The 60948-nt window shown below is 35.7% G+C and overlaps 7 protein-coding genes and 2 pseudogenes across 12 annotated transcripts in view; 4 read left to right on the plus strand and 5 right to left on the minus strand.

The window, feature by feature from the left end:
* LOC132186267 (spliceosome-associated protein 130 A) overlaps positions 1-5364 on the minus strand; it is a 7497-nt gene extending 2133 nt beyond the window's left edge. Inside the window, exons 1-2 of the mRNA XM_059600152.2 lie at positions 2074-5364; positions 303-794 (exon numbers count right to left, since the gene is read on the minus strand). Of these exons, the coding sequence (XP_059456135.2) occupies positions 303-794; positions 2074-5079 (3498 nt within the window). The 5' untranslated portion in view covers positions 5080-5364. The remainder of the gene's footprint in view (positions 1-302; positions 795-2073) is intronic.
* A 6303-nt stretch (positions 5365-11667) lies between these two features.
* On the plus strand, positions 11668-12273 carry LOC132188070 (dirigent protein 18-like). Its single transcript, XM_059602480.2, has one exon. The coding sequence runs from the start codon at positions 11668-11670 to the stop codon at positions 12271-12273; it is 606 nt and encodes a 201-aa protein (XP_059458463.2).
* Positions 12274-14334: 2061 nt separating this feature from the next.
* Positions 14335-15809, plus strand: LOC132188291 (dirigent protein 24). The gene has a single exon (XM_059602711.2). The coding sequence runs from the start codon at positions 14465-14467 to the stop codon at positions 15674-15676; it is 1212 nt and encodes a 403-aa protein (XP_059458694.2). The 5' UTR covers positions 14335-14464; the 3' UTR covers positions 15677-15809.
* Positions 15810-18791: 2982 nt separating this feature from the next.
* LOC132188775 (dirigent protein 25 pseudogene) lies at positions 18792-19559 on the minus strand (annotated as a pseudogene).
* A 1600-nt stretch (positions 19560-21159) lies between these two features.
* On the minus strand, positions 21160-26155 carry LOC132187640 (uncharacterized). Of its 3 annotated transcripts, none has more exons than XM_059602026.2 (5): positions 25724-26155; positions 24851-24939; positions 22631-24636; positions 21981-22155; positions 21160-21864 (listed from the first exon to the last, which is right to left on the minus strand). In XM_059602026.2, the coding sequence occupies exons 3-5, from the start codon at positions 24632-24634 to the stop codon at positions 21254-21256; spliced, it is 2790 nt and encodes a 929-aa protein (XP_059458009.2). In that variant the 5' UTR covers positions 24635-24636; positions 24851-24939; positions 25724-26155; the 3' UTR covers positions 21160-21253. The 3 variants fall into 3 exon arrangements, with proteins under 3 accessions (XP_059458009.2, XP_059458011.2, XP_059458008.2); XM_059602028.2 differs by having other exon boundaries at positions 21160-21855; positions 22631-24712; XM_059602025.2 differs by having other exon boundaries at positions 22631-24712.
* A 6275-nt stretch (positions 26156-32430) lies between these two features.
* Positions 32431-36929, plus strand: LOC132187583 (M phase phosphoprotein 10-like; annotated as a pseudogene). The gene is made up of 13 exons (XR_015912710.1): positions 32431-33240; positions 33506-33555; positions 33886-34009; positions 34134-34244; positions 34353-34490; positions 34713-34781; positions 34893-34934; positions 35135-35203; positions 35493-35564; positions 35713-35757; positions 35848-35989; positions 36225-36287; positions 36377-36929. The product of XR_015912710.1 is annotated as a M phase phosphoprotein 10-like (transcript).
* Positions 36930-41228: 4299 nt separating this feature from the next.
* On the plus strand, positions 41229-43983 carry LOC132186879 (glutathione S-transferase DHAR2). The gene is made up of 6 exons (XM_059600989.2): positions 41229-41376; positions 41475-41565; positions 41693-41836; positions 42404-42521; positions 42623-42763; positions 43770-43983. The coding sequence occupies exons 1-6, from the start codon at positions 41319-41321 to the stop codon at positions 43854-43856; spliced, it is 639 nt and encodes a 212-aa protein (XP_059456972.1). The 5' UTR covers positions 41229-41318; the 3' UTR covers positions 43857-43983.
* Positions 43984-44853: 870 nt separating this feature from the next.
* On the minus strand, positions 44854-46711 carry LOC132188383 (uncharacterized). Of its 2 annotated transcripts, XM_059602818.2 has the most exons (4): positions 46505-46711; positions 46266-46371; positions 45862-46021; positions 44854-45128 (listed from the first exon to the last, which is right to left on the minus strand). In XM_059602818.2, exons 1-3 carry the CDS (start codon positions 46535-46537, stop codon positions 45870-45872), a joined length of 291 nt encoding a protein of 96 aa, XP_059458801.1. In that variant the 5' UTR covers positions 46538-46711; the 3' UTR covers positions 44854-45128; positions 45862-45869. The 2 variants fall into 2 exon arrangements, with proteins under 2 accessions (XP_059458801.1, XP_059458800.1); XM_059602817.2 differs by lacking the exon at positions 44854-45128 and having other exon boundaries at positions 45544-46021; positions 46505-46710.
* Positions 46712-56456: 9745 nt separating this feature from the next.
* On the minus strand, positions 56457-57608 carry LOC132188700 (uncharacterized). 2 transcript variants are annotated; one of them, XM_059603229.2, is made up of 4 exons: positions 57589-57608; positions 57424-57481; positions 57189-57294; positions 56457-56950 (listed from the first exon to the last, which is right to left on the minus strand). In XM_059603229.2, exons 2-4 carry the CDS (start codon positions 57457-57459, stop codon positions 56799-56801), a joined length of 294 nt encoding a protein of 97 aa, XP_059459212.1. In that variant the 5' UTR covers positions 57460-57481; positions 57589-57608; the 3' UTR covers positions 56457-56798. The 2 variants fall into 2 exon arrangements, with proteins under 2 accessions (XP_059459212.1, XP_059459213.1); XM_059603230.2 differs by lacking the exon at positions 57589-57608 and having other exon boundaries at positions 57424-57522.
* Between the last annotated feature and the right edge of the window lie 3340 nt (positions 57609-60948).

Raw genomic sequence — 60948 nt, forward strand, 5'->3', positions numbered from 1 at the left:
TACAGCAGACCTATAATCCATACTGGAGCAACTAAAGTTTAAGACCAATGACAGGAAAAATTCCAGAAACTCTCACGAAAGAAGACAAAAAAAAATAGCATTCTTAAGAAGATTCGAAACCAGAGGATGGAGCCTTGTATTTTAAAAACCAAAAGTAAAGAAGGACATGAATGCTAACACTCTTACTAAGTGCAAAGAGTCATTGAAGAATCCAATAACAGTAAAACTTGATTATCCTGTACGAATGATTATATGGGACAACAGGTAAATATAACAGAAAGAATATAATAAATGCATATTACCTTAACAGGAAAATAAGCAGATCTATAAGCCATGTGATCTCTTCCACACAAAGGCGGATGTTCCTGCCTCATATACATCTCCAAGTGAGAAAAGAAGTCAACATCGTCGCGGGAAGTGAATGCTAGCAATGCCCCCAAGCTTCCCATCACTGTGCCATATATGAGGCACTCTCCACCGCCTGGAATTAAAGATGCCTTCTGCAAGCAAGTGACCACATCACCAGCATGAAACTGCACTATCTCCTCTACCTTGTTTGGAGCTCCATTCAATTTCCCCTGCTCCCATTTTATTTTCCCACCAGTTGGATCTTCTTCTATCTCATCTGAAACATCCTGCGGTAACCGCACAAAATAGATGTTCCCGAACTTGTCAGCACCTGCCATTGTGTCAAAATCTATGTGGTATGATGCAGTAAGCCATCTTGGAACAGAATCATCGGCAAATATATACAGTTGATTCTCATCCCGTCTATACTTGCAGTAATGGAAGGACTGCAGAGAGGACACAGAAGATAGTCAGTTAAGGAATTATGAAGAAGAAAAGTAAGGAAGAACAGGTCTCAGTGCACAAGCCACTTCCAGACAGTATACACCACAAGAAAATAAAAGACCAGGATATGGATTGCATGGATTCCACTTACCCAGCTAAATATTTGGGTGACCACCCAATGGTTTTTGCAAATATGGTATTCGGTATAATATCTAACAGCAATGCTCCAACCATCATATAACACCACAAGTTTTTCGATTCATGCATCAGAAACATATAGGCCTTGTTTGGTATCAATATCACTGACACATTTAATCTAATATCAAATATTATGTACCAAGATTTTGTGTAACCAGATCAGCATTTTTCTATGTTTCTTCTTAAAGCTTCACAAAAGGTTGTCAAGACAACTAAACTGATCACCATTTTCCAATGTCCTGCCTCTGTGACACTAGGCATTTTTTTTTTGTTGCTTACAAACATCTATTTAATGCTCCAAAACTTGCTAATTATTGAAGTGCTTCATGTGGTTTAACTTTTGACTGGTTCGCAGGGATTTTTGTCAAATTACTATGCCTCATGTTACAGAAAGGCTGGGCAGCCAAGAAACAGAACATTCATAGCATGTGCAAAACTAATACAAGATGTTCTGAAGAGTGAGCAGCAACATAATGGAACACAACCAAAAAGGATTACATGAGCGATTAAGGTGATCCCATGGACACAAAATATGAGATATCCATTTGTAAGCTAAGGACAAGAAGAAGACAAAATGGCAAAAATTTATTATTTTATTTTATTTATTTATTTATTTATTTTTATGAGTGATTTTTTGTCCCCATGGGAAGGGGAGAATGAGAGATTCGAACTAGTGACTTCCGCTTTATGAGGCGTGATCCCCAGCTAATTGAACTAGTCCTTAGGGACAAACAGACCCTATAATTGTAAAGAAGACATTACTTTGTTCTAACAGCAAATATTGCCCAATATTAAACAGGTTGTTGCTACTGACTACAGAGAGCCCAGTATGGCTTTAATTCTTAGCTGACTTCTTCCAAAGTTTTCAATTTTTGTCCATGAATTGTTTCCATTCATATACACAGACAAAAATCTGAGAAAACAAACTACAAGCACTTAATATGAAAATATAAGAAATTCCATATGTATGTGTATATGGATGTATGCCTATATGTATGTGTCTATCTATACGTATGGCAATAAAGTAAACTCAAATTCATCAAACTCAAAAATAAATAAATAAAATAAGAAAAAATATCATACCTCTTGAATGTCACCAACATATATCCGATCACGATAAGTGTGAATGGAGACAATAGTGTTGGGAAACAGTTTATTCTCACATTTTCTAAGCAATCTCCTCTTGCCCAAATCATATAATCTGAGCACAGATCCCATACCCACAAGTAATCTTCCCTGGAACTGGCACAAAGCAGTAGGGACACCTTCCACTTGCGTCTTGTGCAATAATTCAAGTGATTTTCCATCCTCTACAAACCTATAAATATGAATAAAACCAGCAGCTAAACTTCTTTTAGGCCAAAACTGTAGTCCCTTTGCTGTACCAACAGCTAAAAGGGTTCCATACTCCTTATCATGGAAATTCACAGTGCATATGCTGAATGCAGCTTCATTGTCCTGAAGCTCCAGCAGACAAGTCGTATTTGCTGTCTTTGGGTCAAGAACTCTGATGCAAGAAACCCACTTGTCTGACTCTGCCTTGGGATAGCCATAGTGCTCATCCGAGAGGGGATCATCTTTGTCCTCATCACCACCATTCTCCATCTGTTCCACATTACCGTTTTCACCTGTTCCAGCAGCCTCAAAGCTCTCCTTTTTTGCAGCTTCACGCTCTTCAGCTGTGAATGCTCCTTGATCACTCTCAATAATTACCAACAATTTTCGCTTGGGTTGAAGCACGAACTTTCTTGGTGTGTACCTTAGGGGAATCACAGTTTCATTAAATGTTTCTCCCAGCCTCTCAATGGTAAAAACCCTCAAAGCATCACCAGCAACAGCAACAACACCTTCCTCACATTGGTCAGAGGCAAATGATGCTGCATATTCAAGAGTCTCATATGATAGGGGTGTTAAAAGAAAATGTCCTTGGTGAATATAACCAAGCCAAGGTCGACTTGACAAGCAAAGCATTGCGCGCTTGCCTCTTACAATGATAGAAAAGAGCTTTGGGGCTCTCAGTCCCAAGAATCGAGAACAGGAATCAGAAAGCTGTCCAGTCACCATATCTACAACTGTTCTGAATAGAACCCCATTCTGTAAACCAGAATTAAGAAAAAGGCTGGCAGGATGATCAGCACCATCCTCCCCACCTATTGATGCCTGGACTTCAAGGAAAAGGAGAGACTCTGGAGCTGAAGAAACACTTTGCACACTCAGAATCTGCATACCGTCTTCAGGGTCCAATGATAAGATACGAATCGTGTTGTCATATGAACCAACCGCAAGGAAACGAGATCTCTGCCTCCCTTCAGGTACAGGGGCAATGTCCAAACAAGCTACATCACCTGACATTTCATGCTTATCCACCTCAATTAGTTGACCAGTAATATCCACCTCAAAATACACAAGTTCACCCCCACTAAGTGCAATGACCACTTGAAGCCTGTTAGAGCCAACCTTAGAAATTGTCCTCTTTCCAGGAGTCCTCCACTCATTGATACGGCCATCCTCCCTAATATGCCTAATGCCATTAGGATGAACTTGCATGAGAGAGTCATCACCTATCAAAGAAACAGAAAGTGAAGGCGTAGTATCAAGAAACCCACTATCACTAACTTCTTCAACTGTCTCACCAATGGAAAGCACGAGAGTGGCATTTGAGAATGACACAACAATGTACGCATCAAACTCATCATTGACATTCTTTTTCACAGTCCAGACTGCACTTGGTACACCAGGAAGCTCCGACACAGCCATTTCACTAATGGCCAAACCAGGTCTTAAGATTCTTATAGATGAACGAGGACCCCGTCCACAAAGCGTAAATATCTGAGGTGTTTCTTCTTCAAATAGATTTACGACTTTCATGTCCATTATTGGCATCAAGCTCTCAACTTGGTCAATCCTAAGAAGGTTCTTAAGTCGTCTTGGCTGGAAAAACACCGGCTGGAAACCTTCTTCAGTTTCCATTAATGTGGCTGACGAAGACTCCACATCAGCATCATCACCTATTCCCCGGAACTGATAGAAAGAATGATTCCCAAATTCAGAAGCAGCAAACAAGTGCCCTGACTTCAATACACACATGGAAGCAGTAACTGGAAAGGTATCAAAATACTTGATCTTCAATTCCGAAACACGGTCATTGTCATGATCCAATGTAACCTTAAAAATATCCCCATACTCTGTTTGCAACAGAAAGAAGAACATCGCTTTTTGTTTATGCACTGCTGCTGAAACTATAAGAACCCCACGCTCAGCAGGCAAATCTAAACGCCTAGGAATCACAGCCCTAATATCCGGGTGTCCCTGATTCTTATATATCACAAAATTCTCCGCACAAACCAACACACCACTCGGCCCATCCCCTCCTCCAGGAACAGTAACGAGCAAATTTGCACCATTATCAACAGGCTCGGACCACTTCCTAGACACATGGTTAAGACCTAAATCAAGCTCATAAAAGGTCAAATTCTTCTGGGCCTCACTCGCAGCCTGCCCAGTCGAATCCTGGTCTGCCTCCGAGTAATCCAACTCAATGGCGGCAAAAATTGGGTTATCGAACCCGCAGTCAACCCCGCAGATGGAATACACTATCGTATGCGACTTGTGTGCCTCCAACGGCGACGAGATGGTCAGCCTCGCTGCCGTGTCCCTATTCAACACATAAACAAGCTTCTGCTTCTCACAAGCCCCAATCATCACTGCCCTACCCTTGGGATCGATAGCCAAGTACTGGCCCGGAACAATCCTACGACACCCCGATTTCCCGAAAGTTTCTTGGTGAACTTTATCGAACACATTCTTTTCCTTGTTGTACTCGAGGATCACGATTCGACCCGAGTCCGACCCGACCACGATATAGTCTTTCTGAGCCCCGGTGAGCCTAAACTGAGCTAAAGACCTAATGGCACCGAAGATTTCAACGGAGAGAAGGGTTCGGATCTTACCGTTATCGTCGGGTCGGAGAAGCTCCAGAATCTTGCCGCGTGCGACGACGATCTCTTGGACCTTCCCGCCGGAGAAGTTGCCGTTGATGGCACAGACTATGCCGGTGGCTCGCTGCAGAGTGAGGCTGTAGAGGTACATGGCTCGAGAACTTGGGCCAGCTAGGGTTTCGAAGTGGGAAGGAAAATGGAGGATTAGGGTTAGGGTTTTAGATGATGCTCAATTGGTGGAGACTGGAGAGGGATTTAGGGTTTTGGGAATGGGGGTTCTGGTGCAGAGTGCGGTTAAAGAAGAGAGAGGAGAGGAGTGTGCGAGTGAGTGAATTGTGATGTGTAAAACCCTAGGGGGATTTCTGGGGATGAGAAAGGTTACCCGCCTTTGTTTGAATCGGACGGCTGAATTTGACGGAGCTGGTCGGTTTCAGGATACGTGGTTAATAATTGGTGCTTTCACTCTTCGTTTAGTTATGATAAACATATACAAGAAATGAAAGATTAATATTTATATAAATATTTTAAGGGTATGTTTAGAATTGCGTTTGAGGGGCTTAAAAATGCTTTTAATACTCAAAAAGTCAATTTGAAAAAAAAAAATACTTGTTTGGTAAAAAAAAATTAAAAGCGTTTTTAAGTGTCCAAAAAACCTAAAAATGATCAAAACGCATTTTTGGCAAAAATTTAAAAATGAAGCTTTTGTCCAAAAGTTCTTTTTGACTTAAAAACTCTATTTTTTAAAACATAATCCCAAACAAGCTCTAAATTTTTTTTTGAATAAAACATCGAGCATATTCATAAATTAAGCAAACCGTTGCTCAAAGATTACAAATTTTCAATTTCTTGAAGACAACTAGGACACTCATGTATCCATAGCTTATACTTCACAATAAAGGATTACAAACTACGTAATTATTTTACATAGTTAAGAATTGTTAGAATATTATGAATCTTTGCTTGGTCCCTACTCTTGCCTTGGTTGCCAAGTTACTTGGTCCCTACTCTTGCCTTGGTTGCCAAGTTAATTTCCTTATAGAGATTGTTTTCTTGCAAGTTAATTTATTCTGTAATTATTGTATTATTTTGTAATTATTGTATTTCCTTTCTTTTAGGGCCTCATTCAACTATAAATAGGTCATTCCATTGTACAATTTAAAATACATCAGAAATACAAATTTCTTCTCCACAACTATCTTTCTGTTATCTTTTTCTACATGGTATCAGAGCCACCGTTTTCTTGGTGCCTCTTTTAAGCCTCCGTTCTCCGTCCGTACAATTTTCTTGTTTTTCCGTTTGAGCGTTCTTTTTTGTGGTTCTTTCTATCTCAACAATACACCAAACGCTTGTTGCGGTTATTTTTTTGTATGTGATGGAAGTTGTAGATGTCTTGTTGTTCAAAATCAGAATATTTGTGCACCATAGCTACTGTGCACGCGCCACACCAGATTGCTCCCTGAGGCTGCACCTGCACCTTCGCCACACCGGATTACTACCCACAGGTTTATTTATTTTTTTTTTTTTTTTCCGAGAAAAAAAAAAATGTCTACCAATCTTGATAATATTGTCCGTCCCATTGACAATATTTTAGATGGTTCCAATTATATGTTGTGGGCTCAAAATATGGAAGTTTTTTTTAGAGGGAGGAGATTATGGCGTTATATTTGTGGAGAAACTGTTGCACCCACACAAAAAGAAGGTGAGTCAGCCGACAAATTTGCTAATCGATTTGAAGATTGGGATAGTGCAAATTATCGTATTATTTCTTGGTTTATCAATACTTTAGTTCCTTCCATCCATAGTTTACTCCCCAAGCTTGGGAATGCAAAGGCTGCTTGGGAGTTTTTAGCAAAACGATACAATTGTACTTATGATGCCTCACTTAAGTTTCAAATTGAAACTAAACTTTATCAGACACGTCAGGAGCCAGGTCAGTCTATTGCTGATTTTTATTCTCAAACTAATAGTCTTTGGGAGCAATTATCCGCTGCAAATCCTCAACTGAAGCATCCTGAAGATGTAGAAATATTTGCAAAGTATCGGGATCGTCGAAAGTTTATGCATTTTATGATGGCTCTTCGTGCGGATTTTGAATCCACTCGGGCTTCTCTCTTACACCGCAATCCTCTTCCCACATTGGAGGCTGCTGTAGCAGAACTTATTTCTGAAGAGACTCGACGGTCCACTATGCACTTGCAATCTCCAGATATGGCTGTCGCTGCTACACCTCAGAGTGTTCCTAAATTTCCTCCTAGACGATCCACACCACCGTCTTCCTCCATGAAGTTCATTTGTAACTATTGCAAACAGCATGGTCACTCTATTGCTAATTGCTATAAGCTCCAAAACAGACGTCAGTCACGAGCTCCTTTCCAACAAACAGCCGCAGTTGTTTCATCTGGTTCCTCTGCACCTGCATCTTACACTGAGAACCAATCTCAATCCTCTGCTCTCACTGCATCTGACGTTGAGGCACTAATCCATCAGGTTCTGTCTCGTTCCTCTACTGCCTTGTCCGTCACATCAAGTAAAAATTCATGGTTCATCGACTCTGCTTGTTGTAATCATATGACCCATGACCCCACCTTATTTTTCCAAAAGTCTGCCCTTTCTCCCAACCCTGTCATTTATACTGCTGATGGTTCTAAGTTACTTGTTAGTCACAGTGGGTCTATTTCTTCACCTAATTTGTCTATTGATAACACATATCTTGTTCCCCAATTGTCATTAAATCTTCTTTCAGTTGGCCAACTTTGTGAACTAGGTTTGGAGTTGAAATTTTTTAACAGGGGTGTTGATGTGCAGGATCCACAGACGGGTCAACTAATTGGGACCGGCCGTAAGATTGGACGTCTTTTTGAGCTTTCATTCTTGCAAACTCCTACTCACTTAGCTGTTGCTATCAAAACACTCACTGCTTCTTCCAACTTATGGCATTCACGTTTGGGTCATGCCTCTCTACCACGTGTCCAACTTCTTGCATCTCAAGGTCATATAGGATCAGTAGATGTAAAATCTTTTGATTGTGTTTCTTGTCATCTTGGCAAACAAACACATTTATCTTTTAATAAAAGTGAGTCGTCATCTTCTGCACCATTTGATTTAGTTCATTCTGATATTTGGGGCCCTGCCCCTGTTCCCACTGACGGGGGATTTCGCTATTTTGTTATTTTTCTTGATGATTATTCTCGTTATACTTGGATATATTTATTACAGCATCGCTCTGAACTCACTCAAGTTTATCAAAATTTTCATCAAATGGTACAAACCCAATTTTCTCGTACCATCAAAATTTTTCGTTCAGATAATGCTATGGAATATAATGAGAAATTTTTTCAAAATTTTTTAAAACGAAATGGGACCCTCTCTCATCGTTCTTGTCCTTACACTTCTCAGCAAAATGGGCGTGCAGAACGCAAACATCGTAACATCTTAGACACTGTAAAAGCTCTTCTCATCTCTGCCTCACTTCCTGAACGCTTTTGGGGTGAGGCTGCTCTCACTGCTATTTACACGATTAATCGTGTGCCTTCTCCGACTATTCACAACCAAACTCCTTATGAGCGCTTGTATGGTAGCACACCTAACTATTCTTTGCTTCGCGTCTTTGGTTGTATCTGTTTTGTCACTCTTCCTCCACATGAGCGTACTAAACTTGAACCCCGTTCTCGCTTGTGTTGCTTCCTTGGTTATGGCATCACTCAAAAAGGTTATCGCTGCTATGACCCCATTGCCCGACGACTTAGGATCTCTCGCCATGTGGAGTTCTGGGAACATAAAATGTTCACCAGTCAAATGCCTTTTCCGCATTCTTCCTCCGCATATTCTCCTGTCTTCACTGACCCCTCTATTGTCTTATTTCCTGGATCATCTGCAGATAACTCAAGCTCATTGGACGAACCTTCTACGGCTACTTCTAATTTGCCTGATTCGACTACGGATCCTCCTGCTACATCACACACTCTCGAGCCTTCTCCTGAACTTCGTCACTCCGATAGGGTAAGAGCACCACCTGCCTATCTCCATGATTATCATTGTTTTTCTGTTCTTGCTACTCTTCACGAACCTCACTCTTATCGTGAGGCTAGTGCTGACCCTCTTTGGTAGAAAGTTATGTCTGATGAACTAGATGCCCTTTCTAAAACCCATACATGGGACTTGGTGGATTTGCCTCCTGGGAAGTTTGCAGTGGGATGTAAGTGAGTTTATAAAATTAAAACTCGTGCAGATGGATCTATGGAACGCTATAAGGCTCGTCTTGTTGCGAAAGGATTTGCTCAGGAGTATGGTATTGACTATGAGGAGACTTTTGCTCCTGTTGCTAGACTGACCTCTATTAGATCCTTACTTGCAGTTGCTGCTGTTCGGCATTGGCAGTTATTTCAGATGGATGTTAAAAATGCATTCCTCAATGGTGATCTTACAGAAGAAGTCTATATGCACCCTCCACCTGGCTATCACCATCCGCCACACAAAGTTTGCAGACTCCGTCGGGCACTTTATGGTCTCAAGCAGGCTCCTCGTGCTTGGTTTGCCAAGTTCAGTTCTGTGGTTGCTCAACAAGGCTTTGTTTCTAGTTCTTATGACTCAACTCTCTTTCTTCGGACTACTGATAATGGTATTATCCTTATCCTTCTTTATGTAGATGATATGATTATTACTGGTGATGACATTTCAGGCATCCGTGCTCTTCAATCCTTCCTTAGCCAAAATTTTGAAATGAAGGATTTGGGAACACTCAGCTACTTCCTTGGTCTTGAGGTTACCTCGAGTAATGATGGTTATTATCTCTCTCAAGCCAAATATGCATCTGATTTACTTTCCTGAGCAGGTCTGACAGACAGTAAAACAGCGAGCAGCCCCCTTGAGACCAATGTCAAACTTCTAGCCACGGATGGTGAGCCTTTATCCGATGTTACTCTCTACAGGCAGCTAGTAGGTAGTCTTATTTATCTCACTGTTCCACGAACTGATATTGCCTATGCTGTTCATTTGGTGAGTCAATTTATGAGTGCACCTCGATCTACTCATTATGCTGCTGTTCTCCGCATTTTGCGCTATGTCAAGGGCACTATGTTTCATGGTATTCATTTCTCTTCTCATTCATCTCTTGAGCTCCGAGCCTACTCTGATGCTGATTGGGCTGGTGATCCTACTGATCGTCGCTCTACCACTGGATATTGTTTTCTACTTGGAACTTCTCTAATTTCGTGGCGCAGTAAGAAACAATCTGTTGTTGCTCGATCTAGTACTGAAGCTGAGTATCGTGCTCTTGCTGACACTACATCTGAACTTCTCTGGTTACGATGGCTTTTGTCCGACATGGGTGTTTCTCAGTCCACTAGTTCCCCTATTTATTGTGACAATCGGAGTGCTATACAGATTGCTCATAATGATTTTTTCCATGAGCGCACAAAACATATCGAGATTGATTGTCATTTCATCCGCCATCATCTTCAGCAAGGTATTTTGCATCTTCATTCCGTCACCTCTGCAGATCAATTGGCTGACATCTTTACCAAATCTCATCCACCTGGACGACTCACTGATCTTATCTCCAAACTTAAGTTGGCTTCGCCCCCTAGAGTTTGAGGGGGGATGTTAGAATATTATGAATCTTTGCTTGGTCCCTACTCTTGCCTTGGTTGCCAAGTTACTTGGTCCCTACTCTTGGCTTGGTTGCCAAGTTAATTTCCTTATAGAGATTGTTTTCTTGCAAGTTAATTTATTCTGTAATTATTGTATTATTTTGTAATTATTGTATTTCCTTTCTTTTAGGGCCTCATTCAACTATAAATAGGCCATTCCATTGTACAATTTAAAATACATTAGAAATACAAATTTCTTCTTCACAATTATCTTTCTGTTATCTTTTTCTACAATTATTCTCTAGTTATTTTACTCATACTATAAAGGTTTCTGTAATATTTCACATTAATCTGTCTTAATACAATGTAATCTATTACATGCTTTCGCTCTCTCTCTCTCTTCTCTCTCCTCCTTTCTCTATTTCTTCAATATATTTAACATACATAAAATCAAAGTTTAAGTACAATATTTTTTCTTAAAATTGCACAAACAATTATGTAAATATTCATAATCATAAACAGATCAAAGATAATGTACTTACATTGACTCAAGAAATCTTTAATTCTTAATAAATAAATAAAAATTGCAGCAAAAATACTTAAGATAACTTTTCATAAAATATAATTTTCCATCAATGACATCATTTCATTGATACCCTTTCAATTAAACCACCTACTTAGGCTTACTTAATTCTGACTTTATATTTCAGAATCTCCATCTTTAGCTCAAGTTCAAGTGTGTTTTGGTCAAATATGGTCTACATATGGCCTAATTACAGGCTCTAACAGTTTAATCATGTCATAAATACTACCGTTCTGATATAATGTTAAATCACTTATTATTTCCATATAATCAATTAAGATCTTTATATATACATTTATTTTAAGTATATACTAGATCCATAACTAACCACCCCAACTAGACCAAACCTAAGCCAATTCTTTTATAAAATGAAGAAATTAACACACAACAAAATCAAAAGCATTCCTTCGTCAAGAAAATGGCCAAGCTAATTCCCTCCGCCATCTCCATGCCAACCATAGCCTGCACACTCTTATTCATGTTCATCATCAACCAGGCATCCTCCTCTAGAACCATTGGCAATCCAACCCCAACCCCTCATAACCATTACCACAAAATAACGTTTCTAATGAGAGATGTGCTCAATGTGACTCAACCCTCATCAAAACCTGCAACCACTAAAGTCACCGGTCAGCTTCCCTTCCAAAAGCCACTAGGCCTTTTCCCTCCCATTGGACGAATCCCCCTACTTGGGTCCAATCCAACAGTTCCGGCTGGCACCGCTGCCGGATTGTCCACTCAAACGCTCGATCTCTCCGGCATCATCGGTGTATCTTTCCCGGCTAGAGCTACCTTCCAAGAGTTGGAGTCTGGGACAGTAACAGTAATAGACCAAGAATTGTTCAAAGGTTCAAGCAGCAACAACAACAACAACATGTCACCCATGCTTGGAAAAGCACAAGGGATATATGTTGCTAGCTCAGAAGATGGGAGCAGCCATATGATGGCCATGACAACATATTTTGATGACTTTAATGATGGGCTGAGGTTTTTTGGGGTGCACCAGACAGAAGTTCCCGAGTCTCATATTGCAGTTATTGGTGGCATTGGGAAGTATCAAGGAGCAAATGGGTATGCAACAGTTAAGGCAGTGGATCATGTTGGGTCTCCTACTGGTGGGGAAGGAAAAGGAACCAATTATAAGCTCCTTCTGTTCAATGTATATCTGAGTTAGTGGCACGTTTGGTAGCCAATTAAGCTAAATATCAATCTTAAGCTTCTGATTTCTGCTACACTTTGAGCGAAAAATTGGGGTGTTTTGTTTTGAGCAGAATATGAAATAATGAAATTTGTCGCAATTGTGTTTGAAATAAGCTTATATAAGTAGAATTACATGGTTTTCATTGTGATAATGAATTCTAAGTCTCTGTTTATTTTGGCATAAAATATATTTTGAGAAAGGTTGTTTCTATTTTTGAGTATTTGACATAGTGTAAAATATTGGTCAACCTGAAATGTTTTCAGTTGATCAAGAAAAATAACATTCACGAGTATAAAAGCTTGAACAATTTTTCGCCGCTCTCCTACGTACACGGTACATCTCCAGGCAGACAACTATGAGAGGGTATGAGAGGATTCTTATGAAGCTTATCTATCCGAGCAGGTAAGTCCTATAAAAGTCCTCTCACAATTGTCTGTCTCGATCAATTATAAGCAATATGGGCAAACAATTTTATCGGATCTTAATCCTACTCATAAAAGGCCTTATAGTCTTACACACTATCTTCCTTCGTATCCCCTCTTTGTCGCCTTTCTTTTTCATCTCGTAACTCCTCATATTATATGAAAATACCGTACAATCTAAACACCGAAAAAGCTTTTTTCAACCATGTATAGGCCGGTTGCAAACAAAGAGCGAAAAATAGCTACTTTTTTCGACATAAAACATTTCCAACAAAATATTTACGTTGAAATAAACCGGCCTAAGACGAATTTCATTTTGGCACTGAAACAAATCCTTTATTGTGGAAGGGTTGATGGCTTCTAAGACTATATATGTATTCTGTAAAGGATTAAACTGCTGGGATTGGGAAGACTAAAGACTTTGAGGGCCCATATATGAACAAGTTCGAAAAAAAAAAAAAAAAATCGAATAGAAAAAGTTCAATATGTTTCAATTCTCTCAAGGCATGCCGTTTTGCAGATCAAGCCAGTGGAGAAAAAGTTTTTACCGTCTCCACTTTACTTACATTGATAATTAACATTAATGAGCTGGCAATGGTTCCTTCTAACCAGGTTTGGACAAGGGTTGTTGCATAATTTTCTGGATTATGACATAACTTGGTACCTTCAAACAACTAAAGTACTTCAAAAAAAAAAAAAAAACAACTGCAACTTCAACCTAACAGATATCTCTTCTTTTCTTTTCTTTTTTCAAGAAATTCATTTGTTCTTATTGAGTGATTAATTGGGCCAACGAGAGAAGCAGATAAATTCTTATTTGTTAAAGTATTTATTAAATAATTAAATTTATATTTTCTTAAGACTATCAAATGGGCTTCTCATTTTTTAGACACTTTTGAGTTGAACTGAATTTATAACACTTCAGTGTCATATTGGAAAAATATGAGTAACCCACATAGTAAGTAGTTTATAAGAGATAATCATGAGTGTTAAGTTTCACATTGTTTAGTTATTATGTGAAACCATATAATCGGTTTTACAAATTCTAAAGAGCTTTTCATATTCTAAAAGTTTACAAAGAACGACGAGATTGTGGAAGGTGATTTGTTGAATGTTCTTTCTACTATTCAAAACTAGGGTCGCCATTCTGATTGGCTAAGTGAGCCTATTATTGGTCCAGTCTCTGTGAATAAGCAGAATATATTCTTTTATTCTCTTCCATTCTTTGTAACTTATGTAAATTTGTTAGTGTATACCTAAATATGCATTAGGCTATTGAACAAAGTAAAATCTATAGATCCTGATCAAAATGGATGACATGCTCATTTTAAGTGCTCAAAAATGCAAATAATGAACTATCTAAAAGTCAAAGTGTGATAGTTTTATAATTTTGGTTAATTTGTCTTTGCCTCATGCTCAAAATTTTGAAGTTAGGAAGGAATCCAACCAATTATTACGAGTGTTTCATTTAAACAATGAGCTACTCCACTTGAGCCCCATTGCCTGCTTTTGATGTTCTATAAGATATTATGGAATCCAAAACAAGAGTTAGGTGTTTCAACTAAACACACCCTAGAAGAGAAAGGATGCAACAACTCCATTTTATCATCTCCACTCCTCTTTCGAATCTCCTCATAAAACTCTCCTTAGACTATATATATACCCCACAGAGAATACTCCCCTCATCAACACAAGGGCACTCAAACATTCTCTTAGCTTTTTAACTTCTTCACACCCCCAAAATGGCCAAGCTTTCCCTTTTCACCACCAACACACTCAAAGGCATCACCTGTCTCTTGCTTCTAGCGATCACCATTGGCTGCGCCACCTCAGCTAGAATCCTTGGCGAAGTGGACCCACAACCTCCGATCCTCCCATACCCACCCCAATCAGCCAATCCTGCAGCAACAATTGTCCCAATTTTAACTCCACAGGTTGGTCCCACTGCAGCATTACCAAGTGGTCAAATCCCTGCCACCACGGTGGCTGATGATGATGTTGATGTTGATGTGGCACCGGTAGCTAGTCCAGATGTTGAGCCAGACATTGACTCACCACAACCCGAACCAGAAGAACCTGATTCGCCGCAACCCGAACCAGAAGAACCTGATGCTGTGCCAACCCCTGCTGATGTGGCTCCTGTGGCTGGTCCTGCCATCACATCACCAACTGGCCCAGTTGCCCCTGTGGCTGCCACCGCCACTGCCACAGTGGCAAAACCTGGTGGCCCACAAGCTCCTGGGTTGACTTTTTTCATGCACGACATCCTAGGTGGCACACACCCATCAGCCAGGGTGGTCACTGGGATCATAGCCAATACCCAAATCAACGGCCTCCCTTTCAGCATACCCAACAACAACATCTTCCCAGTCAGCGGTGGGGTCCCACTGAGCGACGCAAACCTCAACGGTATCCTCAACAACAACAACCTGCCCTTCCTCGCTGGCCTCAACGGCGTTGGCCCCCAAGCCTCCACTGTCCTCCAAAACAGCGGCAACAACAACATCGTTAACGGCGGAAACAACCTGCCTTTCGTCACCGCCGGTCAGTTGCCATCCGGTGCCACGCTCCAGAAGCTACTGTTTGGGTCGCTGACGGTGATCGACGACGAATTGACGGAGGGTCACGTGCTGGGTTCCGCTGTGGTTGGCAAAGCGCAAGGGTTTTACTTGGCGAGCTCGTTGGACGGGACGAGCCAGACGATGGCAGTGACTGTGTTGCTGCACGGTGCTGGTGGTGGCGATCACCATCAAGAGGTGGTGGAGGATACGGTCAGCTTCTTCGGGGTGCATCGGACGGCGTCGCCGGAGTCTCAGATTACGGTGGTTGGTGGGACCGGGAAGTATGAGAACGCCAAAGGGTATGCTACGGTGGAGACGCTTCATCCGGAGGATCAGCACACAACGGACGGCGTGGACACGATCCTGCAGTTCAGTGTTTACCTTTATGAGTAGCGAGTGTTTGTGCTTTTGGGTTGGGTAATTATGATTTACCTGGTCATTCTAGTGGGTGTGCCTTTTTCAGTATCTGTTTGATGTATCTTTCTATCATGTGAAATTTGAATGATAATAATGTTGTTTATATTAATCGTTGCTTTTTCCCAAAACTTTATGTTCAAGTAATTTCCTCTCTCTATATATATGTGTGTGTATATCAATGGGTTCTTGGTGGATTCTTCACTCAATGAAATCAAAATAATCAAAGTTAATACGTACCCAGGGAGATTATGGTCTTAATCTCTTCTTTGTTTTTTGAATGATATGGGCTTGATCCCTTAATCAATGGCTTAAGTCCCTCAAAATTAAATTGATTTAATTAATTAACTGATGTTTCATTGTTAGTTGTAAAGACCAATAATCTTATATAGTTCAGCACAGCTGAACTTAAGCCAATAAATTCCATATCCCACATTAGCGACGTATATATGTGTTGGTAAAACCTGATTTCATGACTCCTCATTTTGGTCCGAACTTTAATAATTTATGGACGGATGGACCTCTGGTGATAATGTTAGTGAATAATATTGCCATAGGAACACTAGCTACAAGATAGAATAATGTTAGTGATAAAAAATGGGCCGCTTCTCATTATTGTTATGAAAGCATTCTCATCTCTTTCTTTCTCTTTCTTTCTTTGGCTGGTATAAGGACGGGAAAGACCCGTCTTAACCCCTCCCTATTTTACTTTTCTACCACAGAAAAAAAAATAAATAAAAAATAGTGTTAGTGAACATGCAGGTGAAATTTATAATGCTGGAGGCCACATATATCTCAAGGCCCTTGATCTGCAAAACTTTAAGAAGCTGGTTTATCAAAAAAAATTTGTCTAAAGTATGACTTTTGGCTTTCAAATATGGGTTGTAAAATTGATCACTCAAGGCCATGAATGTAAGCATACAGTGCTGGAGAGATTTACTTTTTGGAGAGTTTTGTTAATGAGATTATAATATAATATATATTATTAGGATACCACTCAATCCAAAAATTTAAGCTAATGAAATTGGGCTGAATTATGTTATATTAGTATTAACCACCTAATTGTTTCTTCCCTTTTCCCTTTTAAAAAAAAAAAAAAAAAAAACCCACTTATTTTTTCACCTAATGGGTATATATACTCTGTGATTTCCCTCTCACATGTGAATCCATCGCCACATCTGCACTCCCCTTGAAGGAAAGTTCTTTTACCATGGGAGAGTTTTTTGCTGCCGGTGGTCGTTGTTCAACAGCTCCTTTACAGATCTATGCAGTGCCTTCCTTACAATTACAATCATTTAACCGTGATTGTTGTCTTTACCACATAGGACTCTTCATGGAGTTCTTGTGCATCCCTGAACCACCTTGTGCAGCCCCTCTACAGGCCCAGCTTATTTATGGTTTTTCTGGAACCATGAATGAAATTATTGCCTACTGTTTGGTCATTTTGGACTTTTCCTTGTATCATTCCCTATATTTGTGCTGTAATATTCGTTTGGGCTTTGTTGTTAGGGTGTCCACCCTTTTGTTTATGTTTGATCCCATGTAACCCAGTTTTCCTTATTTGATTTTCTTTTTTTTTAAAAAAAAAGTATTCACGCAGCATCACCAAGAGGTTAATGCTCACAACTATGTATGCAAGCCATGCGCTTCTTTAGTCATCTCTACCACCATACCACATCTACACTCTCCTTGAAGGGAAGTTCTTTTACCAAGTGTTCATGCTCATGCATGATCATCACCAAGAGCTCAACACTCACAACTATGTATTCAAGCATGTCATGCGCTTCTTTAGTCTACTCTACCATGCATCATACTGTGTTTAACACTTACCATGTCAAACCTTTGGTTCTAATATCGCTATTGAGGAGGTAAATAATGTTGTATACCACATTTTTATTTCGCAACTATCTTATAATGTTGACGTGACAACCTCAACCAACTATTGAATTTTGTTTTCAACAAGAACTGGTCCAAGTGTTGATTGAAGCTATCTTATGAACATTGTAGAATAAAAGTGTGGTTTCTAGAATTGTTTTTGGGGAGATTGATTCCTTAGGAAATTATTTTAAGTAGACCATAATATGACATATTATGACACCACATTACCCAAGAGCATAAACTAATGAGTTTGGGCTCAATTATATTATATTAATCACTTATATTTATGATATGTTTTCAATGTAAGACTTAATTACTCAACGCATAAGTCGAACCATTTTTTCTTTTTCTTTTTTGAATTGGTATTCCCAGATTTCATTACTCCAAAAAAACTTACTCGTTACTTACAGTCTCTAGAATACAATCGGGAATTTCCTCTCTCCGTGTTAGCTGATTGCTTCACATGCTTTTTGTATAGCTTTCAGCCTTTCACCACCTCCAGGGAATCCCCCTCCATTATGACGTGAGTGATATCCAGTTGCCTCCACATGTCGAATCATGTTAAATATTGTTATCTTTTATGGATATTTCTATTTTATTAATTGTTGATATAAACTATCGAAAGCCCACTAGAGGCCCACCAAAGTCCATGGGCTCACGGCCTCATCTTTGAAAGTACTTATTTCTAGTGATGTAGAAGGAAAGGTTAACCCTAAAAGAAGGGAATCAATAAGGTAGACCGTAGACCCAACTAAATCTAGTGCTATAGTAGGAAATGTTAGCCCTATAAGAAAGGGAATTAATAAGGTACACCCAAAAAGAAAGATTTCCGTGATGATCCGAGTGTCTGCAATCGGCAGCCCTCGACGAGTCACTCGTGTCTGTTCTTTTTTACTTTATCTGGCTGGATTGCAACGGTGCGGTCAACTTTATAGTTTTATGTATATTTCTATTTTATTAGTAATTATATGAGTATGCTTCCGTTAATTAACCACAAATTCCAATAGATTGATATCAAAGCTTACAAATTCACTAAATCAAAAAAAAAAAAAAAAAAAAAAGCTTACAAATTCACAAATAATTTAAAAACATTGCTCTCTAAAGAGCTTACATCCTCAAATGCCATCCTCCTTAGGATCACAATAGAGTTAAATATTAAAAACTAAAAACCCACAAATATTGATGTCTGAGAAACACGTACAAACGCATCAAATGATCAGTAAGTTACATAAACAGTGAACTCCAGCAACGTCTCCAAGCCGTCAGTCTCATGCTGATTATTGGTCATATCGTATGTCTTAACCGTCGCAAATCCTTTCGCGTTAACATACTTCCCAGTTCCGCCCATGATTGCCAGCTGCGACTCTGACACGGAAGTCCTATGGATCCCGAAGAAGCTAAGGCTGTCAGCATAACGCCCGCTCTCAAACATAACCGTAAATGCCATGGTCTGGCCGGTACCGTCTTCCGAGCTCCCCACGTAGAATCCTTGTGCCTTTCCGACCAATCCTGACCGGAGCTCGTGGCCCTCGGTCAGCTCATCGTCAAACACGGTCATGGTGCCGAACATGAGCATCTGGAGAGTGTTCCCTGATGGGAGTTGACCGCCGTTGACGACTGGAACGTTTCCGAATCCGCCGTTGTTTTGCATCACTGCAGTTGTGGCCCCACTGAGGCCGGTGAGTAATGGAATGTTGTTGTTGTTGTCGACCACACCGTTATCACCGTTGCTGACTGGAAGGACTGCCCCGTTGGGCTTGGCAAATGGGAGTTGACCGTTGATGGATGGGTTGTTGACTATCCCTGTCACGGCTTGAGCTGTTGGGTTTGACCCTCCGAGTATGTCGTGCATGAAAAAGGTTAAGGTGAGTGGTGTCTCAACTTCATTGGTTGCTGAGGTGGCAGACAAAATGGTGAGGGTGAGGAACAAAAGGTAGGCTATGGTGCTCTTGGTTGTGTTAGAGAGGAATCTCTGGGTTTCCATTGGGAAGTCTTTGCTAAGAAATGAGATAAAAGAGAGTTTTGAGAAGACTTGTCTTTGCTGTATTAATGGCTGATGTGTGGAAGTATGATAACTGTGCGTATATATATATAGCTTGAGCTTTGAAATGGGAGTTGATGAGATGGATTTGGTGTATGTTTTGGTTTGGACGCCCAATTTTTATGTCAATTTGAAATAGACCCACCAGCTAGCTAGTTTGAATAGGAGTCGATGAGATGGAGTTGCTGCATTTTTTTATGTTAGATCCTAACTTTGAATGAAGTTGATCCTGAGAACAAATATGTTGAAACTTCTTAGTGGATGAAAAAAGAATGATTTGGCTAGGACAAGGGTTTAGGTCACCTAAGAATATAATAGACTTATTTGGCTTGGGACTGCAAAAATGGGTTTGCAAGCTGAAATAATCTCATTTAGAAGGAAAAGTACTGTACCTACAACTTTTTAATAATTTGTTGGCACGTGTCCGCATGTGATTAGAAGGTGTTAAAAACTTTTTAGTGACTGACGTAGCTTTAAGCAAGTTGTAAGCCGTAACATTCTTCCATTCACCAAGCGGATAGAGGTAAGTTGTTGTAGAATCTAATAGTATGTCATGAATTACCTTCCAAAATATTGAACATGTTAATAAAATTAAGGGGTAATTTCACTGAAGACCTCTGATCTTTCACTCGATTTGACAAACCCCTCTTAAACTTCAAAATTTCACAATTTAGTCCCCTGAACTTTTAATTGCTCTTAATTTAAATCACTCCATTAAATTTAGCCATTAAAAATACCAAAAATGACCAAAATATCCATGATTTTCATTTTTTTCAAATAAAAAAACGTTTTGGAATTAAGGATAAAGTTGAAATTTTATAAAAAAAGTCAAGGGTATAAATGTCATTTAACGTTTAAAATTTGACGGAGGGGTCTAAATTAATTGCAATTGAAAGTTCAAGTGACTAAATTGAGAGATTTTGAAGTTTATGGGAAGTTTATCAAATCGGGTGTAAGTTTAGAGATTTTCAGTAAAGTTACCTCTTGAATTAATCTACAGCTTTTCATTATGGTTATCATAATTCTTCAAAATTATTCCTATATAAAGTTATGCAAATCCTCTGTTTCTTGTTTTGAAAGGTTGGTAATCCTGCTATCCCCTGGTTTTACTTACAATATAAAAGAATCCGTATTTGAGACGGAGGGAGGAGAGACTGGCATAGGCTATGGCTCCCTTCAATTCCCAAGAACAAAAAAATTTTGAGGTATATATATATATATATATACATACTACTGACTCTTAGCGTTAAAAATTTTTAACCCATGGCCCCTGTTCATGATAATTTCTGGCTCCGTCGAACTGGTATTAAAAACTCTTCATAATACTTGCAAATCGAAAGGCAAGTTGCTGCACTAACCAAATATTTTGAAACTTCAATACTTGAATTGAATAAATAGTAAAATGAAAAAGAATTTGACGCAAAGATCATGATACAAAAATCCCTCAGAAATACGAGAACTCTTGATAAATATCAATACTCATATATGAACAAACTGAATCTACATCTATATCTCTTCACACTTTTTTTTTTTTTCACTCGGACCAAAACGATTGTTATATACAGAAATATGTTTTCAAGAATGGTTCTCAATTTCTCATACAATATAGATATCCGCCAAAAACACAACACTAGTGTTCAAAAAGTGTCCATGCTAACAACCTCTGCTGCAAGCTCATCAATCAATAATCTTTCTATTTCTCTACCTATAAAATCGATATCTTCTCCTAAATCTAAAGATCCCAACTCCTTTTCCAGCACTTTCATTGTTGGGTCCTTGCTCATTTCCTGTTCTTGGCTGACCAGCAACCTCCACAACTCTTCCTCAATCATATCCTGACTCAGCCTGGGGTTAAATATTTTTGATGCAGGCTTTGCCCATTTGGGAATACCCATGTATGGCTGGAGCATCTCTATCAGCCCTGAATTTATTCTGTCAAAGAGAAGCCGCCTTTCCGATCTCTTCCAGGAAGCATGCTCACCACACTTTTTTTCCAGGGTCTCGAAAATTGAAAGGCTTATTGGGCATTCTGGAGAGTGCCAGGTACCGAAGTTCATTTCGAGGATCCGGCCATGAAAACCTGCCTCGGTTATGACATCAATAAGGTAGGAGAAATCCCTACCCTCTTCAACTCTAAACAATCTCATTAAATCTTTGTTTTCTTCAGGGTCGTCTACAGATCCTTCCCCGGAATCTTCATCGCTTGACACAATAATTTCATGTCCTTCTGAGTGTGTTTCTGAGAAATCTGATATCAGAAAGTTGCATTCATCAATGCAGCCAAAGAGGGGGGGAAATATATACAGGAAGAACTTGAACTAAAGAAGGTGGGTTAATATTATGAGACAGTCCTAATGAACTCACCACAGATGTCACTGCTGACACTCTCTAAGAACTCAGAATCTTCTTTGAAATGTGGTTCCAGAACTGAAACTGGACTAGGATGATAAGCCTCTTCCAAGCTTGATATGGATTCTTGCCCTGTGTGAGAGCACTGTGAGAAAACAGAACCTTCTTCACAGAATCCAACTGATGTTTCCTACAATTCATGACAAAATTCAGTAGTGATGAAGCAAAATATTGGTAAGATAAATCTAAAGATAAGTTAACACAACAAACTTTCAAGATAGAAATTCAGAATTGGCATGAGAATTGAAAATATTGAATCTATATGAGAATCATTCATACAAAAACACACATGCAGCAGCTATAAACTAACAATTGGGATTTACAAAAGACCAAATGTAGAAGAAGAAGAAGAAGAAGATCCATGGTGTTAGATTCTAGACACCGCAGACAGACGTTAATTTTTATTTCAAGCATAAAATAAACTGATGATTTTGAATCACACTTGAAACTGTGATTTCATATCATTCTATGAAATTTTAAATTGTACTTAAAAAGCTGATAAAAATGTTGAAGTTTTCAGGTACGATACAAATTGGTTAAATTAATGAGAGCTTAGCAAATATAAATAAATTCATTGACTGTCTCATAAGAGAGAAACATCAAACCTGCTGAATCAAAGTATCCGAGGCATGACTAGAATCAGAATTTGTCTCTATGATGCAGGGAGCTGGTTCAAACTGCTCTTCCTTGGCATTTCCAGAAGGCCTGCCCACAAGGTTACTCTCTGCATCAGTCACATCAGTTGCCATGCTCACCGAGGCAACACAAAAAACTGATGGCTTAGGAAGAAGGGCGTTCTGTTCAGACATGTTCTCAAGCTTGTTCTTCAGCTTAGCTTCCACCACCCTTGTATCTTGTACAATGTGATTAGTTTCTTGACCAGAGAAAGAAGAACTAGAACTCGATGACTGAGGACCCACAAAATCCTGATTAGACAGACCCTTCTCAAATTTGTTCTTCACCTCATCTAGAACCACACACATCTCTTCTACAGTATGATTACTTTCCAAATCCAAGCAGGAAAAAGAATATGATTTCTTATAGCTGAATAAGTTTCTATATTCTAAACCATATTTCTGGTTCAAATTTTGGTTTCTTGACCTGTGCTGTCCACGATTAACAGACTCTTCCAGACTCAAATACAGGTCACTTTGAAGACCTTCATATCTGGTCCCGATTCTAGTACTCCCAGTGGCAGAGGAGAATGCAGGAAGAGAACTGGACCTTGGTAAGTTTCTGACAGAGCCGTTCTTCAAATCATCCTTGCTGATGCCTAAATGATTGCCCGAGTTCACATGTCCATCATTTGGACCAGTTTGATTGCTCAGGCCATACTTATTAGGTTTGTAATTGACATTTTTTGTCCCATTTTCATCATCAGGCATAGCAAGCAATTCACCCAGAGTACTGGCTTGACCAGCGAATCCATCTTTTTGAAACTTGTAGTTCATCTTCCCTTGTTCAGAGATTTGTTTTTTGGCTTCCCTGGTGACATATGACCCATGTGAAAAAGAAAAGAACTTGCATTGATTCTTTAAATAATAAAAGTTTGAAGGCACCATCATCTGAGACTGTTTAACAAAGGTGCCATCAACCCTCAACCCTGACCTCGATAACTTTTTTGGAATCCTGATTGTGCCATGCCTTGTTCGATTGGTAACTTCTCTTGAAATTTCACTGGACACTCCAGGCCATTGCCTAGTAGGTTCAATGTCATAGGCCAAATTCTTCCTCTCTTTCACTTCAATGTGTAATTTCCTATTTTCAGGAGCAGGAACATCTTTTAACTTCCTATCACTCAAAAAAGAGCCTTTATAAGAACTAGATGAAGAGAAACAACGTGCATCATTCTCAGCCTTGTCATGGTTTGGTTCCAAAATAACAATTTTTTTGCGGGGATGCTCACTGTTCGACTCCAATCGAGATCTTGAAAACTCGCATATATTATCAAGACCAAATTCTCTATAGGAATTTCTAACAAGGCCATTCTCAGGTTTCTGCAGTAATTTAACATTTCCATGTACAGTTGTCCTCCCTAAATTCCTACGTTTGTCAGTATTTCTACTGTAAGAAGTACATGATGACTTCGAGACTGTACCATGCCCAGACTGTGGGTCAGGAGGGACACCTTTCCAATATTGTGAGTGCTTGGTAAACAAAGAATCTGGTTCTTGGAAATATTTTGGAAAAAGATCCTTCTTAGAATCTGTAATGTCCATTGCATCTTGAAGTTCCTTCTGGTTTTGGTGCTTCCTATCCCCTGAAATGCATTTTGAATCTAAAAAATTATGCCTTATGAATGCCACTTTTTCTTCTGATGAACTTGAGCTTAGTTTCCCATCTTCAACTGAAAGGTTATGGTGCTTATATCCATTTAATTTATCCAATACTCTAAATATGTAACTTAATTCCTTCTGCTCTTCAATGCTCATCCTAAATGAAGCACGCTCATTGGATGAACGCTTCTCCCGGACACCTATAGATGCAACTCTCTGTAAATAGTAATCAGAAAGCACTCTTTGTTGTTTTTGGACAGGCTGCTGAGGCGGGAGTTCATCAAGACCCATCAATCTTGCAATAACGCTTGGCATTTGCTCTCTAGATTCCATTTCTGTTGACAGTCTTTCACTAGTTTGAATAAACACTCACTAAAACTCAAGTGTCTTTTAGAAAATGAAAGTAGAAATCTGCATCAAACAGAGAGATTGCTATATGAAGAAGGAAACATATAGTAATTACTGCCATCTAATTACGAAAAATTAAAGTAAACAATTAATCAAAATTTTAAATCCCCATAAGAACAAAAACAATAAAAGGCTACTTACCATTTCTTCCTTTGTCGTACTGCCACGGCAACAAGAAAAATCAGATTCAAAATTTGGAGCAATTGTGAGTCTTGAAACCTCCCTCCTTCCTGGAAATTTGATTCTATAAGATTTAAATATGCCAATAGACCTCAATTAAAAAAAAAAAGGCTTCCAAAGAACAGGAAATAGTTCATGGCGTTCGACAAACAACAACAAAAACTACATTTTAAGCCTAAACAGGGTCAAAAAGAGCATATAAAAAAAAGAAAATCCCCGTAGAATCGGGAACATCATATCCTAAATCATATCTATCAGCTTTGAAGAGAATAAAGAAAAAAGGAAAACTACATAATAAATAACTCGAACATATGAAAGGCAGAAGTTAACCTCGCTTTGAGAGGCCCATGTGAGCGTCCTGTGAGATCTAGAAATAATTTCTAGACACTCCAGGAATACAAAATAGTAAAGTTTCAAGCAATCAACTCTCAGAGACCAAATGATTGAGACAACTTTTTTTCGTACGCAGTTATTAGAAATTTAGAACAACAATGAAACAACCAAACAAGTGTAAAGTGCATGAGTAATCGGTACCTACCTTCATGTGTAATTAAAAAGGACAATCCCATACAGTAATCCTTCAAAACACTTTCACAGTAATTACAACCACCCTACGGTCCATTGAAACACAAACTAAACAGAATCATATTGATGCCACTAAAACAACAGCACATCCTTACTAAATTCCCACAAGAAATAAAACCCACTTTGACAAAAGCACACGCAAAAATCAAAACCCAACAAAATCACGAATCCCAATTTCCCCCTTACTAAGGGGAAAAAAAAGGGCCAAGACCAAGAAATTAATTAAAAAATATATATAGAAGTGCTGACCTTTTTCACTCAATTCTCTTCATCATGACAACGATTCTGGCTTTCGATGCGTACCCATAATTCAAATCCTTTATCGCATGCAAGAATTCTCATCGAACCCACTTCATTTGCAACGATCATGAATCTACCAAGAGAGCTCCAAATCACTTCCCGGTCTTGATTATGAATCAAGCAAGAAAAAGACGCGCCGACATACAGGCGGAGTTGGTCAACCAAAAATGCTATCAAATAAAACGTCAAAATCGGCGGAAAAACTTTTCTTCCCTGGGCACGGAAATTTGGTCGGCGAAGCGCGGCGAAGCGAATATGGGAAATTGGTATGGATGTATATTTGGTTAGAGAAACGGAACTGGAAGAAGTAGAGACGCGTCTGTGAAAGAAATAGCTGAGAAAACGACTGAAACGATGAGAAAACAGAGAGAAAATGTGGGAGATTTGTGAGCGTGTATGTGTTGGATTGGTGGGGATCCTTTTTTTTTTTTTTTTTAATAATTTGTCGTTTCTACTACTACGCGCGAATAATTATTGTCCTGTTAGCGTAGTTCGCGCCACAGAGAAAAGGCTTTTTTAACTAGAGTTTGATCTGTCCACAAAGATTTTTGCTAAGGAGAGATTTTTTTTTTTTTTTTTGGACATGTCTCCACAAGAGGGTGAAGTGGGATTCGAATTAGTGACATCCGATTCATAAGACGTGGTCCTAACCGATTGAGTTATCTCTCAAAAACTTTTTTTTAAAATTTATTTAGAGTATCTCGTTCATCTTGATAACACTCATTTTACAGCCTCCAATTACTACGTGACACTGATACATCATCAATTAAAAAAAAATGCAAAAAGTAAAAATGAGAACAATTACACCAAATAAGATAAAAAAAAACCCTTAGCAGACAAGATCCGACCCACGACGTGGGTCCGTGTGAGACCCACGCGCGGGTTTGGCAGGCGGTGAACGCTTCAAATCTTGTCGGCCGTGACCCGCCTCAAAACCCGTTTCTAATGCCTTAAAACATGTTTCTAATACCTCAAAACTCGTTTCTAATTACTCAAAACCCATTTCTAATACTTCATTCAAAACTAAAACCTAGAAGGGGAAGGTTAACCTTTAAGGATTTTATCAACCTAAAATCTAATGTATTTTAGTCTAAGTTATTTTTGTGCACTTTTTATGTTTTTACTTATATGTCGATTATTGTTTGGGGGCTATAAAATGGGTGTTATCAGGATAGTCATGATAAAAGGTTTTCTCCTTTAAACTCAATTATTATTTTTAAATTAAATTTTATGACATCAAATACTACCAGTTTTATCAATCCAACGTTTATTATTTTAATGTTCACAATATTTTAAAATTTAATAAATATTAATACAATAAAATTCCAATCATTTAATTTGAAAATAGTGATTATGTTTTAAAGAGTTATACATATTCGAATATCCAAAGAATCAGAAATAACCATGATTTAAGAGAAAATTATTCCTTCAATACTAGATTAAGTAAGATTATTTGCTCCCTAAAAAAGAAAAGAAAAGAAAAGCTAAGATTATTTACATATTTTCTATGGAGATTTCATTTGTTGATTTTTAATTTTAAATTAACCATATAAATGAAAATATATATAAAAAAAATGTGTACAAGTAGTAATTTTCTCTTTATGTTAGGAATAAACCCTAAAGAGTAATGCTATAAGTCTTCCTATAATTCTTTTAAAATCATTTCAAATGTGATGTGACTTTTAAAATATCGTTGAATTTGAGATGTAATTTATTGACTTTAGATCTATTGATAATTTTAAAAGCTATATCATATTTGAGATGATTTTAGAAAGATTCTATGAAAGCTTATAGCATTACTTATAACTTGCATTTAGTGGGTGGAGAGTAGTGGAGGCAGGAAAGTGAGGGGTGGAAATAGAGAAATCTTGAGTAGAAGATTCGGTATATCTCCCACGTGAGATTTGTATGGGGTTCGTTTCTTTTCCATTTTTGGCCTTCTAGGGTCATAACTAGGGTTTCGGTTAAACCCTAGGGTTTCTGTTCCCTTGTCCCATAAAATTCAGGCTTTGGCGGCTAGGCCTACTTTTTTGTGACCCAGAAAGTCAACGTATTTTGGGCCTAATATTTAAGCATTAAGAGTTTTGTAATATCTCAATTAGGCCTAACTCAAGGCCCAGTAAAGTTTTAACAAGTTCTGAAGTGGTCGTTGGGCCCACGTTGGGCCTAAAACCACGCGTTGATGTTGAAATGTTATGTTATGTCAACGGAGGGGACATCGTCTTTAATTATGATTGAAATGAAATGAGTGAGAAAGCTGGTTTGGTAATGGTTTTAAAAATACAGTTTAGATATAAACTCGTTAGGTCAACACGACTTTATTAAAAAAATTTTAGGTGTTTTTTTTAGGGGTGAAATTTAAAACCGCCTAACCGCAACCGCTAACCGCTAACCGTTATAACCGTTAACCGCTAACCGCCTAACCGCCTAACCGCTTTGAAAGCGGTTAGTAAAAACCGCTAACCGCCTAGGCGGTTGCGGTTAGCGGTTAGTAGGTTTTAGAAATCCGCTAACCGCTAACCGCTTTTTTTTAAATATAATATATATTTATATATTATATATATATATATAATAACAATAAGTTGTGAGTTTATGAACTTTTTTTGGTTGATTGAAATGAGCCTGAAGCTTCAAGTTTAACCATATATGTTGGTTTTTTTGGTTGCTTGTGAGTTTATGAATTTGTTTGTGTTTTATTTAATTTCTATGTGTGAGTTTATGAACTTGCTTGTGAGTTTATGTATAAGACTACAAGTGAAGTGATGATTTTGTTGTAATTTTATTTGTATATTATATATATGATGTGTAGATTTGTAGAAGGTGGCCAACAAGATTTTGGTATATAGCAATTTTTAATGCTAAAATGGCCATGGAAAGGGAAAAAAAAAAATGTTTAAAATGAGAAAAAAAAATGTTTAAAGTGAGCCCAAAACCGGCCCAAACCCGGCCCAAAATCGGTCCAAAGAAAAAAGCCCAAAAAAAGCCAAAAAAAAAAACGGTTAGAAAAAAAGCGGTTATTCCAAAGCGGTTAACCGCTAACCGGGCGGTTAACCGCTACCCGGTTAGCGGAGGCGGTTAGTAAAATTTACTAACCGCCTAGGCGGTTGCGGTTAGCGGTTTTAGCCACTAACCACTAACCGCAACCGCTATTTCACCCCTAGTTTTTTTGGGAAATTGACTCCTTGGATTAATCAAAACTACAATAAACTCCCAACCGTCAAAAATTTTTAACAGCCGTTAGTCCACTCAAAACTCATCGTTTTATTTGATTAAAATATTAATTTTTTATTAATTTAATTTTAAAAATTAAATATTAAAAAAAAAAAATTTAAAGGGTGGCCAGGGGTGCCACCCCCCCCCTCCCCCCAACCCCTATTGGGTGGCTTGCAACCACCTCCAAGTGGTTTGGGGTGGCCAAACCACCTAAGGGGTGGCCGCCAAACCACCCAAGGAGTGGCGCGAGCCACCCATGGGTGGTTAGGGGTGGCTGCGAGCCACCCCATACCTCCTTGCCTGGGGGTGGCTTACGGCCACCCCATAGGGGTTGGGGGTGGCTAGGGGTGGCGTTCCCTTCAATTTTTAATTTTTAATTTTTATTTTTTTTTAGATTTAATTTTTTTAATTAAATTAATAAAAAATTAATTTTTTAATCAGATAAAACGAGGAGTTTTGAGTGGACTAACGACTGTTAAAATTTTTTGACGATAAGGAGTTTATTGTAGTTTCGATTGACTCAAGGAGTCAATTTCCGAAAAAAAAACACCTATGAAGTTTTTAATGAAAGCGCGTTGATCTAAGGAGTTTATATCTAAATTCCCTTTTTAAAATAAATGATAAAGTCCACATATCCCGTAAAGGCTTAAATTATCACCCATTTGACAATGTTTCTTTAAACTTTTACTTATAACAATGTTTTCCCTAAACCATTAAAACTTGCGCATAACCCACGCTATGCACAGGATTATTCATTATAATTTAATTTAAAAAACTTAAACGCATCTCATCTTACTTTTTATTATAAGTTAAAATAGGTGTATGCAAAAATCTATCACGCTTATTTTAATGAAAATAAATATTAAATGTTATACACCAGTACATTACTGAACATGTACTTAATGAAAAGTATAAAAGAAAAAAAAAATAGCAAGAAGAAAACTTGAATTCTGATTATCAAAATATTAATAAAAAATTAGTAGGAAACACTAATATTGTTGATGTGATACTTATTATATTTCAATACAAATAAAACCTACAAAGTTCTAATCATTTCAAAAAAATGCATAGTAAAATAAACAAAATCTTACAAAGAATATATATCATTTCTTCTTTTTTGAAATAATAGTCATTACTTTCTCATTAAAACAAATCAACCGATGGAACGGTATGCTCCATCGTTACAATGTCTGAGATACAATCAAAATAAAATCTTCACTTAATAAACAAAATCTTCTCTTCTTTTTAATACAAAATAAAACACATATTTCACTCAATATTTAATTCAATCAAATAAATCTCTTCAACACTTTCAAAAATGCTAGAAAATCCGAGTAAATCACAAAAAAGGAAAAAAAAAATCCAATAAAATATTCAAATGAATTAAAACATAAAATCTTATTGGTGTGATACCTAATATATTTTAATAGAATCAATACAAAGAAAATTTATAGAGAAACAAACATAAAAATAATCAATTTACTGTTATGAAAAATTTATATATAGATACACAAAAATAAATCCAAGTAACAAATTTTTTAATTAAACAGAAACCCTAGACAAAATCAAATAGAGTGCAAAAATAAACAAATTTTTTTTATTTTATAAGTACCTAATAAAACAAAATTTGCACTCAGCATTTAACGTGATCAGATAAATCCTCTTAAGTTCAATGTTTAATTATCTCTTTAGTGTTTCGAAAGAGTTTCTATTCTTTTTTTTTTTTTTTGCACAAAAATCAAATAAACACACTATAATCTTCCATTAGTCCACTAAAAATCCTATTATCTTAATTCAGAAGTCGCAATTTTTATCAAGGAACAAATTGAAAAAATTAAATAAATAAACAACCTACAAATACAGTTAATACTCAATTATAATTGTTTGGAGAGGGTTGTGTTATTCTTATTAAGGGTTCATTTGAGATTACAGTTTTAGTAAGAAAGATTTTAAAAATTGATTTTTTTAAAAATTGCGTTTTTGAAAGGTTAAGAATAAGAATTACTTCGGGATTGAGTATTTAGATTATTATTGTTGAAGAGTGGAGACAGAGAAAATAAAAGAAAAGAAAAAAAAAAGTTAATTATTGAAGCTGTAGTTTTTTTCAAGTAAAAAACATAAACATGGATAATTAAGAAGAAGAATTACTTCAGGTTGATTTTTTAGGTTGTTATATTTGAAGAGATGAGAGATCTAAAGACGTGGGAAGAGAGAGAAAAAGAAAAAAGAAAGTTAAATCGGTGAGAGAGAGAAAAAAAATCCGAAATAATTGAGAGTTCTTTATTTTGTAAGCCTTATTATTTTGTAGATAGTCTATTATTAATCAAATTGTTTTTCAATGACTTATTATTTAGAAAAAAACAATTCTTATTTTATAAATTATTTATTATTACATGCACAAAGTATATGTAGAAAAAAAAATTGCCTTCTCTAACCTTTTCTAAATTTGAATTAAAAATATAAAAGTATTAATACATAATAATTTGATTTGTATTATTTGTTTCCTTATTTGATTTGGACATTAATAATACTTAATATTGTGCATTAAATGTTTGAATTTAATAAAATCACATATAAGGGTAATTATTGAAATATAATTAAATGCCTTTAATTAAGCTAATTTAATGACCGGTTCATTATTGAAAACCGGTTCACTCTTAAAAAATCGGTTAAAAAATTATGTCTTAAAAAACCTGTTTATCCTTAAAAAAAAAATGTTTATGCCACATGTCGCAATATTAAGGCACTTTTGAGAGTGATTCGGCTTATATATATATATGATATTGTCATTGTTCCCTACCAAAAGATAAAAATACCCATAAAGATTTCTTAATAAGACAAAAATATCCCTATAAATTCGAAAAAAAAAAGAAATTTTTTAAAAAAATTACTTTAAAAAAACGAATTTTTTTTTTTAAACGTAACTTTTTATTTTATTTTTTTTGAAACAATATTTTTTTAAAAAACGAAAAATTTATATTTTTTTAGACGAAAATTTTTAATTTTTTTTTAAATGGAAAATTTTATTTTAAAAAATATTATAAAACAAAAATTTTCAATTTTCAATTTTTATAAAAAAAATAGAAATTTTTTAAAAAAATTTCTTATAAAAAGGAAAAAAAAAAATTGGCCACCCTATAATTTTATATATAATTTTTTTTTTTTTTTAAGTTTTAGTTTTAGGTTTTTTCTATAAATTTTAGTATTTTTTTTTAATTTTTTATTTTATTTTACTAGGGTAGTTTCGTCACTCGCGAGAAGCTCATATTTTTTAAAATCGGAGCCGCCCAACTTCCTTCGCGAGAAGCTCATATTTTTTAAAATCGGAGCCGCCCAACTTCCTTCGCGAGAAGCTCATATTTTTTAAAATCGGAGCCGCCCGACTTCCTTCGCGAGAAACTCATATTTTTTAAAATCGGAGGAGCCCAACTTCCTTCTTTTTCCTTCCTTCTTCTCTCACACTCACAGAGAGCGAGAAGAAGCCGACGATTCTTTTTTCTTACTTATTCTCTCACACTCACAGAGAGACACAGGGAAGAAGCCGACAATGGAGACCACAAGGGAAGAGTCTGGGCTCGAAGCCCTACAGCGCCTGAGGGCCACGGACCCGCCGGTGTGGTTGGCGCCGAGCCCCTCGCTCTCCCAAATTGCTCGAACCGCCTCGGAGCACCTCTTCGCCTTGCTCAGGCCATTCACGCCCAAAACGCCCTTCGACAAGCTCTTGACACAGGGGTTCGACGCCGAGCAGATATGGCAGCAAATCGACCTCCAAGCGCATCCCCTTATGTCAACTATCCGCCGCCGCGAGGTGAATCAGTTCTTCTATCAGTTCGAGAAGAACCCAGGAGAGATCTCGAAGCTCATGAAGGTTGTAGAGGTTGAGAAGAAGGAATCAAAGGGTGGGAGGAGTGTTGTGAAAGAGGAAAGTGAGGATTTTGATGAGGAATTTGACGGGTTTGATGAGGAATTGGATGAGGAGGAGGAAGAGGGGGAGAGAGAGTGAGGGTGAAGAGGAGGACGAGGAAGGTGGAGGTGATGGGATTGAAGATGGGTTTTTGAAGATAAAGGAATTGGAGGAGTTTTTAGAGGAGGATGAAGTTAGGGAATATGGGTTAAAGAAGAAGGACAAGAAAGAGGAGAAGAAAGTTGATGGGTTGGGTATGGATGAAGATGAAGATGATGAAGACGAAGACGACGATGAAGATGAAGATGATGAAGACGAAGACGACGATGAAGATGAAGATGGTGATGAGGTGGGGGTGCTTTTGAGATGAATTTAAAATAGTTTGATTGGTTTTTTTTTTTTGTTTGAGAATTTAGCTTGATTTAACTTTCATCGTGGAACTAGAGTTTGAGTTATTATGGAAGAATTTCTAGTATTTTTTGTGTTAAAGATTTTTCTTTTTTCTTAGGTGGTTGTGGTTTTGAATTCGGTCTAGAAGATGCATAATTTTGAAGTGTCTTGATTTTGATGATCTTTTTTGTGGGCTTTTAACTCGTTGCATTTTGTTCTTCTAGCTTGGAGATTTTGGGCATGGTGATGATGAAGATGCGGACAAGTTGGCGAGGTGCTACTTTGTTGTTTCCCTTTGGTTTTGTTGTTCTTGTTCATTTTATTGTCATTGGTTATCATAAACTGCTCCAATTCGTTATGGTCATACTGGTATTCTTTAGGAAAATTTGCATTTTTCACAGTCTAGTTATGTAGTTGGAAAATGCAAATTCTTTAGAGTGATTCTGCTTCTATTACCAAGGATGCATCGTTGTAGTGCATGGAGTGTATTTTTCAAACTCTAGACGAGAGATTTTCTTTGGGAGTTTATTTTTGAAAATCTAGATGATAGATTTTCTTAATATTTCCCTTTTCTGGGCTTTACCCGTGGATATGTCGTTTTCAGTTATGGAGATTTTTTTGGTGCTAAGAAGAAAAAGGCTGCCAAACAAAAATCAAAATTGAAAGATGGGTCAGAAGAGTCAGACATGGATGATGAACAAGAAGATGATGAGGCATTTGAAAATAAGGTATTGTTTATTTCTTTACAGTTCAACAGAGTATGTGTGTGTCTTGCTTATTAGTTGTGAAATCTCATTCACAAGCATGAATTTTAGTTGAAATAAATCTGATTTATCTATATTTTATTTATAGAAGCAAGCGACTGTTTCCACCCATGAAAAAGAACTTGAGAATCTTCGATCTAAAGTCGAGCAGATGGAAAAAGCAAACCTGGATCCAAAAGCCTGGACCATGCAGGGAGAGGTAATATTGTCATTCTGAAAATCTATTGTTAGACGAACTTGCATGGGTTACAATTGAAGTGAATGTGGATATGACTCAAATCCTTGCATCTATGGTTTATAACAACAGGTAACTGCTGCAAGAAGGCCATTGAACAGTGCATTAGAAGTTGATCTTGATTTTGAGCACAACGCGAGACCTGCCCCTGTAATAACCGAGGAGGTTACAGCAACACTTGAAGATTTGATAAAGAAAAGGATCCTTGAGGTAGACTCCATTCGTTTAGTACATATTAGTTGGTATTCCACTATTATGTCATCAAATTATACTTTCATTTGGGCATTAGACAAGGATAGTCATATGACACCAGGAAAAATAGGAGGGCATTGCCTTTTGTTTTATTTGACATTACTTATTGCAGCATTGGTCGCTGTTGTGTAGATCTCTCCAGGATACTAATCAGGAGCAATCTTGCTATGATGTTTTTAGGGGCAGTTTGATGATGTTCAAAAGGCTCCTGCGTTGCCCTCTAAAGCACCGAGAGAAGTTAAAGAGTTGGTAAATATTGTGTACTGAAGTTAAGTCAATTTTGTGGTTTGGTTTCTATCTAGCTTTTGTCATGATGATAGAAATCACTTATTCAAGCACTTTTCCTGTTGAAATATGCAGGATGAGAATAAGAGCAAGAAGAGTCTTGTTGAAATCTATGAGGTTTGTATTTCCCGACATCATTCATTATGGAATTACTCTCCCTGCCCCACCTCTCCCTTTTGTTTTGCCTTAACTTCTGGTTATGTACACTGGATCTGTAATTTGTGATCTTTAGTTATGAAGTCAATAATATGGTTTTTTCTTCCTTCAATTACTTAAAGTTGCAAGTATTATACATCTATCTTTTTAATTATTTGCAGGAAGAATATGTTCAGAAGACAAATCTGGCGTCTGCCCCCTTGACATTAAAGGATAAACAGAAGCAAGAGGTACAAATTTTTATTTTTTTACTTAAATATTTAATGCAATTCCTTGTTATTCCATCTTTGTCAATTATTGTGTCTTAGATAGGTGGCTTTCTTATATACAATCTGTTTACTTAGGGCGCTATATGTTTTTAATGATATTTCAATTAAAAAATTATTGTGTCTTAGTGTACTTATGATGCTGTATGAGAGACTCAGACTTTGGAACTTCCCATTTAATAGTCTTGTCTTGTCATTTTTTTTTTCTTTTCTCCTTCCATACTTGATGTTTGAAGTTGTTGTCTTTGATCAGGCAAGCATGTTGTTCAAGACACTTAGCTTAAAGCTGGATGCTCTTTCTCATTTCCACTTCGTACCCAAACCTGTATGCTTCTCGATCTCAATCATTTTAATGAACATATAATTTAGGCATTATGTTACTTATCAAAAAATAATAATTTTAGGCATTATGTCATGAACGTTTTGTGTCCATGTCTTTGTTTCTTATGTGTTGTTTTGAACTGGTTATGGAGGACATGTCTATAGATGTAAATGTCCCTGCTCTAGCAATGGAAGAGGTAAGGAGTTTGCCCATCTTCACTTCAACATTTAATCTGCTCCTTATTTAGCAAGCAAGTAATATATGTGGGCATGTCTTCCATGAGCAGATTGCACCTGTTGCAGTCTCGGATGCCACTATGCTGGCTCCTGAGGAAGTGTTTAGCGGCAAAGGTGACATTAAAGAAGAAGCTGAACTTACACAGGCAGAGAGAAAGAGGAGGAGAGCTAAAAAGAAAAGGGAATTTAAAGGTAAGCTTGGATATTAGGTTCTTTCTCTGATTCTTAAATGCCAATTTTTTGTCTTTCTCTTTTGGTCAAATCACTACTACTGGTCTTGACATTAAAGAAGAAGCTATCTTGGAGTATATTCTGCCAATTTTTGCTTGCTCAGGCAAATTGTTTGTTTATCTCATTATGTGTTTTCGTTTGAGTTTCATATGCCAATTTCCAAGTAAATTATTAATTTTGGGATACATAATTACAGCTGAAGCAGCTAGACGAACTGCAAAGAAGCCACGAGACAACCCATCCCTAAACCAGGATCATGGTAACCTTTCTAACTCTAACTTGAGTAACTATCATTAAGGGAATTAATCAAATATCATCCCTTACCCTCAAACTTTTTGAAACTGGCAGACAAAGAAGGAAATGAGATCTTGCATACGAGTAAAAAGTTGCAAGGGGCTCCTTAAAGACTTCCTACTTCGATTGTGGTTACAACTCAAGGACCGATAAGGGAAGGGAAAGCCAGAGAAGGAAGGGGAGGGTGGGGTTTCTTCCCCGAATATCGTATTACCCCGATCGTAGCTTACCCTTTTGACTTTTGGTGTTATTGTAAAGAAACCCACAGGAAAGAGGGTGAAAAGGGTTGAAGCATCATATCTTTTAATAGAAAGTTAACCATTCATCTATTAGAATTCTGAGGTGATCAATTTTTGGTATGTAATTTAGAACATCCCCAAAAGAGTAGTTAAATTCACCATAATAGCTAAATTTGACTATGTTTCTACTTTTTTCCTCTCCAACAGAAAGGCCAAATTGTAGTTTTTTCTAGTAGAATGAACAGTGCTATTCGCTATTCACATTACAAGCAATTGTTTATTCTTTTCTTTTATCTCACACTCTATCTCTCTCCCAGCTCTCTCCTCTTTGTGTTCACAGTCCGAGCACAGCCCGCCGCTGTGGTGACGAAGGTGGGGCTGAGATAAATGGGTCTTTTGTTGATTTGGGCTTAATTTCCTATATAGATGAATGGTTATTTTCTTTGAATGATTTTCGGTGATTGGGTTTGATTTTGGAAGGAACAGTGGATACCCTTGGGGACCCTGGGTTAGTTTTTTTTGTTTTGATTAATTTTGCATGTCTGATATGTTTTGGGGCTTATTTTGGTTTGGGTTTTGAAGGACTACAAGTCTACAAGGCTATTCAGATGGTGGGAAGGTGATGAAATTTTGGGTGGCAGTGATGAAATGGCAGGTGGGAGGCGTGGAACATGGTTGGTTTGTAGCACTAGCAGGGGTGTTTGGGCGAGAAGAAAATTCAGGGGAGGAGCGGGTATGTGTGATGAGAGAGAGAAGTGGAAAAAAAAAAAAATAATAATAAAAAAAAATTAGAAAATAATATTTAAATAAAGTAAAGAGTTATAATAGATACTTTGTTGGAATTTGCATTGAAAAACTAGTAACTAAATTGTAAAAATGTGTATTTTGAGTGGCTTTTAGCCACTCCTGCTGGAGATGCTTTAAGAGTACGCTGATCCTATTGAACGAGTATATTTCTTCATGTCAGTTGGTTTGGTAATGATTTTAAAAATACTTTCTTTTTTAAAATAAAGGATAAAGTTTGCATTCCCTCAAATTATCATCCAGTTGATAATATTTTTCTAAACTTTCAATTGTGACAATGTAATTTATAAACTACCAAAATCTTGTCAATGTCCTCCCAAAGGCTTACAAAAAGATAAAAATACCCTTAAAGATTTCGAAGACAAAACTACCCCTATAAATTCGAAGAAAAAAAATTAAAAAGATAATTTAAAAAAAAAAATGAAAATTTTACTTTAAAAAAACGATTTTTTTTTTAAAAAAAACAAAGTTTTAAAAGTTTTTATTTTTAAAAAAACGTAAATTTTTATTAAAAAAACGATTTTAAAAAAAAATTAAAAACGAAAATTTTCTATTTTTTTAGACGAAAATTTTAAATTTTTTTAAATGGAAATTTTAATTTTAAAAAAATTATAAAACAAAAATTTTCAATTTTCAATTTTTATAAAAAAAATATAATTTTTTTTAATTTTTTCTTATAAAAAGGAAAAAAAATATTTTTAAATTTGTCTACCCTATATATATTAGTTTAGGTTTTTTTTCTAGAAATTTTAGTATTTTTTGTTTTTATTTTACTAAGGGTAGTTTCGTCATTGGGGAGAACATTGCCAATTTTTTGTAGTTGGAGGGGGACATTATCACAATTGAAAGTTTGGAGGATATTGTCATTTGGGTCGTAGTTTGAGGGAGTATGTGGATTTTCTCTTAAAATAAAAAATGTTTATTTAAAAAAATTATTAATTGACAATTAAAACATAACATTCTCTTTAAATAGAAACTCTACCAAAAAAAACACTTAGCATGTTTATATCATATTAAAACCTTTTTTCAAACAAAAATTGAAAACACACTTTTAAAAAAAAATTATCAACCATACCGGACTTTCTGTTAAATCATAAATTGTCATAAAATGACACAAATTTAAGGTTCGAATTCTAACCTTTAACTCCAATACTATATTAAATCACCATTTATTTTAAAAATATAAGTTAATAGGAAGAAATAAATTTAATCATTTAGTTTTGTTTAGGATTGCATTTGAAGTGCTTAAAAATGTTTTTAAGACTCAAAAAGTCCGTTTGAAGAAAAAATACTCGTTTGGTAAAAAAATTAAAAGCGTTTTTAAGGGTCCAAAAAGCCTAAAAATGACAAAAAAACACTTTTGGCAAAAGCTTAAAAATGAAGTTTTTGCTTAAAAACTATTTTTGACTTAAAAACTCTATTTTTCAAACGCAATTCCAAACAGGCTCAGTTCCACGTCAATGGTTTAAAGATAAACTTAAACTTAAAAAAAAAAAAAAAAAAAAAAAAAAAAAGTAGAAACAAAATTCATGTCATATCTTTTTACCTTGTGATATAGCAAGAGAGACCCAATACAAATCACGAAGATACTGATTTGTTTGTTAGATGATATTGAATAATGTTTTATCCTTTGAGCCATTCAACAGCCTTATTTGTGTTATTAGATATATACAAGTTTCATGTATTTATTTTTTATTTTTTCATTTTTAAATCTTAAATCACATGGTTCGTTTTCAGGTTATTAATCCAAGCTCATCTCCCATTCTCCCCTCCAACAAGAATTCTACATCGACCCCTGGCCATTAGGTCACCTCTAACTCTTAGCCCAAAAAAGGCTTTATATGGAAATTAATTATAAAGGTATTGCTCCCTTTGTTAAAATTCTTATTTTCAAGCAATCTAAATAGAAAATACAGAGTAGTTTTTATATGTATATTTACATCAAATCTTTTTTTTTTATTAAAAAAAAAAAAAAAAACACTCGAAATCACAATAACACCCTTGTGAGTAGTCCAAATCGAGCAAAATATTTCTCTCTGCTGACCGAAGAAAATTTGAGCAAAAGTAAAAGTCATGAAGACAGAGGACCCATCACTCCCATGCTTTCCCTTTTAACATTGTGGAGGAAGAATATGTGGTAAAGCTTTAGCAAATGCAAACAAAGTGAACCCATTCTTGGGGAGAAAGTTGACAATGAAATAACTCCAATTATTGCATGCACCACTATTCTTATTTGCTTTTTTCAAGACTCTTGATAGCAACTACCCATGAGACTAGCTAGGACATAAACGCCCTAAATTATTAATACTTTTTAGAAGCTGTTTTAAAATAATTAATGTAAAATTAAAGTAAAAAGTAACTTTAAATGTTATGTGTTTTGAATTATCTGTGAATGTTTTTATTTTGAGAAAAAAAAAGTTTTAAAAAATAATATAGTGGGACAAAGTTTTCTTTAATATATATATATATTTTTTAATTCAGTTAATTAAATTATAAGAAAAAATGTAAAATTAGTCATTGTGGTTTACTTGATTTACAATTAACTTTCTATGGTATCAAAATAAACTCAAAAGTCTCTGATGTATTCCAAAAATATAATTTAGTCTCTACAATCAAATTTCGTCTACTAATTTAACAAATTTTCCTAGTATGACATTGACTTAAATATGATAAATATCATAATTATATTGGTTCTAATGTTTTATGCTATTAGAATCTGTTAAGTTAGTGAACGAATTTGACTGTAGGAACTAAATTATTTTTTTGGCATACCTCAGGAACCTTTGAGTTTATTTTAATACCACAAAGAGTTAATTGCAAATCTAATAAATTACAAAGACTGTATTTACATTTTTTTCCTAAATTATATATGCCTCAAATATATGTGATTCGTACACGTATTTTTTAAAATGTATATAAAAAGTACATATATTTTAAATGAATATCAATTTAATAAATAAATAAAAAATAAAAAAATCACCCAATTAAATTTTTTTTTTTTTTTATCCTCTATCAATCTATCATTTACCTCTAACTGATCAACTTGTACGAGGACGTACCATCCATGCCTGTAAAGTGTAAAGTGTCTTAAAAATCTTTGAAGCACGTACGTGGCACTCAAAACCGCCAGATGGAAAGGGTGTAATAAATCCACGTGTTGGATCATAGAGCATCATGAATTGGGCAGATATTATAGCCAGATTCATGGAATTGAATTCACATTTCATTATTATAGATTAGGTCGGAAAAAATTCTTTAGAAGAAAATTCTATCATTTTTTTTAATGTGGGTTTTAAACTAATATGTGTCTGGAATTACTTGCATTTTTAATTTTCATATCTATTTTTAATAGATATGAGAATTATTTTTCATATGTTTTGAACAAATATTAGATTAATTGGTTAAATTATAAAATCTTATAATGTAATTTAGAGATTTTTTTTTTAAATTTCTATAAATGTAAAAAAATAAAATCAAGCATACAAACCCAAAAATGGAGGAGGAGCTTAAGCATAGCATAATAGCATAGAAGGCCGTTAGGTATTTTAATACTTTTTTTTAAAAAAAATTCTTTACTAAATGATATGGACTCTGTATTTATTTAAGAAATATATATATATATATATATATATAAATTTATTTTTTTATTGAATGAATCATATTATTTAAAAAGAAGAATTGAGATGTCTAGTATTATGCAATAGAATATGCAAAACTTTGACAGCACCGAACTTTCTAGCGAACGAGAAATGACGGATTTAAAAAAGAAAAAAGAAAAGAAAAAGACGGATTCATCCAACTACCCTTAACAAAAGTTGAAATACTATTCTATCTCCAACCCAAGCAAGCTTTATTATATATGTGCAATCCAGACGATACGCCACTCCATAGCTGATAGCTCTCAGTTTCTCCATTATATTCTTTCCTCAAAATCCCACTCTGATACCAAACAAATGGCGCATGAGGTCGCTGTCAAGGCTGCTGCTGGTGCGCCTGATATTCTTGGAGACTGTATGTTGGCATTCCCTCTTTCTCTTTCTCAATCTCATTACATTTTCTGGGTTTTGATTGAATCTTTGCGTAATTTTGGTTGTGCCTTTTGTTTTCAGGTCCATTTTCCCAAAGGGTCCTCCTAACTTTGGAGGAGAAGAAAATCCCGCACAAGTTGCACCTCGTCAATCTCTCTGACAAACCCCAATGGTATTCTACTAAGCCAGGGGCTTAATGTACATCCTTTTAGGAGTTTTTTTTTTTTTTTTGGTGTTGTTTTGAAGTGTTTGGGCAAATGGGTTTGTGATAGTTTTGGGTGATGATGATGATTTTATAGGTTTTTGGCGGTGAACCCAGAAGGGAAGGTGCCGGTGGTGAAGTTCGATGACAAGTGGGTGTCTGATTCTGATGTTCTTGTTGGGATTCTTGAGGAGAAATACCCTGAACCTTCTCTCGCTACTCCTCCTGAATTCGCCTCTGTGTATGTTCCTCTGTCTCTGTCTCTGTCTCTGTGTGTTTGTGTGTGTGTCTGTTTACATTTGGTTTCATGGTTCTTTTGATTCCTATATGATACATGGTTAAAAAAGTTAAAGGATCGGGGCATTTCATTTGCTTATATGCGTTAGATGTTGTAATTATACTGGTATAAATTTTAGCGTCTCTTTTATGTACTTAATTTTGATGAATGTGTGCTGCGTCTAGCGGGCATATCATAACTAAGCTCATGATAAGTAGGATTAATACAAGGTTTATTTACATAACATATATTTTTTCAAAAACTTAGAGAATGTTTGCGATGTCCTTTTGCTTTGCTGCTGTGAAATTAGTTGTTTTTGTGGTCGGAATTTGTTATCGGCCTTTTGTCTGTTAATTAAATAGATTATTATTATTATTTTTTTTCATTTTCTTTTGCTTTTCTTGATGGGTCTCTCCCAATGGACTTGGATTGATTTGCCACCATGGGTTGTTATATTTGCTTGATTTGAATTGAGAAACCTTTTGGTAAATATTTCTAAATTCTTACCAGCCTTTTATGGTGAGCTTGCAGGGGATCAAAGATTTTTGGGGCATTTGTGAAATTCTTGAAGAGCAAGGATCCCAGTGACGGATCAGAGCAGGCTTTGCTTGATGAATTGAAGGCATTGGATGAACACCTTAAGGCACATGTATGTGTGTTCACATTTAAAGAATACACTTGTAAGAGTTGTTAGTTTTGCTCTGTTTTTACTCTGGAAATTTGCGCTTATAAGTTGGAGGATGAAATCAGGGGCCATATATTGCTGGAGAGAAGATAACTGCTGCTGATTTGAGTTTGGCCCCAAAGCTGTACCATCTTGACGTGGCTCTTGGTCATTTCAAGAAGTGGACTGTCCCTGAAAGCTTTACTCATTTCCATCACTACAAGAAGGTATTTAGTTGTTATTGGTGTTGTTAAGTAGAAATGCATGTGAGGGTCAAAATTACTGAAGTCAATAATAGGAAACTCGTGATATGCCAATGATGTTTATGGTAGTAATTGAACACAAGTTTGGCATTGTGAGACAAGGATACTTTGGACTGTGTCTCTGAATCTGTTTAAGACAATTCTTCTTGTCACGCAGTTTCCTTTTAAGTAGAAACGCATCTGAGGATGAAAATCACTGAAGCCAATAGTAGGAAACTAATGATATGCCAATGATGTTTATGGTAGTAATCTGGGGGGTCACTTTTACTGAATTTGAGGTGGAGCACAGAAAATCAAGTATTTGGGTTTGGAATTTATACCGAAATTTGGAAGGACATAGTTTGGTGGAAGGTTAAAACCCTAGAAATCACAATAAAGCTAATGATGCTTATTTGTTTCACTTTTGTATATCCATTATGTGCACCCATATACTTGATGCACACACCTTAAGCCCGACTAGTGCTTTGTGGCATTACACAACAGGCCTGTTTGGTAACTATTTCTTCTCATTTTTTCTTTAAAAAGTCTCATTTCTTCACATTAATAAACAACTTTCTTGGATTTTCTCTCACAAAAGAAAATCAAAATTCTTTTATACTTCATATCACATCAATCAATTTCTTCCTTATTTCTCGTCTCAAAACTCTTTGTCAAATACACCAAGTCTCAATGTACTTAAATACACAGAATGATTGAGATGTATGTTTTACTTGTATATAACCTTAAGGATTAGCTCAATCGGCTTTGGGACAACGCCTCATTAAGTGGCCAAAGATCACTAGTTTGAATCTCTCATTTACCCCTGTTTAGGTTAAATATTAGAGTATTCTACTTTTCAGAACTAGTGTCGTTGGAAATAATCTCATTCCACATGTTTGCATGCATTTCTGCTGCTTCGGATATAATGAGTAGGTTTAGAATTATTTTGGTTGACTAATGGTCAGTTTTGTTTTGTGATCTTATTTTGCAGTTGCTTTTCTCTCGGGAATCTTTTGAGAAAACCAAGGCTACAAAAGAACACGTAATTGCAGGATGGGAGCCGAAGGTCAATGCCTGAAATAGTTCTAAGTTATGAGGCTTTTGAACTTTAGTTGTGAAGTGTGGGTGAGACTTGTGAACGTTAGACCTAAAAATGGACTCTGTTTGAACCCATGTCTAATAAATGTATTATCCTGTGTGTGTCAGCTATGGTATTTGCTATGACTTGGTAAATAGTTGGTCTATTTATGCATTTCCCTTTTCCTTTGGGAGTGTGTATGTTCACTCAACTATGCTATTTGTCAATTAGTCCTTCAAAGAATTAGATGATGGGGTTGAAAGTAGAAACCACTTAACCCAAAAGGTTGGAAAGAAAAAAAGAAAAGGATTAAAGAAAAAATTGGATAAAGATAGTGATTCAGTGATATAACATGATTAAATTTAGAGGAATTTTGTATATCATATTTTTATCTTACAACTATACGACAATGCTAACGTGACAATTTTAACTATACTTGGTTTTTATTTTATTTTTACATTGACCAATTTGAAGGTTGGTTGAGAATGTCGTGTTAGTATCGTGGTATAAATATATGATTTCAACATTACTCTTGAATTTAACTCCATAACATAATTTATGGAAGCCTCACTCATCGTTATGGGTATCGACGCAGTTCCGGTTACCGGTTATTAGCTAAAACAACTAATCAGAACCGGGGTACCCGGTTATTGAATTTATAAAACCGAAACTAGTAACCAGTTACCCGGTTATGTAATAACCGTTTGGTTACCAGTTGATACTCGGTTTTCCGAACCGGTAACCAGATTTTTAAAAATTTGGGTATTTTGGGTATGAGCCTACCTTTTAGAAAATATTAATGTTGGAAAGCCATATTTTAGAAATTTGCAATGTCACTGACGTCATTAGGATTTAGCGTTAATTTAGACTGTATAGGATTGAAATCTCTTTTATATCTATATCTATGTAAAACTAATAAAAATACAAAACTACATTTACTTAAAAAAACGAAAAAGAACAACGAATAAGGCCAATTGTGGGTCTATTTTATATATATATAAAGAAGATTTTGACATCATTATTTAGAATTTAACAGAAAATTCTAATAGCTATGTAATATATATTACAAACTTTTAAAACGTGAAGACCCAACACTGAGAAATAAAAATTCTGATCAACTTGAGAGGTGGTGGCCGAAAAATTGGGTTGACAATGGGCCAAAAGGCTACAGTGACTTGGGGGGAGAAACTCGGCTGGCATGGGGCGCCGAAAATTGGACCCACTTGGGCGGATTATCAAATCGGGTAAACCGGGTCCGATGGGTGCGTGTAGCTGTAGCATTATTTCCATGAAGTGTTAACATAAGGCTTAAAATGACTTTTTGATGGGTTTGAATTAAATAATAATAAACAAATTATGTTATCATACCCGGACGAGTTTATCTAGATTTAGCAATATTGCCATGAAAGTGTAAAAGAGTAAACTCCCAAAAATATATAAAAAAAATTAATCTGCCTTTTTAAAAGATAAATTAATCTACCAAATAAATTTATCTCTTTATAAGCAGACTAGAAGATACTGATTTGAAAAAACGCTTATTTAAACCCAAATCATGATTTCACATAAGATATATTTGATAAAAAAATAATTTTTAAAATGTTTTACCAAACGCTTTTATAATTTTAAAAAGTATCGATTTTAAAAACATAATTTTTAAAATCGTACTTATTAAAATCGCAATCCCAAACAAATCCTATAGAAATAAAAAGTGAGCTTCATGTAATTAAACAGCAGATAACATCCAACCATTGTACACCGTACACCACATCATAATAACAAGCAATAGTTCGGTTAACTAAATAACATTATTACCGATTTGTTTACCCTAGACAGTAGATATATAATACAGTAACGTGGCCTCTTCTGATTGGTCAGTGCATGCGATTTATTTGGGGGGACAACCAAATACTCCCTGAGTCCCTGACTTTACATACGTATACTTTGATATTATATGTAGGCAGTTGGGACCACATGAGTGACACGTCCGACTCTGACATATACGTACCTTTGTCTTTAGTCGTCGGAATCTTTCGAGGAATCCGAAATCATCTTCTGGATCATTTGCATTGTCTCTTCCTCCAACATTTGGTCGTCTGCTTTGCTTTCATGAGATTGAGCATACGCCTCAAAGAATCGCTTGTTCTCTTTCTCCAGTTCATTCCACACTGCATATTCATGAATGTTACGTTATCATTTTTCTAGTACATTAATCCTATCTATCTCTGTGTGTAAAGTTATTAACGTTTCATTTTTCCAGTACAAACCCATCGGAGCTACGTTAGTTGTTTGTGCTCAAATTTTGAAACAAGCATAAGCATTTGCAAATCAATTAAGGTTGTTCTTTTGGCAGCCTTCTTTGTCTCATGTGTTGAAACCAAAAAGAGATCGAGAGAGTTGAAAGAAACAAACCAGTGGAGGTGATGACAGGTTGGATATTTCCATGTTTTGAAAGGGCTTTCATGCACTCTTGTTTAGTCATATGGAAGATAAGACACTTCTCTATCAGGTGCTGCACCTATATACATACAAGTATTTCCGATCATCATCATCAACAACATTAATAACAAAACACAAAAGTTAAAGTAACACACTGGATAATATGACTGAAATCAGCCATGAAGATCGAACTAAAAAGTTATTTCAGTTACCAGGTGTATGTATGAAGGAGCAGAGTCCCCCATGATCCTATATATATATATATATATAATCTCTGATCTTCAGCAAGAGTGTGTCATGTATGTTTTATGTATATATATAAAACATACTAAAAGTAGCAGAAGGGGTGGTGGAGGGGAGAGATAGATGATGATAATTGGTTGGAAGGAGATAAATAGAGGAGATTTGTGAATTGCCATTTTTGTGTTGTAGGATTGGCATTAGGATACGTCTTCCACTATAGTCTAGATAAGTGGGTCATCCCGGACCCCCAATAAAAAATCCTTCTAATTATAAATTGAGAAAGACAAACCCAACATCATCCAGATGGCGGCCTCCTATAGTAGCCAAAGTGACCCTCCTTGGCTAGCCTCTCTCGCAAATCAACAAGCACCACATGCTAGCAAAGGAATGGCTTTCGTCTTTTTGAAAGAATACAATATCCAGGAAATTATGCACAAATAAATATCGTGGTTCGATCGGCAGTATATACCTACATCCGCAGAAGTTGGAGATGTCATGGGTAATAGTCCATTCCATGTGATATTCTATGCGATGCACGTAAAACTCTATTTTATAACATTTAATAAAAATTTAATACATCAGGTAAAAATACCATATCAAATGCAATAGAGATAAAAATACTGTATCTTTAATTCAAATAAATTTTATAGACTTTTCTTTTCGTTTTAACTCAACGCCCACCGCCCACCATCCACCTCCGAGCCCTCAACATCGGAGTCTTTAAAACCGCGACTAAGACAATGGCTCTTGTGGTTTTATCAATGGGTATTTTGTCAAGAGAAGAAAAATTATTTGATGTGAAATGTTATATTATTTTTTGTGTTTCAAGTTTAAGTGCCTGCTTCTTATTAGATGATACAAAATACTAAATTTATACCGCGACCTAATTAAAATTATTCACTAGAGGTTATTATCGTCCATTATATATACAAAGGATGTTAGCACGTTATAGGAATTGAAGCAAAGAGAGACCACAAAATTACAACAAATTCCAGCAAAAGAGCAACATTGACATATATGGCGCCATTCATTGACAATGGGAAAGAGTAACTTAGGCAACTTTCCTTTCAGAAAGACTTCCTTCGTTGTAACATCTTTCCATTGAAATTTGAAAATGAACGGATATTTTGATAAATCAATTCCTATGTTTTGTCAGTTTGTAAGCATGGCCTGTTTAAGAGTGCGATTTTAAAAATTGCGTTTTTAAAAATTGCATTTTTGAAATCGCTACTTTTTAAAATTGCATAAGCGTTTGATAAAATATGTTAAGAAATACTTTTTTTATCAATTGAGTGTTTGGATAACATTAGCATATAATTACGGTTTCATGGTCAAATAGGTAAATATTGCGCCAAATATTGTTTTAAAGGAAATCGTAATTTTGATTTAAATTTACACATTTTCAAATAATCACACCTTAGTCAACTTATAGAAATCGTAATTTTTTTTTAAAAAAAAAAAAAAAGAAAAAAAAGAAATCGTAGATTTTTTCACGATTTTAAAATTTACGTTTTTAAAATCGCAATTCCAAACATTCTAAAATTGCGATTTGATTTAAAAAAACAGATTATTTTTTAAAACACGCACTCTCAAACGGACCCAAAATTGGTGATGGGATGGTATCGTGGATTCATGGTAGAGGTTGTTACACACTTGCACACCAACACCTCCAACCTATACGCTATTTTGGAACTCGGCTTCTTTCAGTTTCTCGATCGATGCATACGTACGTTGAACTAATTGTATTCAACTCGCTGTCTTGTCTACCTTTACGTAGACTGCTAGCAATTTGTGCCTATTCTAGGATCTCAACTTGCAACTTTTGATGGCTCTATCTTCTCTTGGGATTTTGTTTTTAATCACCGGGAACCCTCCAAGGAGGTTATTGAAAGGCAAATTCCGGACTCGTCCAAGGCTCCCTCCCTCCCACTGTCCCACATAAATCAGATAATAGTTAGTTTTGTTGAAAGCGTGTGGTCCCAAAGAATTATTTATACTAAAAAAAGTATAATGGAGATGCCATTAAGTTCTAATCAAGTCTTCGTCACTTGAGCCAATCCTATATGTAATATTCTATTAATAATGGAAGTCCCCCGCCATTTTGCATCGAATCGGAACATGTCACCAATATCAGACGTAAAGCTGGGCCTGGAAATTTGTTTGCTACTTACCATTATGTTTTTTTTTTTTTTTTCTTTCTTTCTTTTATCTTGTCAATTGACGTACAAGAAATGAACAAATTCACAATTGAATATGTAACAATAATAAATTAAAAAAAGAAAAAAAAACCCACAAAACAATATTAAACCTGTCAAAGTAATGATTAAGTGATTACAAATTTACCTATTCCTATCAACTTAAAATTTTGAGATAATTAGTAATTTAACATGGTATCGGAGCCAAAGGTCCTAAGATCAAACTTTGACTCCGATAATTCACCCTTCATTAAATATTTCACGTGTTGAGCATCACCTATTAAAAAGGGAGTTTGAGCCCACACGTGAGAGTGAGTGTTAAAGTAATAATTAAGTGATTAAAAATTTACCTTTTTTTAAATCTGTTTGGGATTACGTTTGAGAAATAAAGCTTTTAAGTCAAAAAGTGCTTTTGGGCAAAAGTTTCATTTGTAAATTTTTGCCAAAAGTGCGTTTTGGCCAATTTTAGGCTTTTTGGACCTTTAAGAGTGCTTTTAATTTTTTTTACCAAACGAGAACATTTTTTCTACAAATGAACTTTTTTAGTGTTAAAAACACTTTTAAGCTCCTCAAACGGAATCCCAAACAGACCATATAATTGGTAATTTAACAAGGACGAGCGAGCATGCTTCACAAATAGGTACTGATTGTACTGATTTTTTTGTGGCATAGGAGCAACATGTAGTAATTAGTATGCATCTTTGTATGGTCCACCGGTTCTAATTTAGATATTGGACTATATGGTAAAACAACGTTAAGTGAGCTGAAACATATTCCTTGCTTTCATAAGCCCAAAAACTTATGGGCTTAAAACTCTAGGGCCTTGGTTTTTTCATAATAAATCTCCATTAGCAAACCCCTAATTTATTTCAAACTGACTCATTTTGTGATGAAATATAAATCGTGGAGAATAATAGGGAAAGCAAAAGGGAAAATGGCGACAGGGTTTTGAGGTGATTCGGCCTTAAAAGCTTACATTCACTGCTACGAAAACTACACTTTGTTCTTATTATTGACTTAGATATTTACATTACGACCCATGCTTGTTCTTCTCACTTCTCAAAATTATCATTGGATATCTGGGACCATACGAGTTTTACATATAAACCCCACAGATCTAATGGTAATTTTGTAAAGTATAATAACGGGAGAAGAACTAGGGAATGATGTATAATACATCAATTTTGAAGCCCACGCCAAAAACCCAACAAGCAAAACCTAAAACCTTATTCTAGTTCTTAATCTCACACATGGTTTGGCACGTTATACGCGCACAACGAGGCCCACATAAGCAATATTTGAATTGCAACGGCAACAAAAATGTTTTTTTTTTTTTTTCAAAATTGGGTTGAAAAAATTTCACGCAAATACAGTTTATAAATTTGTTATGAGTTTATTGACATGTGAGAAACACGTAAATTTTAAATTAATAAGTGAGAATCACATATTTTTTATTAGAACTATTAAAAATGTATATGCTTCTCACATGCTCAAAAGACTCGTAATAGTTTTAGAGTAATGATACTCTAGATGTTCACACCGGCTGATTTGTTGTGTTTTAAGTGACTTTTTAAGTCAGTCGCTTAAAAATGACAGAAGTGTTAGCTACTGAAAACACAGCATATTAGCTAGTGTACATGAAAATATTGTATGAAGAATAACATTACTTATGATTTTATAGACTGGATTAGAAAAAATTTCTCCAATCCAATTCGAAGAAGAATTCTGTCCCAATGACAAATTACCTGTTAAATTATTGTTTTTATTCATCTGGGATATTCGTGCATGAAATATCAATATTAAAATCTATAGAATTTCCTTTTCTTTTCTAATCCTGATATAATATATTGATATATGAAGATGTTATAAGAAATGTTTATATATGTGTATATTTTGGGTGAACTTTTTGTGAGTTCAATTGTATCAAGTTCATAGGAGAAGGAGAAGTTATACCAGTAATGTTATAAGCCTCTCTTGTATCACTCCAAAAATAATATGACTTTTAAAATCATCATTAAACTTGTAATTGATTATTATTAAATTTTGATCAAGTGACGATTTTAAAAGCTGCCTCATTCTTTGAGCGAGACAAAAATAACACAATAATTAGTTGTAGGATTACTCTTGTTATACCTATTGCATGCTTTGGTGGTCAAGCTCTTGGAAGATTTTCGGGTTGGGCTCATATTTCTTCCCCTTTCCTTTGGGTGTTTGATACCGACTTGGATTTGACTGGTGATACTGTTTTATGTTGAATTCATTTAGTAAATTATTTGAGAAAGAGGACTAGAAAGCGACATTACGTCTTGGTCTTAATTTTGGTAGGGACTGGTATCTTTAGTTGGCTAGCAAGTTTATCTAGATTTGAAGGGCTGGTATCTTTAAACGTAGATAATAATTTTAGGTTTTTGAATTGGCTAATTCAGTGACAAAATAATTTTGAATGCAAGTTTTTTTGAGGACACTTTGATCGAGGCGTAATTGTGAAGGACTTTTCGAAAAGCTCATTTGTAATGGTGTCTGAAAAGCGTACAAACGGTGTGTTATGTGAGGACCACTGACACGCTCGTATGATGTACGCACAAACAAGATGTCCAGAGAAGATTTATAAGATGTGGTTAAGCTTAATCAATCAATAATAGAAGACATATATGGTATGGTTAAGTTTAATCAATCAAAGAAATGAGCCAATTGGAATTTCATTAATTGAAGTTAAAATTGGATTTGATTCAATTCCTTATTATGCACACGTCTCATTATTTCGACCATAACTTTCGTCTCTAGTGTCAGATTGAGGTGAAACTAGCAACATTAGAAAGCTAACTCAATATTAGATGAATTGTCCCACAATATAGGCCTAAGAATATGGACGAATTATATCCAAAGTTTCCTTTTCCTATTAGGTTTTCTTGATCATATTCCAACTTGTATTAGGTTTTCTTGAAGTCTATTTAAGGGGATTTCTAATAACGAAATTTTAAGATCATTAGAGGCAATATTTTTAGGGAAAAAAGAGATTTTTTTCTCCATATGCTAAGAAAGAAAGTTTATGTTGTTATGCTTTCAAGTGTATCTCTCTAAGAGTCTTTGTTGTAAAACACAACCGTTCATCAACAACAACTGAACCCTATCAGAGTTCTGATAAAGGAGATCAAGTAGAAGAATGGTTTCAGACATTCTGAGAATGGCTACTGTGATAGAAGTCAAGTGGTTAGCTTATCTTATGCAAGAGAGCGTTAACTATAAATGTTTTGTATGAATGAGCTTCTTGTAATCCTTATTTTTATATAGTGGATTGATTTTTTAGGTTTGGCTGTTTCAAAGTGATTTTACTTTTGAAGAGTTCTTCGAAAGGTTTCCATTTCATCAAAAAAATCTTTGTGTTAATTGATTTATCACTTTTCATATATTTAGTGATTGTTTGTGTGGTCTATAATTTTTAAATTCAGTATTAATTGGTAAACACATATTCAACCCCCATTTTAGGTATTTTTTGGAGTCTATTTATATTTTCAAAGAAAACATAACTAATCATATCGTATGACTCAGCTAGCAAGCATATATAAACTTCATCTCTTTGTATCTTTATCTACAACATGCAGCTATCTAATTGCAAGCATAAAATTGCAGTTGAAAAACTTAACTAAAGAGATCATACAATCATTCAAGATAGAAAGATAATTCTTAAAACATGAATAAGAGATGCTATCTCTTAGGCATATATATACTCTTTTTCAAAAAACCAACAATTATAACTTTTCATTAATACAATTTTAATTAAAACACCTATTTAGGCCCACTTAATTTGACTTTAAATATCATGACTCTTTCGAATTGTGGTCCACATATAAGGTCAATTAAAGATTTAGGATCTAACACAATCTTCTTATCTTGATCAAGCTTCAACAATGGCATTGTTTATGTTGTGCATACACTTGTGAGGGTTGTATCCCACATTGAAGAAATATAAAGAACAAGAATACTTAATATACATAAGTGGACCCAAGCCCATTAGCTTAAGTTTTTAGGCTAAAAGTGGTGTCCTAATATGTATATTAATTTACTCTTGTTTGACTCCCCTTGGTGTTTCTCTCCCCAACAGCTTAAACTGTCGTACTAGAAGATAACTTAATGTCTAAAGGTACCAATGTTTTTTTTTTTTTTTTGTTGGACATGTCCACATAAGAGAAGGGGGAGGAGGGATTCGAATTAGTGACCTCCGCTTTATGAGGCGTGATTTACAGCCGATTGAGCTACCCCTTAAGGAATGAAGCTACCAATGTTGTATCAGAAGAAGAATATGATACATTAACAACTAACTGCTAATTAATCTAAATGATGTATGATTGAGGGGTAGGAGACAGATAAATTTCAAAAAATAAAAAACAAAACTGCATGAGAATCATGTTTTAAAAAAGTTGGATCCCAAAGACAAATTTATTTTTGTCAGATTTAATTAATTAGTCTAATGACTCTGACATGATTCACTCAGTCATATATTTTTGTCAAATTTAATTAATTAGTCTAATGACTCTGACATGATTCACTCCGTCACTCGGATTTAGTCTGTGGACCACTCAACATACTCCTCACCTGCAACTCCAAAATATATATATATTTATATTTTTCATCCACTCGTATTAAACTTTAAATTATGATAATATTTCGATGGCGTCTCGATCAAGTTCTGATGAGTCTTGATTGGGTCGCAATTGTTTTCCGACCAAGTCCCAACTAGATCCCAGTGGTTGCTTGGCCAGGTCATGGAGAGTCTTGACCGGGTCTTAACGATGTACGAAGCAACCAAGTCCCCCATGATCCTATATAAAATCTCTGATCTTCAGCAAAAGTGTATGTAAAAAAAAGAAATATAGGAAACGGTTTAATAAATATGAGTTGGGAATGAGAGAATAGGTGCAATATGAAGCTGGAGCAGCATATATGCCATGCATGGTGGAGTGTGTATATATATATATATATATAACATACTAAAAGTAGAAGGGGTGGTGGAGGGAGGAGATAGGTTGGGAGGAGATACTTTGCAAATTATGACCATTTTTGTGTTGTAGGATTGCCGGAAATAGGCTACATCTTCCAGTTGATAAGTGGGTCATCCCGGACCCAATTAGAAATCCCCGTAAATGAGAAAGACAGATCCACAACATCCAGATCGAGGGCGTCCTCCTACATATAGTAGCCAAAGTGACCTTCCTTGGCCCGAGTAATTCAGACAACTTTCCTTTTCAGAGACAGATTTTCTTCTTTGCAACATTTTTCCATTGAAATTTGAGAGTGAAGTGATATTTTGATATATAATTCAATTCCTGTGCTTAATTTGTCAGTTTACAAGCATACAAATTAAATTGGTCCATACCATGATGCCTGATGGCTGATGGGATGCAGGCTGCAGCAATATTGGTAGAGATTGTTACACGTACGCTTACACCAGCACCGATCGGCTTTTCTCAGTTTCTCCAAAAAAGCACCTCGATGCAAACGTACGTTGAACTAATTATTGTAATCAACTCCCTGTCCTAGACGTCTGCTCCGCCACCGACCAAATAATTAATAAAGGTTGTCAATTTGGCGGGTCTTGCATTTGGGCCAACCCGAACTTCCACCCCGTGGCATTTTGGGGTGGTGTGGCCATCCCAAATTTGTTTTAAGGGTGGCTGTAGCCACCCTCAGAGCTCTTCTGGAGTGGTTGTGTCCACCCTTGAGAACTTTGAGGTTGGTTGCAGCCAGGGACGGAGAGAGTGGGGGACTGGCATGGCTAGGCCCCCCAAAATGACAAAAAATAAAAAAATAATAATAATAATAATAATAATTTTTTTTTTTTTTTTTTTTTTTGCCAATGGGCCCTTGCCCATTAAATTTTTTCAGCCATGGCCCCTGCCTATTCTCAAGGCTGGCTCCGTCCCTGGTCGCAGCAACCCCCATTGCCGCTTTTGTTGGCCACCCACTTTTTTTTTTTTTTTTTTAAGATGAGTTGAAGAAAAAAAGTGAGAATTTTAGTAATTTTGATTCAATTCCAGTTAAAGCATATGTGTTGTTACCAAATTAAGGAATATGAATAACTATTTTATTCAACTCTTCTATATTATCAGTAATAAATATTCCATTTTCTAATGAAATACACATTCTGCGAATCAAATGAGCACTTAAATTTTAGAAAGTGTTTGCAATGTCACTCCCTATTGTTAGGGTTGGTAGCCGGACGGTGGCTAGTAAATTGGGTCGACAATGGGCCAAAAGGTTGCAATGACTTGGGGCGAAAACTCGGCTAACATAGGGTGCCAAAAACTTGACCCACTTGGTCCGATTATCAAATTAGGTAAATCGGGTCGACATGTGTGGGCTGGCAAAATGGGTTGGCGTGTTAGGTTCGTGTCAACCCGGTTGACTAGCAAACCCGTTTATGCCAACCCAAACCCGACACATTTATATAAATATGTCGAACACCTAAACCCAAACACGACATGTTTTCTTAACGGGTAACACAACACAACACGTGTAACTCATTTAAATAAACATTTTGTTTCAGGTTGAACCAACCCGACACATGAACACATCTAAGTAAGATGTCAATAGGGGTCCAACCTGACCCAATCCTGCAATGAAGTCATTTCAATTTTTATGGCATAACCAAAATGGCAAAATTCCATAAACCAAGCAGCAATGTGGCAATTTTTAATTGAAAAAGAATGGTGGTTGGAGTTGATTGAAAGCCTTCAAAACAACAAAAGCTAATTCATAGATCTATTATTAGTGTTGATTGAGCTTGAGCATATACATCTCAACATATCTTAAAAAAACTTGCATAATTTCAACAAACATATGAATAATCTATTTAGCTAAATTTTAAGATACGTGTCTAATTCCAATAAACATCTATAGCATGCAATGTAAAACAAATGAATGACAAATATTTTTTTTTTTTTTGGGGGGGGCGGACCTGCGAACCCGCGGATTGACACAACGAAACCCATTTATTAAATGGGTGATCTGTTTATGACCCAAATCCAATTAACATAAACTTTAACCTTAAAATTACGTGTCATGTTTGTATCGTGTTCGTGGATCGTGAGTTAAATTGACAGCCCTAACGTATAGCAATATCCCATGACAGTGTTTACATAAGGTTTAAATTAAATGACTTTTTGATGGGATTACATTAAATAATAATAAAATTATGTTAACATACCCGGATGAGTTTATCTAGATTTAGCAATATTGCCATGAAAGTGTACAAATTATTTATTTCCACAAAAACATGCACATCTACTTTTCTCTCTTGAATAAATTGAAAAAGAGTAGACAATTGAGATAGATAATACTTAAGCACATAACTGCCACGTACCAATTTATAAAAAAGTTTGTAATACACTTAATTAAGAACTGTACAAAGATAAAGTACAGGTTCTTAATTAACATCACACAGCATCCAACCATTGTACGTACCACACCACATCGTATAATTAAGGATAAACTTCACTTAACTCCCTCAAACTACCACTCCAATGATAATCTACCCCACAAACTATCAATTGCGACAATTTACCCCCCAAATTACCAAAACAATGACAATGTACCATCAATTTTAACAAAATAATAAAATTATCCTTACTAAAATAAAAACAAAAATACTAAAATTTAATTTTTTTTCAAAATTTTAAGGGTATTTTTGTTTAATTGAAAATTTTATAAGGGTAATTCGTCATTTTGTTAGCATTGAGAGTTACATTCTCATTGTTTTGGTAATTTAGAGAGTAAATTGTAGTAATTAATGATTTAGGGAGTAAATTGTCATTGGAGTGGTAGTTTGAGAGATTAAGTAAACTTTATTTTATAACTAAATAACATTGTTAATTACCGATTTGTTTACCCGAGACATTAGATATATAATACAGTAAGGGGGCCTCTTCTGATTGGTCAGTACACATGCGATTTATTTGGGGGGACAGCCAAATACTTCGTGATCTTCCGTATACTTTGATATTATATGTATGTAGGGAGTTAGGACCACATGAGTGACACGTCCGACTCTGATATATACGTAGCTTTGTGCTTAGTTGTCGGAACCTTTCGAGGAATCCGAAATCATCTTCTGGATCATTTGCCTTGTCTCTTCCTCTGACATTTGGTCGTCTGCTTTGCTCTCATGAGATTGAGTATACGCCTCAAAGAATCGCTTGTTTTCTTTCACCAGTTCATTCCACACTGCATATTCATGCATGTAACGTTATCATTTTTCCAGTACATTAATCCTATATATCTCTGTGTGTAAAGTTATTAACGTTTCATTTTTCCAGTACAGACCGAGCAACGTTAGTTGTTTGTGCTAAAATTTTGAAACAATATTTGCATAAGCATTTACAACTCAACTAAGGTTGTTCTACTCTCTACGTGTACGTGTTGATCATGAAACCAAAAAGAGAGAGAGTTGAAAGAAACAAACCAGTGGAGGTGATGACAGGTTGGATGTTTCCATGTTTTGAAAGGGCTTCCATGCACTCTTGTTTAGTCATATGGAAGATCAGACACTTCTCTATCAGGTGCTGCACCTATACATTAATTGTAGTTCCGATGATGATCATCATCATTCATCAACAACATTAATAACAAAACACAAAAGTTAAATTAAGACGCTGGAAAATATGACTGAAATCAGACACGACGATCTGATCAGTTACCAGGTGTATGTATGAAGCAGAAGAAGAGTCCCCCATGATCCTATTAATTGTCTCCGATCTTCAGCAAAAAGAAAGATAGGAAACGGTTTAATATTATGATTTGAGAATGCGAGAATACCAAGCATAGTGGAGATGGTTGTAAGTAGTAGCTAGTATATAACGTACTAAAAGTAGAACGGGTGGTGGAGAGGGGCCAAGAGTCTCGCGCGTGGGAGATAGATGATGATAATTGGTTGGGAGGAGATAAATAGAGGAGATTAATTGGTTTGTAAATTACCATTTTTGTGTTGCAGGATTGCCTCCATTAGGCTACATCTTCCACTTGATAAGTGGGTCATCCCGGACCCAATTAGAATTAATCCTCATTATAAATGAGAAAGACAAATCACCCATACCACCCAGATCGCGTCCTCCTATAGTAGCCAAATTGACCCTCCTTTTTTTTTTTTTTTTTTACTTGTCGCTGATCAAGACAAAAGAAAGGGAAAAAGAGATTCAAGATAACTAATAACATCCGTTTCATAAGGTGAAAAGGTGTGATCTTTAATTGAGATGCTTTTCATCTTTTGAAAGAATAAAATATCAAAGAAATAATGCACAAATATATATGGTACTGCTTGGGCAATATTATACCTACATCCACAGAAATGAGAGATGCCATTTCACTCATAGTCTATACGGATTATTATCGTCTATTATATAAAGGATGTTAGCATGTTATAGCAAACAGAGACCCCAAAAAGTATAGCAATTTGCAACAAATTCCAGCAAAATTAGAGCGAACATTGACATATATGTGGTGGCGCCAGTCATTAACTATGGGAGAGATCGATCTAGAGTAAATTTAGGCATCTCCTTTTCAGAGACAGATTTCCTTCTTTGCAACACATATCTTTCCATTGAAATTTGAAAGTGAAGGGGTATTTTGATAATTCAATTCCTATGCTTATATAATTTGTCAGTTTGCAAGCATACAACATTGGTCCATACCAATACCATGATGGGATGCTGCGAATGGTATATTGTTAGACCAGCACCTCCAACCAATACGCTATTTTGGAACTCGATCGGCTTCTCCCAGGTCATCCATGCATTCGTTCAAAAATATTCTGGACCCATGCAAGGCCTCCCACCTTCGCCGTGGGAGCGGCCTCAAAGAGTTTTTTTGCACCTAAGAAAATTCAAACCTTAAATCTAATGAGGATATATGCCACCAAATCTAAGGCTTTCATCACTTGAACCAATTATCTCCTCTTGGATTTGATGATCATGTCGGGCCCACTAATTTTAGTTCAATGCAAATACTCTTTGTATTATGAATTTTGGGGGATGGCTCTTCAATCCCTGAGCATCATAATGATCACTGCTGGCCCACCGGCAATTAAGGGCATTGGTTGCTTGATGATCATGTGCTCGAGGATAACCCTATAATCCTCATATGGTCCTTCAGAGAAGACACGTATGCATAAGGATCCAAGTCAAGACACTTAATCCTAATGTCCCACGAGTGTCAGGCATGAAGAAGGAGTGCTCACCTAACAGGCGGCTAACATAATGGGGTCCAAGGAATCAATTCGGTAATTCTTTTGAACCCGGCCCTCCGACTATGATGCATGAAAACACTCCATAAAATGGGAAGATAATTAGCTCATTTGTCGGCATGCATAATTCTCTCCCCAAATGGCTCACCTAGAATTTCATTTTCTTTCCCAGGCAAATATTGTCTTAAGAATCGGAGTCGGAATGAACCCGTCGGCCCACTAGCAAAGGTCAATGGCGGAACCAGAATTTTGGTTCACATGAAGCAAAATTAAAAAATAAACTTAGAAAAAATATATTAAAATTTTTAAAATATAACTAACAAAATAAATAAGCAATTTAAAAAATTTAAACATTGAAGATATATAAATGTTTATAAAAAAATTAAAAAAGGGTAAATTTTCTTTAATGTGAAAATGATGGGCTTCTTCGTTGACCAAATGCCCATTCATTTTGTTACAATGTTAGATCTTTTACTATATATAAACCTTCCATATATATTTTTAATTCTTGTTTGATAAACATAACAAAATTAGTTTAGGCATACATACAGCTCGTGAAGTTGCTGCTAATTTTTTTTTTGTTAAATTAGTTTCTACGGACATACAATTAAATGATCATGAACTTTTGATTGAATACATATGTGACCCAAGAGTTTGATCGACCTTTGATGATTACTTGTTTTAACTAAAGTTTTAATTAATAAACGTCTTCTTCTGGACCAGTACGTGGTTCCCCCTCCCCCCCCCTCCCAAAAAAAAAAAAAAAAAAAAAAACTTTGGAGTTGAACCCTAGGCTTAATTAATATAAGGGGTAACTTTATTTTATACTCTTGAATTACCACGCGATTTGACAAGCCCTCAAACTTCAAAATGTCTCAATTTGAACATCTCCGTCAGATTTAGTCATTAACTTTTAATGAAAATCCCTAAAAAGACCAAAATATCCCTAATTTTTGTTTTTTGTTTTTTGTTTTTTAAAGCAAAAAAGAAAAAGAAAAAGAAAAAAAGACCTATGGGTTAGGCCTGACCCACTAGTCACAAGGTCAGATAACCTTTTTATTATTATTATTATTATTATTATTATTATTTTAATTTGGAATTAAGGGTAAGTTAGGCCTGACCCACGAGTCACAAGGTCAGATAACCTTTTTATTATTATTATTATTATTATTTTAATTTGGAATTAAGGGTAAATTCGAAATTTTATAAAAAAGTTAGGGGTATAAACATCATTGTCTCACTTTTAATATTTAAAATCTAACGAAGGAGTTCAAATTGAGAGATTTTGAAGTTTGAGGGACTTGTCAAATCGTATAGTAATTCAGGGGTTTAAAGTGAAATTACCCCTTAATATAAGGCTTAAGGATAAAGGAAAGGGAGAAAAGTCAGAAAGGACAACCTAACATAGTGCCGACTTCTAAACTAGGGTTGTTGGTAGCATAGATGTTAATTTGTATACAGTTGGGCAGCAATGAAAATGTGGATGCGGATATAATTATTAGCAATATTTGTATCCCCATAATTTGGTTATCAGTTTTAGGTATTCGTATTCTCATTTGCATCCGTACGGTTATTGCAATTATTAAATGCAGTTATTATTCGCTATTCGCATGAGGTAATCAGCTTTTTGGACATTGAAATTATAATTCTTGCTTCTAGTAAATACAGAAAGGCATTATTCTATTATTCAGATTACACTTACTAATCATTTGGTCATACATTACAAATCCGGAAAATATAAACATTAAAATAATGAAATAAAATAAAAATCCAAAATCCAAATGTGAAAAACATAAATGAAGTCTAAATGTAACACATTCATAAGTTGATGTTGTGGCAACGGATTTATGGCACACCACGAATCCAAATCAACACCCTTACAAGTACAAATCATGAATTAATTAAATTTAAAATATAATAACAATTGTATTGTAAATAAAATATGATAATAACTTTCATTACTAACAAACTTCTATACAAGAGA

The sequence above is a fragment of the Corylus avellana genome, chromosome 6 (genome assembly GCF_965113065.1).
Source record: "Corylus avellana chromosome 6, dhCorAvel1.hap1.2, whole genome shotgun sequence".
Taxonomy (NCBI): domain Eukaryota; kingdom Viridiplantae; phylum Streptophyta; class Magnoliopsida; order Fagales; family Betulaceae; genus Corylus; species Corylus avellana.

Bases quoted from the DNA above. Each gene is read 5' to 3' on its own strand.
- LOC132188291 (XM_059602711.2), top strand. From the start codon at position 14,465: ATGGCCAAGCTTTCCCTTTTCACCACCAACACACTCAAAGGCATCACC.
- LOC132188383 (XM_059602818.2), bottom strand. From the start codon at position 46,537: ATGGGGGACTCTGCTCCTTCATACATACACCTG. The intron at 46,372-46,504 runs GTAACTGAAATA...GTATGTATATAG, and splicing joins CTCCTTCATACATACACCTG to GTGCAGCACCTGATAGAGAA. The intron at 46,022-46,265 runs GTTTGTTTCTTT...ATGAATATGCAG, and splicing joins ACCTGTCATCACCTCCACTG to TGTGGAATGAACTGGAGAAA.
- LOC132186879 (XM_059600989.2), top strand. From the start codon at position 41,319: ATGGCGCATGAGGTCGCTGTCAAGGCTGCTGCTGGTGCGCCTGATATT. The intron at 41,566-41,692 runs GTATTCTACTAA...ATGATTTTATAG, and splicing joins CTCTCTGACAAACCCCAATG to GTTTTTGGCGGTGAACCCAG. The intron at 42,522-42,622 runs GTATGTGTGTTC...GGATGAAATCAG, and splicing joins ATGAACACCTTAAGGCACAT to GGGCCATATATTGCTGGAGA.
- LOC132188070 (XM_059602480.2), top strand. From the start codon at position 11,668: ATGAGAGATGTGCTCAATGTGACTCAACCCTCATCAAAACCTGCAACC.
- LOC132188700 (XM_059603229.2), bottom strand. From the start codon at position 57,459: ATGGGGGACTCTTCTTCTGCTTCATACATACACCTG. The intron at 57,295-57,423 runs GTAACTGATCAG...ATTAATGTATAG, and splicing joins CTGCTTCATACATACACCTG to GTGCAGCACCTGATAGAGAA. The intron at 56,951-57,188 runs GTTTGTTTCTTT...ATGAATATGCAG, and splicing joins ACCTGTCATCACCTCCACTG to TGTGGAATGAACTGGTGAAA.
- LOC132187640 (XM_059602026.2), bottom strand. From the start codon at position 24,634: ATGGAATCTAGAGAGCAAATGCCAAGCGTTATTGCAAGATTGATGGGT. The intron at 22,156-22,630 runs GTTTGATGTTTC...CATGAATTGTAG, and splicing joins CGGATACTTTGATTCAGCAG to GAAACATCAGTTGGATTCTG. The intron at 21,865-21,980 runs GTGAGTTCATTA...TTCTGATATCAG, and splicing joins TGTCAGCAGTGACATCTGTG to ATTTCTCAGAAACACACTCA.